Raw genomic sequence first — 63,176 nt, 5'->3', positions numbered from 1 at the left:
TCAACAAAAACAAAAAAATAAGAACGATGAATGAAGAACACAAAAGGAATAGGATAGGATGATAACAGGAAACGAAAAAAATAAAGGGATAGAAAACTGATTTAAAACTTGTGCTCTGATACCAAATGATGCGAATCTCAATCGACACGCTTTGAGACCCAACAAAAATATTGGAATACTTGCCCAAGAAAGCTAAAATTCAGATTTTTGATAGAAACCCTGACCCAACGTTTATAATTGAAACGCGAACCAAAGGTATAAGTTGACCTTGACCCAATGATTATAAAAAAATCACGAACCAAAAGTATAAAGTTTGATCGCCACAAGGAAGAATCATTGATAAGTTCACAGTTCTTGAAGAACCAAAAGAGAGCAAAGCCTCACCTTTTCTGATTTTTATTCAATAATGTTATGAACAACGTTTACAAACTTCAGAGCCTATTTAAGGGCTCCATAAAACTTGACAGACAAGAAAATATATTCTAAAATAACTCCTAATTGATACCTTACCATACCAGGAATCAAGTTTGACCTAAAAAGCATTAAATGCACCTAAAAACAAGGAAAATACCTAAAAAACGTACTAAATAATAAAACCCTAAATAAAAGTTGATTTGGTCTGAAATTAGCAGATCCAAAATAGGAAAAAATCTGTCTTAACTGATATAGAGCTGGAAAGTCAATCAGCCATTAATTCACGCCATAAATTACTCCCAATTAAACCAGATCAGCCCTAAATAGCTTGAATTAAATTTATTACACTTTCATCTTCTTTTGGGTCAAGCTTGGAATGTCTTGCGTTAGAATCAACCCAAATCTCTTGAATCAGCCCATTAAGTGCTTCTTTGATCTTCTTGAATCTTGCTCTTGTAATACGCCCAACTGGAACATGCAATGGATCCTTGAATGCTTGTTGATTCTCATCAGTTAAGGAAAAAGACATGAAATTACAACATATCATAAAAGGAGGAGTGATTTTTTTTAAGCACCTATACGGCTATCTCACTGCCTATGCGGCTATCTCACTGCCATTGTCATCATATGAATTTTGGTTTTTGACCTTGAATGTGCGCCACCCAGGTGATAAATCTTTTAATTATTTTACTTGATAAATTTGAAGTCTTTTAGTTTTTTTTTTCCTTCTTAGCTCAATATTACCTGGGTTAAGTTCTTGTTGGGTTTCTTTTGTTTAATATTAAATGGGTCAAGCTTTAATCGTGTTCCTTTAGTGGCACTTTGTTGGAGTCTTAGGTTCTGTAAAACATGAAAATGGATTTCAGATTTGATTTATAATTTAACTTTATCGATAATTAAATATGAGGAATAATTTTAGTTTTGCTTCCTATTTATAAAAAAAATTAAAAATTAAAAATTAGTCTTTGTTGGATTTGATCTGATCAGAAATCTTTTGGAAGTGGTTGGGATCAAAAGTGCTAGATTTAGGCAAAGCATCAATCTTCCAAAGTTTTTTTTTTTTTTTTTTTTGTGGCACAGAAAGTGTTTCTTAAAATGCTTCATAGAGTTTTGGTTTGTCTAAACTTGTTCTGGCTTTGTATCCATGTTTATGTGGTACATCTTTTTTTTTAATTTGTGAAATCCAGTGTATTGAATAATTTATTTCTCAAACTGAAATAAGTTTATGAATTTTTTTTTTGTCCTATATCATGTAAAAAAAATTACAATATTTCACTTTTCTTTGTCATTTTAGTTTTGATTGTGTTTTATTCTATAGATCTTCTTAGAGGCTAATTTTTACTCTCTAATGCTATGAGGAACACAATGGATTAATTTGCAAACCCATTTGATGTCATAATACCACCCTGGTTATTTAACTTTGTGAAGTGCAACTTCTCTTTGTTTTGTGATTTTGATAGACTTGATGTTTGAGGCTTCGACATGGTTGCAACCACTGATATTCCCTCTCAATCTATTAAGTGAAGTTGTTGGACTAAGTGACTTGCTTCTGTTATGATTCAAACAAGCTCAATTGGCATTCAACAAGGGACTCTAGGCTAGCTAAGAATGATGAGGATAAACAACATCAATTTTAGTATGAATAGTGTAAATATCTTACAGCAACAACGAAATGGACAGATGACTAGCAAGGTCAATAAGCATGAGTGTTAGTTATCCAAGAGAGTTGTTAGTAGTCTATTGGTATTAGAATTTAGCCAATAAATTCCTTTGTAGGTAGTTTTTTCAAATTGAGTTATTATAGTTTATTCATGTTCTTGTATATATTTTATTATTTGCTCTTGGATATTGTCAAGTTGTCGTTTACAAGATGTATGTCCTCTCACGGCATGTATTTGACATTATGGTAGATTGCTCAAAGAAAATTCATGATTTATGAATTCCTAAACCAAGCAAAAGCCAAGAAAGTATCACAAGCATTGGCTATTTGTTTCATAAGGACTGCTTTTGGATTTTTAAAAAGCCTAGCTAATCAATATCTATATAAACTGCAATTGCAACCACTCAACAATGTCAATGCCATTGCAGTGCAAGTTTGGGTACCTTTAGTGACAGCTCCTACACTGGATTTCACAAAATTGAAAAAAAGCAACACCAAATAGACATTTTTAATTCATTTCCCTTCAAATCTCATACAGTGCACAGCAATGTGCGATTCAACTGATGATAAGCACCCAACTAATAACATAAACTTGCTACAGTGCACAGCAATGTGAATAGCAAAAAATATACTTCACAACGTACTTCTTCCAATTTTACAATTTGGCATCAAGATTTTGCAATTGAGCTTCAATTTCATTGAATCAAAAACAGTAATTGCGCATCAATTTCAAATTGTCATTCCCCTTCATTGAAGCACAAATAAAAATTGAGCATCAATTTCAGAATGCCACTCCCCATCACATAAATTGGCTTGATAACATTTCAAAAGATAAATCACAAACATCATTATAGCTACTGAAATATTGAGAAAAGAATAACTGCATGTTCTTACATTATCTTAGTTTGTACCATACATCCTTGTAATGGTTTTGTATAAATACACAAAGACACTAAGTGTCAAAATTGGACAATACATATATTAAATTTAAAGCTTCAGTAAAACTAAAAATTAGTCCCATTAACTTCAAGATAAATGACTTCAATCCCTCATGAATGCTTCAAAATCTTTTCTGGCAATGTAGCTTGGTTGGGGCTCCATCATCTTGCAATGTTAAAAAACAAATTTCAATCAACACAGTAACATCCTAGAAGACCAATCCTCTATTTACTAGCAAAAAATGATTCATTTGGTTTCAAGTGAAATAGACCAAAAATTCGACTAGAATTTGAATCATAGTTGCTATAAGCACTTTTCTAGTACCCCACACAACCCACACCTTTTGGATAAGAAAACCCTTATTACAAGTTTGGCTAAAAACAGACTGCAAGTACCATGACAAAGGCAAACCAACAGAAGAAAAACTATAGCTACCATAATTCAATAATTTATCTATCATTTACTTGAATTAGAGCAGAAACCAAATTAAAAGCCTAGTTGTATACTTGAATGGATGCACCCCCATTATCTATAATTGCAATTCAAACCAACCAAATGCTTTAAGAATACTATCAAGTTATGCTCAAATTTACAATGGCACTAGAAGCAACTAAGATAATGCCTCTCTCCAGTTATAACATTTGAAGAAGAAATATCAACATGATAAATTGAAGTATTTGAAAGAAAAGTATGGACTTCGCCAACAAGTGGGAATTTCACAAATGTCTTAATATTAGGTACTTGAAGGGGAATAATAGACGAAACAACCTTGTCTATGAGCATATCCTTGGCAAAATCAAGTGCCCATTTGAAAATGTGCAACATTTGCATTGTTGCAAAAGACTACCCAAACCACACCCTATGGCCTACACCCAAAAAAAAAAATCCTCAACACAAAAACTAAAAAATTACTTGAAGATGAAATATAGTAATATAATAGTAGTACACCTAATGATTACCTATTGAAAAGTGAGATATTGATGAAAGAAAAAACATTTATTTTCTTTCAACGATTATTTGGCACAAGTAGAGCTAATTATTCTGTAGACAATGCACTAAGTTCTCAAATGGTGCAAAACTATGACTTTTTAATAAAGAGATAATGCAAAGTTCCTAATCGTAATAGGTGCTTAAAAAAAATCACTCCTCTTTTTATTATATGTTGTAATTTCATGTCTTTTTCTTTAACTCATGCAAGTCATATGGATTTTTCCATATTCCATTATATAATATTTACGGTAATCATTTCATTCAAAATTGAAACATCATTACAAGAGGTCAAAATTAAACATGATTGTATTGTTATAGGCTACAGAGTACAACTCGAGAATAAAAGCCAAGCAGAACAGACCCAAACAATCTGAAAAACCCACAAATGCCACAGCTTCTGAAAGAGACCAGATCAACACAATCCATGAATCCCACAAAACAGATCTTATGTTCCTTCTTTTTTCCCAGCAACCAAACAGAGCTCATTAAAATTAATTAATTAAAAAAATGACAGAGAGAGAAATAGAAAACTTACTGGGCAGTGACATCAGCGACAGCGCAGTTGGGGTTGAGAGAGGAGTAAAAGGAATCGTTGGGAAAAGAGGCCACGACACTAGTTGGTGCGAGAGGTGGGTCATACGACAACGCGGCTTCACGTAAAGGTGATTATGGCAGCAACCCTGGCCGGGTTGAGAGAGAGAGAGAGAGAGAATGAGAAAGTGAGCGTTTTTAAAATAATTGAGAAAAAAAAAGAGGCGGGTTAGAGAATAGAAGTTTTCCCATTTCACGCGGATTAATGACGTTTCTCCACCGTTAGATTAATTGAAGGGCTGAGATTTGAATTCGAACCTAACGGAATAACAACACACTAAATGCCATTAACTCTATTGCTGACTTGGTTTCCTCTTAAATGATATCAGCACTTTCCCTAAAGTGTCTCGTTTTAATTGGTCCAGACTACAAGGTCAACAGGATGACCTTGTAAACCCAAACTGGCTAAGAATTTTCCTAATGGTAAAACTTAGATATAATACCCTTTGTTTTTTAATTAAAGTCAAACACTAAACCAAATTGAGTACATATAGTGTTCTTTTCTGCGTGAATGCCAAAGAAGGTGATTGAGAGAAAATATGTCAGAGAAACACTCACTCTTCTTCACAAAGAGATCAACTAAATTGGCCTGGGAGAATTTATAGTCATCGTAACTGCATCAACACATAAGTTGTGTAACTGTCCAATGGTTGAATGACGTGTGTAAAATAACTTAATCTGTAATCTAAAATGATCAAAGTTATCTTTACCATAAGTTCTTATTACAGCTTGTTGGGACTTTAATAGTGTGCAGTCATGAGCTTTCAAACCTTGATCCGTGAACTAATAAAGGTTTGGGCATTTGGACCCAATTTGCGGAGCAATTGATTATAGGCTTTTCAACCCATTGGTGTAGTGTAGGTTTTCCCAAAAAAGCAGTAACAACACTCGTGGGCTATGGGCCCAATCAGTATGGCGAGGATGTTTGGGCTTTTGGACCCAACCTATAAGCATAAAATAATGGGCCTTGAGGGCCATTTTATGTAGGAATGAGTATAGGCCCAAATCTCTTGTAAATTAGAGGATTGTTTCATAATGGTTTGTTGAATTTATGTTGTATGTATTAGTCGTGTCAAATATTGCCACCCTTGCAATGAATGCAAAATAGATTCTAAATGCAAAGCACAACGAATACAAGAAACTTATTTGAATAAGTTATGATTTGCTACATAACTACCTAACTCTATTGTATTATGGAGGATAACGTGAGAGACAATCAAAAGTTGATTTCTTCAATAAAAATAGAACAGTGTTTTTAGACTTCATTCTTTTTTTCCGGATAGATAGGATAAGGTGTGAAATTTATGGAATTTCCATCATAACAATTTTTTCAATAAGTAATGATATTTTCCGTCAGTAGTGTTGGAGGGGTTTGATGAGATTCAAACCACAAACATCGACTTAATTAATTTTTATCCTTTTATCATCTCAAAAAAATTATTGGTATCCTTTTATTAGTAGATCTAGGTCCATTATTCTACCATATGACATTTTAGCCCTTGAACCATATAAATGAGTTAATTTTGGCAAATCGAGTTCGGGTTAAAAATAAGTTGTTCTAAATAGGTTTCAAGTAAGTTGGGTCAATCAAGTTAGATTGGTCGGTAATTTTATCACGACGATAAAAAATTTAAAATATTTATCTATGACGGTGATGACAACAACAACAACAAGAAGGTATTTTTTCACAAGCATAAAAAATTATATATATATATATATATATATATATATATATATATATATATTTTGCGTGCCCAAAATCACCTCTGCTACAATAAAGGAGTCACAATTTATTTATAAGTGGGGTTAAGCTCAATCCTACCAATTAAGGCCCCAAATAAGTATTGGTTCCCCCCCCCCCCCCCACGCCCAAGTTCCCTCACGTATCCCAGCGTTTTCTCTCTATTTGTTTTCCTCTCCTCTTCTCTATTCTTCTCTCCAAAATGTCCATCCCCTTTCACTCTGGCTTCCACACCTTCTTATAGTCCTTTGTTAGTGGGCTGGCTATCATTACCTTCTCCACTGACCCACACATTCCCATGCCCACCAAAAGCCTAAGGGATCCTCATGAATTCAGAGGATGACCTTAGAACTTGTTTCAAACGCTGGATAGTGTTCAAAAGTGGATCCCTCCCAAAAACATAGTTCTCGATGACCGATCTCATTGGGGCTATGCATAGATTCCCTTGGTGGTCGGCTTCTGCCCTGCCAACCTCTTAAGAACTCCTCGGGTATTGTCACCCCAATCCCTAGTACACAGTCAGGGATCGGGCCCATTGTGATAAGGCTCGAGGTTATCTCCTGCATGCGTATCGGGCTTACATCACCTAATGGACCTTGGGCTTCATGTTGGGCTTTGTCCAGGTGGGCTGACCTGGTTCCTCGAGCCTAGCTCACCCATACACACACATACATATATATGTATACACACACACACACACACACATACATATATATGTATACACACACACACACACACACAACAGCAGCAGCAGCAACAACAACAACAACAACAACAATAATAAGGGTAAACTACATATTTAGTCTTTATCATTTACATCATATTTCAATTTGGTCCCTAAACTTTCAATTGTGTCAATTTGGTCCTAACATTTCAGTGTCATGTCAATTTAGTCTCTACCATTATCTCATAGATGAAAAATTGTTGATATGGCTAATGACCAAAATTAAAAATTAGTTTATTGCCACATCAATGGAAACTAATTTTTTACTTTTGCCGTTATCCATATTAGCAATTTTCATCCAAGAGATAACAACAAGAGCTAAATTGACACAACACTGAAAAGTCAGAAACCAAATTGACACAACTAAAAGTTCAGAGACCAAATTGAAATATGTTGTAAAAGATAAAGATCAAATATGTAATTTACCCTAATAACAACAACAACAATAATAATAAAACTATTACTTGTCTTTGTCTTTCTTTCAATACAAATAAAAGAAAAAAATTACAAATTACTCAAAATAAAATTTTAAATAATACATAAATTCTTAAGTTGACATGATTCATTGTTCACTTATTAGATTTCATCACCATAAAAAATAGTGGAAAAAAAACACTAAACATTGTGGACCATCAATTTTTTATTGTTACCATACGTGATTACCATATATACTAAATGTGCATGTTAAACTGTAAATAATGAATATATTGAACAGTTTTATTTGAATATAATATATAAAATAAAAACCAACTTTTAAAATAGGTTAGGTTCAAGTTGGGTACCAACTTGTTTCTTTTTATAGATCTTGAAAATTTCAATTTCAATTTCAATTTTATACAAAATTATGATCTCTGATGTGATACCCCAATTTGACTGATTGTGTGATGTATGTGGGTGTGTGATGAGTCCCACATCGGGTTTTTTTTTTTACTGGGTAGATCTGAGCTTTATTAACAATTACAATGAGCTTCAATTGTGACTAGTCCTTTTGAGATATAGCGCAGATGTGGCTAGCGCTTTTCCTTAGGTCGTTACTTATGGTATCAAAGCCAGCCAAGTAACCCCCTGTGGGCTCAGAGACACTACTCTATAAAGTAGGCCATAACGAGGACGTTAGGGATTTAAGTGGGGGAGATTGTGATGCCCCAATTTGACTGATTGTGTGACATGTATGTGTAATGAGTCCTACATCGGGTATTTACTGGGTAGATCTGGGCTTTATTAACACCCACACACATCACACAATCAATCAAATTGGGGTATCACAATCTCCCCTACTGAAATCTCTAACGTCCTCGTTAGGGCCCACTTTGTGAGGTAGTGTCTCTAAGCCCAGATGGGGTTACCGGGCCTGCTCTGATACCATATATAACGACCCAAGGAAAAGCGCTAGCCACATCTACGCTATACCTCAAAAGGACTAGTCACAATTGAGACTCCTTGCAGTTGTTACTAAAGTCTCAGATCTACCCAGTAAATACCCGATGTGGAACTCATTACACACCCACACACGTCACACAATTAATCAAATTGGGGCATCACATCTGATATCTACCGCATTTTTAGTTTCAATATTAAAAAAAGAAAAAGAAAAAAAAGAAGAAGTCTTTGGTTTGAAACATGGACAGTCAGTATTTATTCTAAAAACACTTGCATTAGTCAATGTAAAATAGAATAAATATAAAATTTTGACCAATCAACCCAAAAAATCACCCACTTCAGCTTGTTTAAAATTATGCTTATCTTGTCCATAGCTAAAGTAGCCATTAGTTTATCTAAAATTAAGCCTATTTTGTCCACAGTTAAAGTAGCCATGTAAATGACTAAATGCATGTAAATTTACATGTGTATTGTTTATATGTAAAGACATATTTTATTTATTTCTCAATTTACTTTTTTTGATTGGTGTTTGTGTGAGTTTAAAAAAAAAAAAAAAGTGATGTGAAATTGCAAATAAAAAATACATGCTTTATTGAAATAGTTTTTAGAAAAAATAATTTGATGTATTTTTAAAAAGTAATTGTGTATAAAAAATTATACTAAAATAAACAAAAAAATTTTTGCATGCCAATACTCTAATTAAAAATTTAAAAAAAAAAAACAAAACAAAATAAAACAATGTGCCAGAAAAACCATGAGGTGGTGACAGGAATCCAAATAATTTGTGTTTGCTTACATCATTCTTTCCCTAATTGAATGTGGATATTTTTTAATGGTTATATTAACAAGTATTATTAGAATAATTGTTAACAAACTAAAAAATTAAAAAAACTGTCAAAACATTAATTTTTTTTTATAAATTATTTTATAAAATAGTTCACTATCAAATATCTTAGAAAATTTGTTAACATTTCTCTTATTTTATAAAAGTTTGAACATTTTTAGTTATTAGAGAAAGAAAAATGTTAAGGCCTGAACAGAGTTCAAAACTTTTATCGCAAATTGTCTAGTAGGATCATGTGAAACCATAACTTTGACCTCTTACAACGTTCTAAGTCGTAACCAAAAAATATGTAAATAATGGTGGTAGCAGGGAAAAGTACGGATAACGGGATTGGAGCGAAGGAAATTACGTGTGAAACAAGAAAACAAACAAATTAAAAATAATCTACTGTGATTGGTGAGTAATAGCTGCCTCAGCCACACCTGTCCCTCTCCTATACCCGCTTTCTCGTCTAAGCCTACCCTTGGTTTTTTTCCTACACTTTCTGGTCAAAACAAACCCCACAATCATAATCACAATTAAAACCCTCATTACAACTTAAAATTAAAAAAAAAATGAGCCTCTGAATTTTTTTTTTTTTTTTTTTCTGGATTCAAATAAATCAGCGGCGGATTTTGGGTATTCCCTCATTAATTTAGATATTTTTCGATTGATTATTTATTATTATTACTCCACCTACCTCTCTCTTTCTACTGTCTACAATTAATTAACTCTCTAATTCTAATTCTTCACGTAACCATTTTTATTTACATCTCTCTCTCTTTCTCTGTTTTTTCAATTTTATTTATGTTCTTTTATTTGTAGAATCTAAAATTCTGTGTGTGTGTGTGTGTGTTTTTTTATTTAGAAAATAAACGGTGTTCGTTCGTGGCAAATTGTCGTTGAGCAACAGCAAGAGGTAACAGTCACTAAAAACTAAGTAAGTCAGTTATTAGAATGAATGAATTATGGTTTAAATTCATGTTTTCCTGTGTCTGTCCTAAATTTATATTTAGGAATTAGGATGTTGCTTTTTTCCTAAAATTTGATATAGAACAGAACAGAATCAATTGATCGGCGGAGGTTTCTAAGAAGCATTAATTTATATATATATATAACCTAGGAAGCATGTTATGTTTAGGTACAATTTGCTAAATTATAACATGAAACAAACACCGGGTACGGCACCGGCGCCGTCTGTGCTTCCTATATTAATTTGAATTTGATAATGGTATAGAATAGAAGACCCTTTTGCATCTTGAATTGATGCAAGTCAAGTCTAGAGCTAGATGGATTGGATTGGATTGGATACATTGAACAAAGAGTGGTTCCTTCCCATATTGATTAATTTGATATATATATATATAGTATAGTTCTATGATTCTCAGAAAATGCAGTTTTGGCCTGTAACATTTGGTACTTTTCTTTGTTTTAGAAACTGTATTCTTTTATGCAAAATTTATCCTCTCAAAGCAGCTTTGGGATGCTTGCTAGAGATTTGTCTTGCCACTGAGTTGCTGTACTTCCTGGCTTTGTTTTAATATAAATTCTAGTCAACTACATACAAATAAAATTAATAAAGACAATAATAAGTTCCTTAGAATAGTGAATAATAAAGTATGCGTGTCTCATTTTTCTCGCACCTATTGTTTCTAAGTAATCACGCTTCCTTGTTATAAAGAATCTCTTTTAATTTGATGATATCTATCTATTTTAAGATTTAAATTGTTTCACCTTTTGCTTTCTCTTTGACATACAACATGAGATTTTCAAGTTTTTCCTATCTAGAACCCAGGCACCTTGCACTTTAATCTTTACATTTTACTGGTGAAATTAAGACTGGTGAATCTTTAGCTTTTCCTTTCTCTTTGAGTCCAAGTCTTGTATAAAATGGCCCTACGAATCTATTCTGTCAACAGAACATAAAACCTGGGCGAAAATTTTTTAAATATGTTGAGATCATTTTTTGGTATGTATACTGGAAATGTTATTAGTTTCATCCCGTTGTATTTTATTTCTGAAGAACCAGGCATGCATGCTAATTGTCTTGTATTAAATCTATTTAGTGAGGACAAATAATTTGGTGGTGACCCATGATTACTGATGTTGAATTTCTTAATAATTATAGATTTTTTTTTTTCATTTCGTAATAGGTCTATTTAATGAGGAAAATTAGTTTGGTGATGCATTCCATCATCACTGAAGTGATGTTGAATTTTGTAAATTACAAATTTTGTTCACTTCAGTCTATGAACACGATATATATTTTGTTATTAACCTTGCCATTACAAGCCATAAAAAATAAAACAGATGTGCAGTTGATTTGATTCTCTAAAATTCTTTCAGCCTTCTGTGGACTCATTGAAATTTGAAAAGATGTCTTCCAAAAAGTGGCGGGGAAGTTTAACTGAGAAAACATTGTCTCCCGAAGAACAGCATGCCAAGGTATTATTTGACTCTAATTTTCAATTTATTATTGTTTACTCTGCTGTAGTACTCATGAATTGGAAACTTGCTGTTGGAGCAGTGAATAGTGGACATCACTGCAAAAATGCAAATCTCTCCATTAAGCTTTTACATATCACACTTGGGAATCAAAAACAAAATTTGGGGCAGTTTAACCACAGTGTTGCTTCTTGGTGTCTAATGGATATAGCCATAACTATGTCTCAACTGGTTTAATATATTAAACTATTGTCAGTAGATTAAGCCCTCCTTAGTTCAGGATTAGACAATATGGCTGAGTTTCATGTTGTCATGGCCATGCATGTTTATCTTGTTCCATGAGTGTTTCATTTGTGATTAGCTTCTTGGTCTGCAGTTTTCTTCCTAATGTGATTATTTGGTTTGTGAGAGTTGGCCATTCAGTATCCCTCTGCCTCTTCTCCCTTCCCAACTTGAAATTCTCATAAGTGCTCTAATTGGTCTCCATTGCACATCGCCAACCATCTTAAGCAACTCTCCCTTATCGTTTCACCAATAAGAGGCACCCTTATCTTTGAACAAAGAACTTCATTCTTTATGTTATCTTTCCTAGTATTCCCACTCAACCATTTAATCTTCTCATTTCAGCTACATTCATCTTGTGCTTATGTTGCTTTCTAACAACCCAACATTTTGTATCATAGAACATAGTTAGTTTTATAGCAACCCCATAGAATTTTCCTTCTTAGAAGGTATTCCACAATCACTCAATACTTCTAATGCACTTCTCCACTTTACCCACTCTGTTCTTTTCTATAAGCTACATCTTCCATCTCCTTATCCTTATGGATTATTGATATTAAAAGAAAATTATACACACACACACACACACCAAAAGTAGTCATTCTTTGACCTCTCTTGACTATCAATTTTTACTAACCCTCCATTCCTAGTTTTTATTTTATCAAACTTACACTCTCCATAAACTCATTTTTAGTCCTACTTAGTTTAAAACTTCTAAAGTCTAAAAATTCCCTCCAAACTTCCAACTTAGCCTGAACTCCCATTTTAGTATCATCTACTAAAATGATATCATTTGCGAAAGGCATACAACAGTCAACATGGACCTCATCCTGAATTGATCTTGTAATTTCACACATAGATAACCTATCTTAGTTTAGAAATGTTAAACAATTCAGACACAAAAACCATTACCTTGCATATCTGGTAGGCTGTCAATGGCTGCTGGAGGCAAGGCATTCTAGTTTTCCCAAAACTGACTCCTATGCAAGGAATAATGATTGCCTAGACCATCTAGGTTTTTGTGCTAAGATTAAGTTTTGGCCAAACATTATGTTCCATTGTCTGGCCAATGTTTCTTTTTATAAAGAAAATTCGGATAAGAAATATAAGTCATCTTGTCTCACTTGCAAATTTCTAAATCAGATCAATGCTAGGAAAGATTGAAGATTGTTTTCAAGAATTTTTTTATTATGCCTCCTTCCTTATAATTAGCTCATATATGTTTGTTTGTGCTTAAATTGAATTTCAAATGTTGCATCATGGACTTCAATTTCTCTTTCACAACACAGGTGGGTAGAAATAATGTCTTAGCATGATAAATGAATTGGTGAGAAAAAATATTTTGTGAGGGAATAGTTGAAGTCAGAAATAATTGTTTCTCTTTCTCCTTCAGATCAATGAAATCAGAAAATTGATTGGTCCTATTGCTGATAAGTTTCCAACTCTGTGTTCGGATGCATCAATATTGAGGTTTCTTAGAGCTCGAAACTGGAATACAAAGAAGGCAGTGAAGATGTTGAAAGAAACCTTGAAATGGAGGCTCGAGTACAAGCCAGAGAAGATCCGATGGGTATTCATGTGTTCTATAATTTTCTGTTTTGGTTTAAAGGGTACATTTACATATCATCCACTCTATCTTAAAAACTTATGCATCATCTTTAAACACTAAAACAGATTATTATACATCCAAAAAAAATGCTATAAGATCCAACTGAGTTTTATAAATTTGTTATGAGGAGACTCTTCACTCCCTTATAGGAATAAGCATGCGCATATCTTGCCAACTGCTACTTGTCATAACTAAATTAGTAGGAGCAGTTCAGTAGGGTTGCCCCTTCCCTGTCCTTCCCTCCCTCTCATTTTTCATTCTGGTGTATAAGTAAATGGTTTTGGATGGTGTTTGGCATTGCATGTGGAGTGTCAGGGGGAGGTGGCTTGGGGACTAGTACTTAGGGATAGCAGCTTGGGTTTCCTGATGGGGCTTTCACAATTGAGCTCATGATGCTTCTATTGGGTGGATTTGGTGAATGTAGGGTTGTGTGGATTTTGGTTTCAGCAATGCTTGGGCTGGAAATTGGGACCTGGTGGCTGTGGGGTATTGTTTGTGGTTTTTGATGACTGAGTTCACATGGAGGCTGTGCACACTGAATCTATCCTCACTTAATGATTATGACAGTCCTTTTCCCTTTTTCCTGGATTGTTCTATTCTCATTCAAGGTGGAATGTGGTGGTTTGATTGTTGTTGTGGTTGAGGTTTGGGGCTGAAAGGGTGACCAGGGTGGTGAGATCTGGGTAGCTTGGGGTGATTTCAGGTTTTTGGCCATGGGTTTAAATTGGCTTATATCATATCATTGTTGTTGGTGATGTTGTCCTGGTTGGTGGTGTCAGAGAGAGGTGAGTAATGGATCAATGTTTGCTTTGATACCAAATTTGATGCAGGACAATAAACTCTAAAGTGGCTGATGTCATATTTTTTGGTAATGATGTCTTCATTGTTGGTGTCGGAGAGAGGAGGCTAATGGATTGATGTATGCTCAGATACCAAATTTGATGTAGAACAAGAAGATTTGGTATTGGATTTGATGCAGGACAGTAAGTTCTAGAGGAGGCTTACATTTGAAAAAATAAAGGAAGAATAAAACAAAGGGATGGAAGTTAGGAATCAGCACCTAGGGTTTGCTTGAAATAGAAAAATAGAACGTAGAATTCAGTATCTAGGGCTGTTTGGAATTAGCACTAAGCTTGATAGAAACCCAGGAATCAACACCTAAGCTTGCTTGGAATCAGCTGAATGGAAACGCAACTCCCAAATTGGACACCTTTTACTCCATGTCTCCATCCCCTACAGCTTTGCTCCTCTAAATGTTGATGAGTTATGACCTAAGAAGCACTAACACTCCAAAATCTCCATTGTGTTTGTATTAAACATGTGTACACATCTGACATACTAAGGACACTCCTACATGCGTGTCCTCATTGTGTTGGGAGAAAAAAAAATATTTAAAAAAATTTCTTTGATTTTAGATATGTTTTGTAAGATTATGATATTTATTTTTGAAATTTTAAAGTAAACATAAAATATGCATATAAATAAACAAACTATACCCAAAAATATATTTATTAATGGTGGTATCTCCACACAGTGTTGTGTCCTAATTTCTTAAGAATTGCCATATCCATGTCATGTTGTGTCTGTGTCAATATCACGTGTTCAAGCTTCTTCGGTTATGACCACATCAAGGGGCAGATGGTATGATTTGGACAAATTGCTGAAAGAATTGTTTTTATTTCTTTATTTAATTTGGGGGGGGGGGGGGGGAGGGGGGTGAATTTGGCATGTACTTTAAGTAAGAATTTGTAACTCTGTATTTTTTTTTTCTTCATTTTTGTGCTTCATCCATTTTAGAGTTTGATTTTACCTAATATGTTGTGAGTGATAGAGCGATGCCACTTATGTACTAGTGTTACTCTCCCAGATGCACTTGCAAATTAGAATAGTATATAAGCTTTGTTGCCCATTATGTGCTTACTGGAGGTGGTATTTTTAATGCTTTTAGGAGGATGTTGCTCATGAAGCTGAGACAGGAAAAATATACAGAGCTAATTACTTTGACAAGCTTGGGAGGACTGTTCTTGTCATGCGACCTGGTTGTCAGGTAGTTTAAATAGCATGACAAGAATTCTCAGACATCTGCGTTAGTGTTGTTGATGTTTCTCTTTTTCTTTCTCATTTTGGTCTCTACGGTTGAATGTATCTTGTTCAATTTGATTGCACCTTTTTCTTTTACCATGTCAGAATACAAACTCAGCAAGTGGGCAGATCAGGTACCTGGTTTATTGTATGGAAAATGCCATAAAAAGCCTGAACTCAGGTCAGGAGCAGATGGTGTGGCTAATTGATTTTCAAGGGTGGAAAACATCAAGCATATCAGTGAAGGTGACTCGGGAAACAGCTCATATACTGCAGGATTTTTACCCCGAGAGACTGGGACTTGGAATTCTCTATAATCCACCAAAAATATTTGAGTCTTTTTGGACGGTATGTCATGATCTACCTCCTTTTGTTTTATCATTTCACGTAAATATTTATTGCTTCTAAGTTGTCGGTCCTAGCTATATGTTTATATTGAAAGCTGAACATCTGACTCTTTTCATCTATTTACCATGCAAAAAGGGAAAATTCTAGACTCTTATGTATTTATTATATACATGAGTTTGTTTTTTACTTCAACTTTTGTGGTTCTTAATGATTGTCAAGCTTAAGAGAAATTCCTTACCATATCAGAAATAAAGCAATGGGTTAGTTTTCATGTATATGTACATACTCTAATTTTTTTATTTTTTTTATTTAAGAAACAATACTGAACTAAGTACCGGATTGTTAGAGGAAAGTCTTCTGATTTATAAGCTAAAAGATAATATGTGAGTATGGCATTAGCATGAGCATTTGTAGGAAGAGTAGTTTTATTTATTCAGTGGAAAAGTGAAAAGATATTATAGTTTGCAACTGGTTGGAGGACGATCTTATTTCTAGTAATGCGATAATGAAATCAGGAAAATAACTTTCAAGTAGGTATGGCATAATTTATTATGGTTCTCAAATTTTTGGGTGGGATGATTGTCAGGTTTGTTTATAACATTTTGTTTAACATTTGAAGAGGATAAGGATCAACTGGTTGAAATTTACATGGAACGGTTAGGAAAGAAGAGACTTCGAATCCAAGATTTACTTGAGCTCTCAATGATAGAGAGTTGAGAATATGATTTCTTTGCTTAGCTGTATAAGTAGCTTTTTCCCGCATTATTGCTAAGAGAAACTGTAAAGATGCTCCTTGTGTGCAAATTGGTGCATCATGGTAAAGTTTATCAAGGGGACAATGAACCTTGTGCAAAACATTTAAAGCATTGCAGACAGGTTATCAGTTTTTTGCTGGTTTTGTTTATTTGAATATTTTAAAAAATTGTAGAAGTCAAGGATTTGTTGGTAATTTTTTATATGACACAAGCTTTTGTAGTGGTCCACAGGTCTTTTCTCTAGTTGCATTTGATTGCTTATGACTGGTTGTTAGAACTTAGAACCTATAAGGTTGACTTTAGTGAACTGGTGTTGTATGTGTAACTTCAGTGAAGAAACAGCTGATATATTCTATTTCATTGGTTAGATTCTCATGAGTTGCGACTTTTGTCTTCTGTAATTAATTTGTACTTTGGTTGGAAAGGATCGTTTGGGCAATTTAAAGCATAGCTTGGTGTATCACAACTTTCTCTTTCTAATGTGGATCAATAGGGGGGGAGGAATATCTATTTCAATGGTGTTGAGCTTTATACTCTTGAGGTTAAAAAAAATATATATGTTATCTAACTTGTATGACTGGATGTGAGCTTATAGTGGTGTCCATGATTTTTATTATTATCTTTTCCCTTGGAATTCTAGACCATGAATTCCTTTTTACATTTTCAAATGTACTATTTGTATGCTTCTTGTATTTATAATGATTTAATAAATTTTTTACTTCTTCGTTTCCTACGCTTAACTTGATTTCTAAAGAAAGCCATCATTTGGATTTCACTATCATCAACTTACTTTACTGCATGAAATTTAAAAAACTAATGAATTTTCCTTTGAAATAGATGGTAAAACCTTTTATTGAGCCCAAAACCTTCAAGAAAGTGAAGTTTGTCTACTCCAACCCTGAGAGCCTGAAGATAATGGAAGAGTTCTTCGACCTTGACAAATTGGAATCAGCATTTGGTGGGCGAAACTCAGATGAGTTTAACTACCAAGCTTATGCTCAAAGAATGAGGGAAGACGACAAGAAAATTGCTGACTTGATTAACCCTGGTTCATCATCTCCTTCTTTACCATCTATTTTGACCGAATCACTGCAATCAGACTCATTGGTTTCTGATCATGGTTGTGAGGCCTCTGATGAAGTGGGTTCGTCATCTGGTGATGAAGCAGCTTCTTCGAACTTGGAGGATGTTGATGAGAAAATACAAGGCCAGCCATCTAGCTGCAAAGATGTTGCAAATGATGATGCCTTGAAGCAGCCAATTAGTAATTAATATTTGCAATTTTTTTCTATCAAATTCTAACTTATATGATTACTCCTAAATAGAATGGTAGCATGAATCCAAAATTCAGTGATATTTTATTTTCGCAGTCCGAAAGCAAGTACTGCAGTAAGATATTTCACTTTTTTTTTTTCTTTGTACAGTTACAAGCGGCTATGTAAGGCTAAGAATAATGATGTTTTATAATACATATTCAATTTTTGAAGTGTATTCTAGCTTGCTCTATATTAATTTGAAATGCAGGAAGTATTGATTAACATTAAGATAATTGCTAGACTGGTATAGATCATGAGGTCTTGCACAAAAATCATACTTTATTGAAAGTTCCTTCATCCTGCCATGCGAAGATTATTAGGAGGAGGGGGGAAGAAAATTGGTCTCTTTAATGAAATTGTTAGGTCCTAAATATTTATGAATAAATGTTTAGGTTATAATTTTATGTTAGTTGGCAAACCGAGAACAAAAACATGTCTAGTTTAAGCTTTAGACATTGCTCATGCTGATTTAAGTCAAGATTCAAGAATAGTTAAACTGCAGAAAGAAGAATTCAGAATTCGCAAGGCTCAACTGATCGAAAGATAGGCTCGACAGATTGAAGATCATATTCTGCAGAATTTTATTCAAGCCCAAAGCCTGCAAAAACGTTTAAGGTTTGTGTCCAACACTACCTAGTATAAAAGGAAAACCCTAAATACGTTTCAATAGTTCTTGAAAGTCTTGTGAGTTATTCTTGTGAGATTTGTGAGGTTTCCGTAATCTTCTAACTCAACAAGCCTCTATCAGAAAGAAATACAAGAATTGGTGGAGATAAGTTGTTGCATACAAGATCATATATAGCTGATGATTTAAAACTTTGAGTGGAATCTCAAAGTCACAAATGTGGGTGTTTGTATTCAGCAAATTTAGATAGAAGAGTCCATGGATTCGAAGCTTTGTGTGATCATGTGAGTAAATACTACAAGAGGTATCTTTAGATTTAGGGAAAAATCTATTGTAAAACTTCATTCTATCATAGTGAATTTGTTGTCTTGGGGATAGTTTAGGTCAAATCCTCCTCAAATTTTTTACCTTGAAACTATTGGTTTCATTGGTTTTCTTAGATCATCATATTGCTGTCTTCTTTACTTCTCTACACTTAGCTAAATGATTGTATGTGTTTAACCTAGATTTGAATAATAAACCTAAGTAACAACTTGGTTAATTAATTAGGTTAAACAATCTAAGTATACAGGGGTCTAAACAAATTAACAAGTGGTATCAAAGCAGGTTAGCTCTTAATTAGGTAGTTTTACCTTCAGTTGATCCTTGACCCCTATTGTCATGAAACGTGGTCACTCACTAGTGATCCCTCCCCACTTTGATGGGAATAACTATGCCTACTAGAAAGTGAGGATGAAAGCCTTCCTGAAATCTCTGGATGAGAGGGTGTGGATGCCTGTGGAAACTAGTTGGGAAAGACCTGCCACTCCTATGGCTTAATGGACTGATGCTCAAAGGGAATCAGCTAACTTTAATAGTAAGGCTATGAATGCGAAATTCAATGCTATTTCTATAGAAGAATTCAAAAAGATTTCTAATGTGGAGATAGCCCATACTGCTTGGAATATCCTGCAAATTGTGCATGAAGGCACCAAGATGGTAAAAATTAATAAACTGCTACAGTTGACTTCTAGATTTGAGAGCATTAGAATGACAAATGATGAGAGTTTTGATGAGTTTTATGCCGAACTGAATGACATAGTAAACTCTGTTTTTTAATCTAAGTGAAGTATATAAGCAGCCTAAGATAGTCAGGAAAATCTTAAGATCTTTGATTGAAGACTTTAGACCCAAAGTCATTGCCATAATTGAGAGCAAGGATGTGGACATCATCCATGTTGATAAACTTGTAGGATCCCTTCAATCTTATGAGTCTGACCTACCCAAGACTAACAAGTCAAAATTTATGGCCTTGAAATCTGTAGATGATATAGATGATTGTGAGTTTAATGATGAGATCACATCTACAAAGATTGCTTACCTTGCCAAAAATTTCCAAAATTTTTTGAGAAACAATAATAGAAGGGCAAGAAATCAAAATAGTGTTGACCCTAAGAATGTGAAGAAGAATGAATCAACTAAAAACAACTTTTCTAAAAAATTCAATGATAAAGTTGTTCAATCTTCTAACAATTCTTTAGGCCAACAATGTTTTGGTTGTCAAGGGTATGGACATGTAAGGTCTGAATGTCCCACATACTTGAAATTAAAGGGTAAAACTATGGTTGTTACTCTTAATGATGATGAAGAATTTGGTCATGAGTCTGAAAGTGATCAAGAAGAAAATTTCATGACTTTCACTACTACTATTGTAGTTGATGGACTTGAATTTGTTGAGGAGAACCCTTCTAATGGGGAACTCTTTGAGAATGCTAACTTGCAAGAGGCTTACAACAAGCTATACAAGATTACAACAAAAGATGTAGTGAATGTTGACCTAGGATTGAAAAAGATAGACACTCTTGAACATGAAAAGAAAAATCTTTTGGCCAAATTGTTTGATGCTAATGAACTTATAACTGCTGTTAAGATTGAGAACACGTCCTTGATTGAAAAAGTTAAAAGTTAAAAGTTTAGAATCTAAATTTCTTGTTGCTAGAGAACAAATTGATAGGACTTCTAGTTTTAAACTTGATAACATGCTTAGTGTTCAAAAATCTGCATCTGATAAGATTGGTTTAGGCTATTTTAAGAGTGGTTTGTCTTCTATGGTGACTCCCACCAAGTCTATTCCTCCTGTATCTATGCCTAAACCTGAAATTAGGATTTATAAGGAAAAAGTCCTAGCTAAGAGGAAAATTAGGGTAGATCTAAGTGACACCAAACCCAAGAAACCTACTCATCCTGTAGGTAAGAAACAGCATAAGCCTCAATGGTTTTGTCACTTCTGTGGTGGAGTTGGGCTTTAAGTTGCAAGCTAGCAACTAAACCAACAGTGTTTGTGCCAGAAGCACAATATTTCATGACAATTATTCATGAATTGGTAAAAGCTCTCAGCCTCTATTCCAATACTGGAGTAGGTCAACAATCTCGTGTGTGTAAAAACTCCAACTTCAGGTCTCCATCTAAGAAAGTGTGGATGCAAAAGACTCAACATAAATAAGTCTATTTGACATGGTCCTCATGCTTGAACTCTCGATCCTTTGGACAAAATGTTTTTATTTAGGATTTTATATTCTGCATTTCATTCTAGGGTTGTTTAGGATGTCTTTAAGTTTTTTTTTTTTAATTAAAAAATAGAAAATAATAAATTTTGTATTGCACACCACTAAGTGTGTAATTAAGGTTGATCAATGAAATTTATATTTCATGTTTGTGTACCTTACTTAGCTTTGATGAGCTACTTTTTGCACTTTGCTAGTTTGTACTATGTAGTGCTTAATTGTGTGAGTTGTTTATAGACTTTGAACAAACAGTGTTGATTTTGATGTCACATATTTTTCATCGTAAGGACTAAAAAATCCTAGGAGAAAGGCATATATAATCATCTCACCATTGTTACTCGTCAATCATGAACACCTATATGCAAATCATAAAAGTCATGATCGGTAAGGTGCAGCACTTGCATAGCAAGATAAAACAAGGTGTTATTAAAAAAATGTGTAACAAGGGTATTTCTTTTCTATCTTCTATATGCCTACGCATGAGTTCTTTAATTGTGCTCAAAAGAAAAAAGAATTAAAAGAAAAGGAAAAGGCAAAATGAGTCAAAATGTTTTTATATGATTGCAAGCATGTTTTCTAGGAGATGTGAGAGTTATATGATGTAACTCTTTAGGTCATAGTCACTTTCAAACCAATGTGATTGATGATGTAGAAACTTTGTTTAATTACTATCTACATATCTCCTTTTTTTGTACTTTGTACACGTCCTAGTTACACACTATATGCAAATCAATGCTAAATTCTATACATATGACTGTGCGTTGACTAATCTGGCCATCTCTAGTTACTCATAATGTGATGTTTAATACTTTTTCTTTGGTTAGAGTTGAATTTGAAGAAAAGAGTTTTTAAAGTTTTTAAATCAATTGAGATTTGCCTCTTTTGGGAAAATTTGAGAAAAAAATGCTTATGGAGACTTCTGGAAGTGTTCATGTGCATTACATATCATAAAAATTGGTTTTCAGTTGTTTCCTGCAAAAATTTTACGTTTTTCAAATCTCAAAATTTTTTCACTAGTTCGATTGATTGAAGTTAATTCTAGACCAATCGAAAATGTTCAGTTTTTAAGCCAAAAGTCTCTGTCTCTCTCGATTCCTATTCAATTGCTCTTCAATCAATTGAAAATTTTTAAAACACCCTTTCGATTGCTATTTGATTCCTCTTGACCGATTGAAAATCGGAAATTTCAAATTTTTAAGGGTTTGACAAATAAGTTTTTGTCCTATTCTTTTCTTTTCTTCCATTTCTCTCAATCCCTTCTTAGAACAATTCTTTCTTCTTCTTCTTTTGTCTTTTTCAAGTCAAAACTTCATGGGTTTTCTTCTACACATTAGGTATGACTCTTTTATCCTTTCTTTTTGATCAAATTACATACATTTCATGCATAGATTATTCAAATTTATGAAATTTTCAAACTTGAGAAATTTTGGGGGGGTTTTTTTAAAAATTTTTGAGTGTTTTGCTTTAAAATGATCATTGGGTTTTTGTCTATATATGATGTATACATGATTCCTCTGCTTTAATTTGAATTTTTTCATGGATTGTGAAAAAAATTTGAAATTAGGGTTCATGTGTTCTTGAGAAATTTAGGGATTTAGTTCAATTGAGTAAAATTGGGTAAAATTGACCATTGCTATTGATTAATTGTTTAATTACAACATGTTTTAAACTCGTTGTGATAATTAATTTGACAATTTGTGTGTTTTTTAAAAATTAGGGTTTATGTTCTTCATAAATTGGGGATTTTTCATTAAACTTGATTTTCTGAGTTAATTTTTCAAAATTGTGAAAATTTGAACACCTCAATGCATTAGTTCATGCATCATTTGACTCTATGCTTCATGCATCATGCAGATTTTAAAGATTGCATATATATCTTGTTCATCTCTCTTTCTAATGCAGTTTGCCCTTGATTTTGTGTTTTTGTTTTGTTTTCCTCTCTCTTTAGATCTTAGAAATTGCCCTTTAGAAATCTAGAAACATCAAAACAAAAGCCAAAAGAGTTGTAGGGTCAACTTCTAAAGCTGACGAGGATTTTGATCAAATTAGGTTTTGTACTCTCCAAAATGCTCAAAAGTTTGAGACATTAGTTAAGTAGAAGTCTATCTGAAGTGAAAGGAAGATTAACCTAGATGAGTCTAGGTCAAACACAATCTAGAGTCTAGGAGCTAGTTACCTTTGTGTGTTCCGATCTTATGCCCGCTCTAAATGCCTTGATTAGAAAATTCTACTCGAATCTATCTACGCATTCTACTTCATCTGATGGTCACTACTTGGCTTCGAGGTGCAGAATTTCAGATTAATAAATAGATAGTATTTGAAGCTCTTTCAGTGCCTCTTGTTCAGAGACCTACTTACCCATACACTGAGTCTCATTCCATGGATGATGTCATGTCTCTTCTCTGTAGAAGAACTGTCCTAGATTCCATTCTTGTGAGTTAACTGAGGTTAACTCTTTGTTGTTTAGGATAGCATGTCATAACATCTTTCCTATTTCTCATGTGCATGCCATTCCTATAGATAAGTGTATCTTTTTGTATGCTCTCATCAGCGATGGTTCCATTTGATTTCCATCTCTCTATATTCAAACCATCATTGAGGTACATAGGAACAAATCTAGGAAACGTCTATTCTTTCTAGTCTTTATCTATAGGATCTTAGACTACTTAGAGTTAGAGTGTTTTCTTTCCCTAGAGTTGGTCCATCTCACTGTACCTATAGGAGCGACCTTCCTCAAATAGCGTTTTGCATAGAAGAAAACTATTGAACCAAGTGCTAGTACAACAAAGAGAATGAGAGTAGAGTCTACAGCTAAGGATGTACCTATTGACCCCACAGCTACTATTCCTAATGATGATGATGAGTTTAATGCTGATGCTAATTTGGATGCTGATGTTGCTGGTCCTTCTAGATCCCCTCCTTCTCTCAGTGAAATGATGAAGACACTTATGATGACTCAGGTAGCTCATGGACAGTTATTAGATGACCTTATATTAGATGTAGCTGCCTTGAGAGCTGAATTTGCTGCATGTACCACCTTCTCCACTCTCGGATTCTTGATGGATGCCTTTGGCAATGCGTAACAAAAAGGGAGAGTAGATGTGTGAACTCTTGTACTTAAGGGGAGAGCAACTTTTGTATTTAGGGGGAGTTGTTTCTGTTTTTCTTTTTTTTCCTTTTTTTTTTTGGTTATGTACTTGTTTCACAAACTATGATTATTCTTATTGATACAATGATTATTCTCTTGGAAATTTTTTGTTTAGTTTGCTTTGTGAAATTAAGTTTAAATTATATTTTATACTGTATTTTCCACACATGCATTTATGGTTTTTTCTAGTATTTTAGGAATTTACAAGTTAATTCTTTCATCATGCTGCTGCCTATTCTTGCAACTTATAGATAGTAGATTTTGATTGAATTTTAGTAGGGAAATAACATGTATTGGGTTAGTTCTTGAATTGAGCAATTCATGTTTATGTATGTTTTTTCACAAATTGCAAAGGGGGAGATTGTTAGGTTCTAAATATTTAGGAATAAATTTTTAAGTTCTAATTTTATGTAAGTTGGCAAACCAAGAACAAAAACCTATCTAGTTTAAGTGTTAGATGTTGTTCATGATGATTCAAGTCAAGATTCAAGAACAATCAAGCTGCAGAAAAAAGAATTCAGAATCTGCAAGGCTCAACTGATTAAAGATCATATTTTGTAGAATTTTATTAAGGTCCAAAGCCCGCGAAATTGTTTAGGGTTTGTGTCCAACACTACCTAGTATAAAAGGCAAACCCTAAATACATTTCGATAATTCTTGGAAGTCTTGTGAGTTACTCCTGTGAGATTTGTGAGGTTGTTATAGCTTTCTAACTCAACAAGCCTCTATGGGAAAGAAGATCCATATACAAGAACTGGTGGAGATAAGTTGCCGCACACAAGATCATACATAGCTGATAATTTAAAGTCTTGAGTGCGATCTCAAAGTTAGAAACGTGGGTGTTTGTATTTAGCAAATTTAGATAGAAGAGTCTGTGGATTCGGAGCTGCATGTGGTCACTTGAGTAAGTACTACAAGAGGTAGCTTTAGATTAGGAAAAAATCTATTGTAAAACTTCCATTCTATCATAGTGAATTTGTTGTCTTGAGGATAATTTAAGTTAAATCCTCCCCTGGTTTTTCACCTTAAAACTGTTGGTTTCATTGATTTTTCTGGGTCATCATATCACTATCTTCTTTACTTTTCCGCATTTAGTGATATTATTGTATGTGTTTAACCTAGATTTGAATAATAAACCTAAGTAACAACTTGGTTAATTAATTAGGTTAAACAATCTAAGTATACATGGGTCTAAACGAATTAACAGAAATAGAACGTAACATAGTGATGCTTAAATCCTCTTTGTTGAGAATGTTGATGGTGGGTATAAGTAGCAATTGTTCAAATTGAATGAGATTTAGATTGTAAAATTCATTAAGGAATCTATTGCACATATATTATACCCAATGTCCATGACCTCAGCTTATAATTGAAGGGCTGTGAGAGCTATTTTGTGCCATAGTGTAACTACGTTTTGAATTGTGATGATTATATATATGCTGCTGGCTATGAGAGCCTAGCTTAAGTCTGCATTTTAAATTTTCATAGTAAGTTCTATTGCCTTCGCCATCGTTAACATTATTCGTATGCTTACCCCCCTTTTTTAAGCAAAACCTACTACCTTATTTTTATGTCTATCTCTAAGAACTTCAAATCTATATGTTGATGAATATATGGCAACAGAAAGGATCATTAAATTAAACTAATTCATCACACGCGCAAAGCACATGCAATGAGTTTTTTTTTTTTTTGAGAAATAATATGTCCACAACATTTTCACAACAAATCCTAAGTGGCAGGTTGTTACTGGTTGTTATTGTTGGGGCAAAAAGATAATCTTAGTGTTAGGTTCAATTTTGAACCAATAACAACTAATCACCTATGATTTGTTTTGAAAATGTTGTAAAAATGTTGTGGACGTAGCACCTCTTTTTTTTTTTAGTGGTCTTATTTTGTAGAAAAAAACTGTGTTTTTTTATTTTATATATATATAATTTTTATTTTGAAAATATAATTTATAAGTGGATAAAGTAATTTGAAAATTAATAGGAAAATGATCCTATTTTTTAGGCAATATTTTAGTGGAAGTGAGAGTTGCATTTTTACCAGATTGTCCTTTAGTTTTATCTCTATTTAAACATAAGGGTATAGGAGCATTTTTGAACTGAAAAAATGAGGAATCCAAACATGGGAAGCCCCTTAAATAATAGTATAAAATATACATTATGATAGAATAACAAAGGGAAAAAAATAGTGATATATTGATTTTAGGGTTTATAAATTGATGTGTCAACAATCACTAAAATATCGAAATAAATCTATTTCTTTAAATGCGTACTCCTCCCTCTCACATGAAGGGAGGGAGTACGCATTTATAGTACTCCGAGAGTACCTAATAATTACCCCTTCACCATGTATAGCAGGCTAATATTGTAACTAAATTAGTTATATTCAAATGGGAAAGGAGGATTCCATGTGGCGGCAAAGATCTAGATTGAATTGGTTTCAAATGGGAGATAGGAATACTTCCTTTTTCCATGCTAAAGCTTCAACCAGACAAAGGAAGAATCTCATAGAAGGACTGTTGGATGTAGAGGACGTATGGCAAACAGATGAAAAAAGGGTTGAGGAAATAGCACTGGAGTATTATGAGGCTTTGTTTACTTCAAGCAACCTGTCTGACTTCACAGAATTGATCCAAGCAGTTCAGCCAAAAGTGAGTGTAGCCATGAACCACGTGTTGGTAGGTGATTTTACTACAGATGAGTGTAGACGTGCTCTAAAGCAAATATATCCCTTAAAGGCCCCGGGTCTTGATGGCATGCCTCCACTTTTCTTCCAACACTTTTGGCTTACATGTGGAGAAGTAGTCACAAAGATGGTATTAGACTTTCTTAACCTGCATATTGTTCCTCCCAATTTCAATGATACTCATATTGTGCTTATTCCTAAAATACAAGAGCCTAAAAAAAATTACTGATTTTAAACCTATTAGCCTATGCAATGTAGTTTACAAAATTGCATCAAAAGCTATAGCAAATAGGTTGAAAAAGATATTACCTTCCATTATTAGTGACAGGCAAAGTGTCTTTGTGCATGGTAGACCCATAACTGACAATGTTTTGTTGGATTTTGAGACTATGCACCATATTAGTATGAAGAAAGGAGGGAAAGTTGGTGAGATGGCTCTGAAACTTGATATGAGTAAAGCGTACGATAGGGTGGAGTGGAGGCGTTTGGATAAAATTATGGACAGATTGGGGTTTGACTCAAAATGGAGAAGCTTAATCATGCTTTGTGTCTCATCTGTCACATATTCCATAAAAATAAATGGAAAGCCCACAGGTCATATTACACCCTCAAGGGGAAACCACCAAGGAGACCCTTTATCACCTTACCTTTTTTTGTTGTGTGCAAAGGAACTTTCTACTCTTATTCAACAGGCGGTGGGAAGGGGTCAACTAGATGGTATTGCAGTTTGTCGTGGAGGGCCAAAGCTTTCCCATTTTTTCTTTGTTGATAATAGCTTGATTTTCTGCAAGGCAGCTATTGCTAAATATGAGTCTTTGCGGAGAATTTTACAAGTTTATGAGCAAGCTTCAAGTCAACAGTTGAATAGAGCAAAAGCATCTTTGTTCTTCAGTTCCAACACATCAAGGGACGTGCAAGAGGAGATTAAGAGTAGGTTTGGGGCACAGGTGATAAAGCAGCATGAGAAGTACCTTGGACTACCATCTCTTGTGGGAAGGGGAAAGAAGAATACTTTTAATGATATAAAGGAGAAAATGGGCAAGAAATTGGCAGGATGGAAAGAGAAAATGCTATCCAAAGCAGGGAAGGAAATATTATTAAAAGTTGTTGCCCAATCCATTCCTACGTACACTATGAGCTGTTTTAAGCTCCCTGACTCTCTTTTGCGAAGAATTAACGAATATGGTTCAGAATTTATGGTAGGGGCAGAAGAAAGAAGAATGAAAGATAGCATGGCTTAATTGGAAGAAGATGTGTGCACCAAAATCTAATGGAGGCTTGGGTTTTAAACAGCTCAAGCAATTCAACTTGGCTCTGTTAGCAAAACAAGGGTGGCGGCTTCAAACTGGACAAAATTCCTTGGTGTTTCGAGTGCTCAAGGCCAAGTACTTTCCCCGGTGTGATTTCAAAAACGCAACGCTTGGAAATAACTTATCTTATACTTGGCGTAGCCTTCTGTCTACTCAAAATATTGTCAAGGAGGGTCTACGGTGGAGGGTGGGAAATGGTGAGCATATACGGGTGTGGGGAGATAAATGGTTACCCACAGCATCCACGCACAGAGTGATGTCTCCTAGACTATTCTTGGATGCTGATATGAGAGTCAGTGAACTCATTAATCCGAACAATGCATGCTAGAAGCCTGAGATCCTCGATGCCCTGTTTTTGCCTTTCGAAGTTGATATTATAAAAAGTATCCCAATAAGTTCCAAATTACCTGTGGACAAGCAAATATAGGCTGAATCGTCAAATGGTATTTTTACTATAAAAAGCGCGTACACAGTAGCATTGCGAATGGCCCGGAAAGCTAATATGGGTGGTTCTTCAGATGGAAGTTTACAACGCCGGTTCTGGAATATGATATGGAGTCTTCCCCTTCCCCATAAAGTGAGACACTTCACTTGGCGAGCATGTAGGGATATGCTGCCAACAAAGTTAAATCTTGCAAAGAGAAGAGTGTTTCAGGATGCTTACTGTGATGAGTGTAGAAAGGAGGTTGAATCTATCCAACATGTCCTTTGGACATGCCCAAAAGCAAGAGGTGTGTGGGAGTGCTCAAAGTTGGTAATTTTAGAACGGTCTACATGCTGCCAAAATTTCCACGACTTGATGTGGTTGATACTGATGGAGGATCAGGTGGAGTTGGACAAGGTATTGCAGTTCGTGACAATAGCTTGGGCACTATGGCACAACAAAAACGAGGTCAAACTGGGCGGTGCAAGGAAATTAGGAAAGACTATTATGAACTAGGCAACCCAGTACATTGAAGAATACAATGCAGCAATGGAGGATATTGAAGTCCAGGTCCTACAGAGTGACGAGAGGCAGGGTTGGCGTCCACCTTCATCGAATAGTTTTAAAGTGAACGTAGATGGTGCGGTTTTTTCAAATCAAAAAGCTACTGGGGTGGGTGTGACTATTCGAGATGACAGGGTAAGATTGGAAGCTGCAATGTCCAAGAAACTCCATGCACCACTTGGTGCGCTCAAGGCTGAAGCAAAGGCGTTTAAGGCAGGAATAATTTTTGCAAGAGACGTGGGAGTTCAAGATATTATAATAGAAGGTGACTCGATGATTATTTTCAGAGCTTTATGTGAACTGTCCCCTCCACCCCAGTCTGTAGCATCCATTATAGAGGGTATTCTAGACATCGTACGGGAGTTTAGAAGTGTCCAGTTTTCTCACACTAGGAGACAAGGAAATATTCCTGCACACATTTTAGCAAAGCATGCCTCTAGCATTGCTAACTTCACGGTTTGGATTGAACAAAATCCTTGCTTCATTGAGCAAGCTTTGATCCATGATGTAATTTCTTTGCCAAGTCATGAATAAAGTTTTTCTGTAGTTTCCCATCAAAAAAAAAATAGTTATATTCACTTCATAAATTTCTCACTTAAATTTCAATGTATTTATTAGCTTGACATAAAGGGCTTACAAGTACACATTTTACCATTTTTATTACAAGAACTCGTGACTTGACAATTTAAACTTAAGAAAAATTTCTTTTCTTTTTCTTTTAGATAATTTGATAATTACAATTTAAGATATTTTTTATTTTTTATTCACCTGTTATTTTCATGTAAATTTTGATTAAGGACTTCACATTATTAAAAGAAAGAGCCTCCTACTGTGAAAACGCAGATGCTCAGTAGCAATGAGGAGGAACCCATCCAGTGCCAAAACTCCAACCTTGAGATCCAAACATTTTGGTACAATGTAGCTTAGATTTGAACTTGTTCAAGCTAGATCTGGACCGATCCACCCCAAAAGGGTTTTTGAGGGTCACCCAATTTACATTGGGTTTTTGAGGGCAGCATGATTGTCACCAACACGGAAGACAGCCCTACAAGGTCAACTTGGGATCTACATAGGGGACAACAAAAAAAACCCATAAGAAAGGTAGAAAAACCTTCACATATGGGGTGGAAAGAGGCTAATGTCTAGCAAATAGATGCTGACATGCATCGAGGGTTTTTTTATTTATATATTTTTCAATTTAATAGTTACAATGGGAGAATGAGGGATTTAATTTTAGATGTTTTGAAAGCATTATTATGTATCAACCAGTTGAGTTACAAAACTCTTAACATGCAGAGAGAGAGAGAGAGAGAGAGAGAGAGAGAGAGAGGGAGAAGAAGAGGGAGGGGTCCAAAAATTATATGATCCCATATGAATATATAATTATTTAGAATGAAATATAGTGTGAGTGGCTTTCTGCTGGATTATATTAGATCAAATTATAAAGCTTCCTACTTGGGATGGCCAGCCATAAAGGTGAGAGACAATAATCTGTAGTTTACAACCGCCAACTTGTGAAGAAAGCAAAGTTAAGAATAAATGTCCTTGCCCGAGGAAGTCATCATCATCCCCACACCACACCAGTCACCACCCCCCATATATATAATTAACTATTTTAAGTTTTAACCAATAACTAAGCCATGCCCTTTGAGACCAATTTGCTCCATCATGCCACATGTGTCATTCTTATCTCATTTCAATCTTTAACCATTCTAACATTGATACACAATGACGTGGCTAATATTAAAGTTAATAACGAACTAATATCATAATGTATGAAATTTAATGGCATTGATTGAGTGAGTAGGAGATTACTACTTACTAAATTATGATTTTTTATTTTTTTTGCTAAATACTAAATTATGATGATAGCAAAACATTGCATGTTAAAATAGAAGAGTCTCTGTCTTCCAACAGGAAAAGTAGTTAAAGTCGGACGATGACATAATATATTCAAAAAATATATAGAAATAGTAAAGTGAAAACATTCCTTTCTCAATCTCTTTCTCATTCCAACTTCTTTTCGTGCCGTCCCTATATTTATCTCTCAAATATCATTACATATATGCACGCATACACCTCTCCATACCAAATTCTTTGTTGTCGTAATTCATCAAAAAAATATATGTGTATTCTTTGTTGTTGTAAAGTCATTGAGAAGAAGAAAAAAAAGTAAAGGAAAAGGAGAAAAGATCAAAGATCAAAAAAAGCAGAGGATTCCCATTATCTTTGCTTTCCTAAATCTCCAAGCTGCTCACTCTTTTCCTCTTTTACTTTTACAGATTCAAACCTCTAACTAACGCGTCACTTTCTCTGAATTTCTGGTTCTCTCAGGTATTGAATCTGATCTTCATCTAACTCCTCTGAATTTTTCATTTACTTTAACAATTTCAGGTGGGATTATGCTTTAAATTCTTTCCCAAGTTTTTTTTTTTTTGGGGGGGCCTGGTTTTCATGATCTAATGAATGCCCATTTGTTTGTTTATGGTATAGTTTGTGCAGAAACAGATTGTAAATGAAAAGAACATCAGAGAGAGAAATGGGATCAAAATTGGAAATTTCAGTTCAAATGAGGAAAATTGTGATCACATCAATCAAAACATGTTATAGATCAGTTTGTAATCATCCATTCCTTGTGGGTTTGCTTTGTTTCTTGTTATTTCTGTATAGATCTTTTCCTTTTATATTTTCCATTTTGGTCTCTGCATCCCCTGTTTTGTTCTGCACTGCTGTTCTCCTTGGAACCCTTTTGAGTTTTGGGCAACCCCACATTCCTGAAATTGAAAAAGATGAATACTCTAGCCATGCCCATGATAATATTTCATCTCTTAAGGCTGGGGTTTCTGGGGATACCAGTGTTGTTGTTGATAATAAAAATGAGAGCTTTGTTGTAGAGAGATACGCAGGAAAGGGGGGGGATATAGTAGAGGAGGAGGCTATTGAGGGTGCTTGTTCTGTGGAAGATAAAGTTGGTAAAGCTGAATTTGATGATGGTTTTGTTGATTATGTGCCATTGCTTGATGAAAATGGTTCGTTGGGAATTCAGTCAGAGAAGCGAGTAATCGAGGAAGTTGATAGAGAGTTTCATGGTTTGGAGTTGGAAAAGAAGAGGGAAATATATGAGAAGTCCGAGGTTGAAGGTTTGTTAAGCGAGGGGGAAGCTCTTGAGAATCAGTATTTTGTGGTTCCAAATGTGGGTGACGAGATTCTTGAATTGGGAGGTGATGAGACTCAGGAAGAGTTAGTTGATGCTCATAAGCGAGGTCATTTGGACTTATCTCGTAATGATGGTGATGGTGATGGTGATGGTGATGGCAATGGTGATGGATCTTCGGATTCAGGGTCTGATCTAGCGGAGAGTTCATCACCAGATGCTTCAATGGCTGATTTCATGCCAATGCTTGATGAGCTCCACCCACTTTTGGATTTGGAAGCTCCACAACCCATTCATACGTCCCATGATGAGTCAGATGTTGCTTCGGAGAGGTCTCATAAGAATAATAATGGCAGTGTTGAGTCAGAGGAAGAATTGGAAAATCATGGAGAAGTAGAAGATGGTGTTGATGAAAACGAAGATGAGGAGGAAGAAGAAGCACAGGGAGGCAAAGAGGATGAGAGTAAATCTGCAATCAAGTGGACAGAGGATGATGAAAAGAATCTCATGGATCTGGGGACTTCAGAGCTCGAGAGGAACCAACGCTTGGAGAATCTCATTTCAAGGAGGAGAGCACGGAAAAATATGAGATTGGTAGCTGAGAAGAATTTAATAGACTTAGATGGTGCTGATCTTCCCTTCAATGTTCCACATATTTCGACAGTAAGAAGCAATCCTTTTGATCTCCCTTATGATTCCTATACCCCACCTGGTTCTGCACCATCAAGATTGGTGCCAAGACGAAATCCTTTTGATCTTCCTTATGACCCAAATGAAGAAAAACCTGATCTCAAGGGAGACAGTTTTCAACATGAGTTTATGACATCTCACCAGAAAGATACTCTGTTCTTCCGTAGACATGAAAGTTTCAGTTTGGGGCCATCAGTCTTAGGGAGTCACAGGCAAGAGAGGCATGATATTAAGTTCAGACCCTATTTTGTACCGGAACATTTTGCTTCAGAGGGAACAAGCTATCCCTTATTCGAGAGACAGTCAAGTGAAATCAGTGAATCAAAGTTGAGTTCCATTCCTGATACTGAATCTGTGATTTCTGCTGCTGATCAAGATGACAAGAAGATTAATGAAAAAGACTTTGGCCAAGAAACAGAACTCATATACAGCATTGACCATGTTTCTGATCATGTTGAACGTGGAAGTCAATCCTCTGAAGATGTTGATTCTCTGGAGATTGAACCAGTTGAGCAGAGAGACCGCAATGAGGTTGAGATTATATTAGGACAAGTGGAAAATCATTCTGAAATGGATCCCAGCTCAGTTGAAACAGGAGGGGCAGCTACTCCTCTGGAACTCAATATTGGTGAAACTCATTTCAAAACAGAACCAGTTGGAGAGGCATACAGCAGCAGATCAAGTCTGTCATCATTGTCAGAAATAGATGAGAAAATACCTGATGTGATAAGAGAAGCATCAACAAATTTTGAGCCTAGAAGCGATGATATTGAAGAATCTGGCAGTTCAATGCAACCTTCTCTGGAGGTGCCAGATTTCCGCTTTATGAGTGGGGAGGTAGATGAAAATCAACATGAGCCCGTTTATGATTCAAGCCCCTCTGCAGGTGAAAAAAATAAAAAGATCCTCTCTTTTTCATCCATTTCTTCTGATTTGCAACTCGAGATATCTGAAATGGGTTCACCTCCAGCATGCATTGAAACAACTGTTCCTATTGCAGATAAGGGACCTGAATTGCACGGTGCAAGCATAGTGAATGATGTTCCTAATCATGAAGAAATGCATGCAGCTTCCTCTCAAGCACATCCATTGGATGAAAAGGAACCAAGGTTGAGTGAATTACAAGAGTTTGCTAAGGATGATGTTTTGCAGGTTGAGTCTTCAGGAGTTAACGTAGGTGATCAAAATGGATCTGTGGTGCCTCAATCTGTGGTTAAGCTTGTTTCTGTTGATTCGAGTTCATCTTCACCTGATATTGGATCAGTAGAGGAGGAGGGTATGGCGTATGAGAAAGAAAGTTTTCCTCATGAACAGGATCAAGTAAGCTCCTTGAGTGTTGATTCCGAGATTCCTGTTGGGTTCCATCAAGATGTGCATGAGAGCTACTTGGCTTCTGAAAATTTAATTTCATCTAGAATAGAAACTGAACCTGCTGAGCGACATGCAATAGGTAAGGAAGAGACTCTGAAGCTTGAGCAGGATCAAATTTACTCATCAAGTTCATTAGATTATGAATCTGTAGGGGAAGGTTCTATGCATAAAGATGTAGTCTTTCAGCCTGAACAGGACCAAGTTCAGTCATCAAGTTTTGATGATGCAGAGATCCACATTGGGGGACAGAGAGATGGGGGTGAGAAGTTGGATTCAGTGATTTCTCCTTCCCAACATATTCCTTTCAATTATTTATCTTCCTCTGTCTCAGAGGAACAGCCTTCTTTGGCAACTGAGCAAGTTACAGTTTCACGGACTCTTTCCAATCATTCTACTTCAGAAACTGAGTGCATGAAGGACCATCCATCTAATGAGGAGGAAATTATTCAATTCGAACAGGACAAAGTCCAGTCCTTAAGTCCTGTTTCAGATATTGATGCTGGTCCCCACCATGATTTAAATGTGAAGGTGATTTCTTTGGGTTACAGTGGTCAGTATGTACCTTCTGGAGAGAATCCTCAATGTGAGTTGGAGAAACATTTACCTTATTCAGATAAATCTATGGTTGAGGCTTTTGTTGATCGTGATGAGCACAGGGTAAGTCATCCAAATAATATGCTTCTTGTTATTTTGCTTCAATTCTTTTTTCCTTATATTTCTTGTGATGCTTCGTTTCGAATGATTGATCTTTTTTATTAAAATTTTAAATCTTCACTTCAGTAATGGGTTGAAAATTTGAAATATTTATTATTATGTTTATTAATTTGCCATTATTAAGTGTGTTTTACTTTGTAACTTGCTGTAGTATGGAATAGTTAGATTTGGTACCTGACTTGTTCAAGTCATTTAGACACACCCAACCTGACAAAAATAAAATGACTTCCTATCTATTAAGGCCTTGGTGCCTTTTTTTTTTTAAGTTGTTTCCTACTTATTTGATGGTTCTGCAGAAGGGTATATTTGTACCAGATAAACTACCATAAGGGACACGGCAAGTGGAAAAGAAAGGTGCTCCTTTTTAAAATCAGAAGCAGGAATGTTTAATTCATTTATTGGACATATGGGTGCACAATGCTTATATCTATGCCAAACTTTTGTGTCTGATTAATGTACCCTTACAGGAGAGATTCTTGTTATACCTGATGCCAACTTGGAACATTTTTTTCCCCTTTTAAAATTTCTCTCGTGCATAATTCTGATGATCTATCTGCATTTCTTGCATTGTAATACTTGCATGTTTGTTTGAACTATACATGTGTGATACATGGCACTTTGATTGTCTCAATTTTATTTGCCCTCTTTGGTTGTGTTTAGCATTGGCTTAAAAAGTCAACTTTTTTTACTATTCAGCTTATTTTTTGTACTATTCATGGGTCCTATGCACTTTTTGGTACTATTCACGGGTCTCATTGTACTATTTCAGTTACTTTTTAGCTTTATTTACAGTATCTTCAGCAAAAAAATTTCAGTTTAAGCTAAATAAGTTGTTCCCGAATGGACTCTTTATCTTATATTCGTCAGAAAACCAAGTTGGTTTGATCAATTGATCTTCAATGGTATGGTCATCGCTAGAGCACAATTATTCAGAGCAGTTGATATATGAAACCAACTGTGGCTGCTTTGACATTTTGCAGGAGTCATCTAGCATCCTGGCAAAATCTACTGAGGTTGTGAGAATCATAGACAATGGAGATGTGACAGAAGTCCATGATACTGAGGATAAATCTCTGCCAGATATGTCTTCCTTGGTTTCTGATTCCACCCAAATGCATATCCCAGCTGAGAGTCCTGATTCTAATTCACACACTGGTGGAGTGGATTTGAAAGCTGATATCCTTGAGGGAATTGTAAATGAGGACCAGATTAAGGTCTCAGAAGACTTCAGCTATTTGACAGAAGCTTATGGTTCTCACGTTTCCAAGCACAATATCAACGAAGAGGCTGATGAAATAAAAGAGATTGATGAAGGATTGTTGTCAGAATTGGACACAGTTGGAGACTTTAGTGTCAAAGAAGTTGTTGGTGAATCCCTCCATTCTAAGCTGATACCAGAGGAAACTAACGTTGGGAGCACGGACTTTGATTTGTTGCCCAAAGATTCAAAATCAACTTTGCCTGAGCTGGACCTCCCTGCTCTTGAAGCAAGATCACTTGTAGATATTGACTTGGCTTTTAAGCAACTTCGTGAAGGAGTAGATGTTGAGGAAGTCATCCTTCCCAGCATGATTGATGATTGGCTAGTTGTGGAAGAATCCAATGATCATGTGGAAACAAATTCGAACTTGAAAGTTGTTGATACAAGATCTCTGGAAGATATTGATATTGCTCTCAAGCAAGTCTCAGATGTTAATCTTCGTGAGCTGCCAGAAGTGTCAAATTCAAAGGATCAATCAGCATCAGTAGAAACATATGAAGTGGATTCTGCCAAGGAGACTAAATTAAGTGATACAGGATTTGGTGTTGAAGAAACTAGTGCAGTTGCTGCTGATGATGATCATGTGGAAACAAATTCAAACTTGAAAGTTGTTGATGCAAAATCCCTGGAAGATATTCATATTGTGCTCAAGCAAGTCTCTGAAATTAATCTTCGTGAGCTGCCCGAATTCTCAGACTCAAAGGATCAATCAGCATCTGTAGAAACATTCGAAGTGGGTTCTGCCAAGGAGATTGAATCAAGCGATGTAGGACCTGGTGTTGAAGAAATTAGTGCAGTTGCTGCTGATAAACTAGAACTTGGATCTGATGAAACATCTGAGAATTCCAGTTCGAACATACACAATACATTGAATACAAAAAAATGAGGCAAAATATCATAGATCAAGATCAAGTTCCGATTCCAGCTCTAGCTCGAGCAATTCTGATTGAAAATGAGGATTTAAGAAGAGAAAGACAAGGAAAGAGTTTTGTGGTTTTCCTCGTGGTTTCCTTTTGTGATAATGGACTTTTGATTGTGTAGCTTGGTACCATCCTGGTTTGGTTAGTCGTAGTTGCGTTCTCTGTTTTTATATTTTGTTGATGCATTGCTTTCTTCAAGAATGAGTTTTGGCTTGAGTTCTTGAAGTGTGAAGTCCTACCTTTTGAGATTGAGTAGTTTGAGGCTTATTGGGAGAGAGATTGTTTTGAGAAATTGTATACTGTAAATTATTTTTTGGATGTAAAATTAATGATGTGATGGTTTTTAGATATATATAGATTCTGCTGTGATTTGTTTTTATTTTTTTTCCCCCCATTTCCCCTTTCCATATTCCCCAGCTTTGATCAGCACTAAGTCCTAATTACCTTAAACCCTGGTGAATGATTTGATTTTATTTGGGGTTTGTGTTTCATTTTTCTTTATTGTTTTGTGTTAAAAGAGAATGATGTGTTTTTGTAGTTGAAAGTGGGCTTTGCTATTTTTTCTTTTGTCAAATTGAGAACAGCAGGTTATGGTTTGTGAATTGTGATTTTGAATCGGAGAAATTACATTTTTTCATCCTGAACTTCCACATCGTATGCAATTTCCCCCAAACTATCAATTTTCATGATGGCCATCCCAATTTGAAATAATTATATTAATGTGCCCCCTGCCATCTAAAGTGGGCATTAAATGAGACCAAATTTGGTATAATTATTTTGTAGGTGATTTGAATCCCAATGTTGATTCGACACAACTTACCTGTGATAGTAATAGCACCAACAAAATTATCCTCAATGGTTGCAATGAATATTCATAATTTTTTGTGTAATATTACTTATAATTTAGACAATAAGCAGTATATTGATACAACGCTCTCAAATTAGGGTGTCAATCGAATAAATTGATAGTTTGGGGTATTGTAAATGTGGTAGAAGACTAAAAGAATAGGGTGAAAAAATATAAATTACCTTGTTGAATTTTAAGTTACATTGAGGAACACTACGGATAAATGGAATGATTGTCAATGCGGAGGAAGGAGTTGGACTAAATTTAAGTGATAAAGGGAATATGAAATGGTAGAATCTAAGGCTTGTCATTAATGGTTACAAACTTACGAGGTTCATTAATATTTCAATGGGTCAACAATGGTTACAATGTTCTTATTTTAGTTTCTTTTTATAATAATTTCAATAGTTGAGGGTGGGTGATTTGAACTTTAAATGGCTCTATTAAAAACATCAGGAAGAACCAACCAATTGAGTTATAAGGTTTTTGACAATGTGAAACATAGATGTTTTGTTGGAAGCATCAGCAAATACCAGTTGAGTTACATGAATCTTTAACTCTATTTGATCATTCTTTCAACAATATTTAGAAGTGTAATTTAAAAAAAAAAAATCATTGGTAAATCCAAATTCAACCAAGCTTGCCAAAAATCTATTCAACTCTACTTACAAAAAAGATACATAGAACATTGTGCAAATGGAATGTCAATGACTACTTATTTTATCCATTTTTTTTAATATTGTTTTCAGTGGAGATTCATATCATGAAATTATTCATTGGACACATCAATACAATTTGGCTAATTATTTTACAATTTAAATAACAATAATTTCAATTTTGGGAAAATTACAAATACCACACATAGTATGCATACTTTTGAATTGAAACTGATGGTACTAAAATTCACTCTTATTGTCGAATTTGTTTTTATGAAAAGGATGGCGTCTTCGCTTGGCTGGGGAGATGGAAAGTGAAAGGATAGAAAATGGTAAAAAAATTAAAAAATAAAATAAAAAAGTTTAGTTTTCCCTCACGTGTGTTTAGTTGGAGAGATGGAAAACTCTTTTGTTTGGTTAAGGAGAAAACTTGGAGAAGAAAAAATAGAATTTGTATAAACTTACTCTCATGCCCTTATTAGATTTAAAAAAAAAAAAAAAAAAACTACACATTATATGTTTATTAAAAATTTGTATATAGATGGACACTTCATTGAAAAAATAATAGATGAGCACAAGAACTCAAAAAAAAAAAAAAAAGTGAAGGAAAAAATGATGAACGCCAAAAATAAAAACTAAACTGAACGATAAGAAGAAACAAAGCCAAAAAAAAAAAATGTATGAGAAATAAGGGGAGAAAAAGACAAAAACCAAAACACTTTGAAATTTGGAGAAGACATTTTTGTGTAAAATGACCAATCCTTTTTCGTTCCCACTTGCTCTCCATTTTGGAGGGATCAATTTTTGGTTGGATAGGAGAGAAAATACTTGCCCCACCAAAAACCTCTTACTTTTCTCTCCTTATCAAACAACCTCAAAACCTATTCTCTCTCATTTCTTTTCTGTCTTTCCTATTTCACCTCCAACCAAACATAGCCTTAGCGTCAAATTCCTTAAATAATGAATCACAATAGTTTTACTAGAGTTTATGATTATTACACTCAATAGTGCACATCTTGAACCATGCTTTTAAATGAAAATGATTAGACTTATTTAAATAATGAATCACAATAGTTTTACTAGAGTTTATGATTATTACACTCAACAGTGCACATCTTAATCCATGCTTTTAAATGAAAATGATTAGACTTGTTGGGATAAAAAAGGGTTATATCTCTATAAACTCTATTGGGGGGCTGTATTAATGTGATGTTTACCCCCATCTTTCTTGGATCCTCAGGAAACTTAAAATGATGGTTGATTACCATTTGTCATTATGTTAAATTATTAATTAAAATGTACATTGTTCGCAAATGGAGGCGAACGTTTCTGGATCCCTCCCCGTCGTTTTGACATAATTAATTGAAATCATGTAAGACAATTTAAGTATCTATAACAGTCTTAATAAATTGTTTCACAAAAAAAAAAAAAAAATTCATAATAAATTCATAAATTGATGCACTAGTTATTCTTAAGGTACAAAACGATAAAATTACCTGATCATTTTATAGTTGTTTTTTTGGTGTAAATTACCATAAAACTTCAGCATTATAAACAAGGATGAGGTTCCATCAACTTTAATGGGATGCTGTCATATCATAGTTACTCGATTTAACAAATAATTCTTGAAAAGAGTAAGAAATAGAAAGCCAGTAAGAAATAGAAAGCATGCATATGGCTTTCCTTTCTTCTTCTTCTTGGGCATTGTTAGCAGCGCTCATGGCTTTAATAAATGCATAAAAACAAACAATGATGATAAAGCCCACATGGTTTCCCACATCCCGAAGTTAATGTAAAAGTATAACTGATATATAAAACTTCTCTTTTTGATAAGTAAAATTTGCAAAAGGTGCCTGAAGTGAGAAATATAAAACTTTTCAGGATGCATAAGAGAAGCCTCATCACTCATCAGTTCATTACAAGGATGACCAAGATCCTCCACATATTAACTTGCCAAAGGAGAAGGAAAAGGGGGAGGGGGGGACCAATAAATTAAATAATTCCATCACCTATACTTTTGCAATGGCCCCCCCCCCCCCAAAATAATAATAATAATAATAATAATAATAATAATAATAATAATAAGAGTGCATGAGCAAGGTGGAGGGGATTCTGGCTGACTTGAATCAGATTTGGTATTTGCAAATCGAAGACATGGATGGCATTATAAATTAGAAATTCATTAGAAAACTATTTAGGTACAGATAGGGTATGGATGGCATTGCCAATTAAGAAAGAAAAAAAAAAGAGATTGGGGGGGGGGGGGGGGGGGGGGGGGGGGAGAGAGAGAGAGAGAGAGAGAGAGAGAGAGGACAAAATGGAATTTACTGCCTTTGCTTCTTATGTGCTGGCATTGATGAAGTCCCAACCTGCCAAAGACATTTGTCCACAAGACAAGCTCAGACTTACTGCTTTTGACTTTAAAATGCGTATGAAACAGAACAATTAAGCAGACCTTGATGCATGTGCCTTAAATAATCCATTTTTCAATAACTAAATCAAAGAATTTCCCTTAGTCTTACTATCAGCTATCTATCATCATAATAGAAGTTTAATCAATGATGTCGCTTCAATACTAAATTAATTTCCACAATAACCTTGAGAAAAATCAGTACAATAGAAATACGAAAAACAAAGTTTGAATTAATCAAGTGTTGCACCCACATAAGATATATGCAAAGCATGCAAGTACTTCACATGCATTGTTTACCGTCAACATCAGACCACTAAAAATATATGTTGCAAGACATCAAGACTTGATTAGAAGGCTCCCAGGCTGGAAACAAAAACCACTTACCAACCTCGAAGCCAATACCAATATTTCCTTAATAAAGTAAAATGTTCTGCTCAGAGTAAAGTCTCACCAAAAAGAGGATTTAAACATCAACAGTTTTACATATTATATATCCAACTGTCACCGCCCCTCAAATTAGCATGGCTGAACTTTAATCCAACTATGTTGTTTTCAGTTGAAACCCCTTGAAAACTCATAATCAAATAATCTAATGAATATCTCAACAGTAAAATCAAGGAGTCGGTTCCAAGAGTCATTAGTATTGAAAAGACATGACCATGTGAATTGGTATTGTGTTATTTACTTATTGGGAACATTTTTCTTTGGAGATAAAAGGAAGAGATAGACAGTTTCTCATATTTCCATAGTTAGATTCTTAGTTCTAGTTAATCGCACCCTTCTAGAAATTTTAATAGCTTTAGGGTTGAGGCAGGGGGACCTATTCCCTCCCCAATTGTTCAATGTGGTTATGGAGATCCGTAGCCAGTTTCTTTCTAGTTTCCAAGTGAAGGGCAGTACTAGAGGCGTATTGACAATGTCTCACCTCTTTCTTACAGATAAGACCATCTTGTTGAGGAGTGGCGGCATTATTGTGCTATAATGTGGGATCTCTACCTATGACCTCTCTCAATTTGCTCTTGGGCTCTCCTTCAAGGCTACTTGAGTATGGATCACAGCTATAGAAAGGATGGAAACAATATAAGTTGGATGGAAGAAACTTCACTTGTATAATAATGGTGACAGGCTTACGCTTCTTTAGAGTACTTAGTTGTCAAACCCACCTGTTTTCCATCTCTATTCATCATTTCCTACTCATGTGACTAATATGATCAAGAAGCTCCACAATAATTTTTATGGGGTGAATCCAATGAAGAATTTAAGTTTTATTTGTTGGATTGGAATACAGTTTGGTCTTCTATGAAATACGAGGGGTTGGGGATGAGGAAATCCTGCTCTTTTTAATCAAGCTATGTTGGGTTTGTTGCATTAGAATATTGAGAGGCACATGATAATTGGAATTATAACTTATAAGGAAGTGCAGAGGCCTCATGGGTGTTGTCTCTGAAGAAGTATCATAGCTAGTTAGGATAGACTAGCTTGTTTTTGTTTCATTTGGGGTAGGAGATGCAAGAAGGATCCAATTTGGCATGATGTCTGGTGTGGGGAACAAACTTAAAGGAAGTGCTCCTAGGTTTTTGTTCAATTGCTGAGAGGTCTGAGAATAAGGAGATGCTTCCTTGTTCTCTTATTAGGAATCCCATGGGGTCAATGGGCTTCATGTGTGGATCCCACCCCTAGTTTATTCATGCTTTTCATGATTGAGAGTTGCACCTTGTTGATACTTTTATAAACGTGTTGTATTCTAAGTACTATGTTGGCTAATGAAGCTGCTTGTATGAAATGGAAGCTTAAACCATAACGAAAAATTCAGTGTTCACTCTTACTACGAAGCATTAAAATTTATTATAAAGTGCAGTTTCCAGGGACGAGTATTTGGTGTAACAAAGTTTCAAAAAAATTGTGTGGAAAGTCAACGTCCGTCTTAGCTGTAGATAATATTAGATGGAATTTCATTATTGTCAAGGCGTTGCTTATGTATATGTAGTGATGAATTTGTTGATCATCTATTGCTACATTGCTTTTAGCAAAAGAGTTATGGTTCCTTGTTTCTTCTATCTTTGGAGTTCAATGGGTGATGCTGAACAAGGTAGCTGACAGTTTATTTTAGCTAGAAAGGTTTTTTCGTTGACATAAGTATAATTTTTTTCTGGAATGTAGCTCTTCTATACCTCATGTGGATCATATGGAAAGAACACACACACACAAACATATTAAAAAAATATATATTAATTTTATATTAATATAAAACTTATCAAAAAAAAAAATTTTTATATTAATATAAAAATAATAATAATAATTTTATATTAAGAAGACTATTTGTTAAGATTAAACCTCACACAATCTGCTTACAATTGGTAAATTGTGATTGGTGAGGCTTCTTGTCCTTCTTTTACTAATTTTCTAGATCATATTTATATTGGATTGAAATTCTTGAGGGGAATGCATATTCATCATGTAATTGAGGTTTTTTTTTTCATTTTTAATAATTAATTGCTTATTTAAAATAAAAAATATAAATAAAATAAAAAACTATTTGAACTCAAATAGTGAGTCAAAAGAATGAGATCTTAGATTTCCTTGACATTATTATTATTATTATTGAGGGGGGTGTTCAACACCTCAAACATACTAGAGATCCCTAAAAAAGAAAAACTTAATTACGCTAATTTCTACGTATTGATAATTAGATTTTATGGGCTAAACTACATTTTTTGTCCAAGAAGTTGTTCTTAATTCCAAAGTGTTTCATATAGTTACAATTTCAGAAATCCAGTCCTTTCGTGTGTCAATGTGATCCAATTATGAATTTAATTCTATGATAAAGAAAATGCTTACCATGCTTGAGAGTTGTTCACTAATGTAGGTCATTGATCTCAACATAGCTTCAAGTGTGTCTCTAGTTAGCTGAAACTTCACCTCCATTTCACCTAAAGGAGACTTGCTGAAGTCTTGCAACTGCAAACAATTTGAAAATAAAATTACAAAAAAAAAAAATGGGCCCTTGAATTTAACAACTTGAAAAATATTGTAATGCTTCTCTCAAATGTGACCCAATCCTTTCTTCAATGAATGGGGTCCAACATGTGGAATACTTAACTTAACGAGAACTATTGAGTAAAAGACAAGCTTTTTTGATAATAATAGTTGAAGGTGGAAGGATTTGAACCTTAGATGCCTCCATTGGAAACACCAAGAGATGCCAACCAGTTAAATTACAAGGCTCTTGACTGAGTGAAAGACAAGTTTCGAACTCAAAACCTTTTATTTTGTATTTTGATGCAATGATAATTTACTAGTTACCCTAAAAGCCTTAACTAATTGGAAAATGTGAATTTAATCACTTTATATATGACTTTGAATAATGTGATCTAAGGAGGCTACGTTTAAAGAACCTTTTAATCTAAGTTTTTAATTTACAAGTTATGGTTAGTTTTGAAGAAACTGAGGAGAAGACTTGCAATTTTTTACAACTCCGACCAATTTGGGATTTTTTTTTTTTTTTTGGATAAATAATTAAATTTTATTGAACCAAAAAAATAGTCACCCAAGTATACAAAATGTATACAATTGAGATCTAAAAACAATCAAACACTCAAATTACAAACATCTATCAAATCACAATTCCAAAATAAAGAGTGACTTCCTACAACTGACATCCAATCTATTAAAGTTCCAAAGAAAAGCAGTTTCAAATCTAATAATGTCCTTTCCAAATCCTTAGAGATTTGGTTATTCCTCTCCCGCCAAACACTCCATATCAAACAATGAGAGATAGCCCTCCAAGTAACACCATTACGATAACATCCAAACTTTCCTTGCCAACAAGCCAATAGGTCAACTGCAATCACAGGCATCACCAAATGGATTCCAAACAAGAACCATTGACCACAACTCAATAGCAATAGGGCAATGAAGTAACAAATGGTCTACTGATTTCCCACTACCTTTACACATATAACACCAGTCCAAAATCCAAACAATCCTTTTTTGTAAATTATCAATCGTCAATATATTCCCCAAATCTACAGTCCAGACAAAGAAAGCGACTCTAGACAGGACCTTTGGCTTTCGAAATTTTAAACGCTCTTCCAAGGGAAGGAGTGATCACTAATACAGGTCAACACCCAGTAATATCTAGTAACCTCAAAATCCCTTCTCTTAGTGGGCTACCAACACATCCTATCCTCCCCACCTACCAATTTAGGATATTTTGGCAATGAGTTGAATATAGAACTTTTTAATAATTTTTAAATGTTTTGGATTTATTTTCCCCAATTCCAAGTTAGTCTTCTGTTGGCATTTTATTAGATCTTATTTATATGTGTGTGTGTGCATGCGCTGAATAAAGCATTTTATTAGAAGAAACAAAAGTTGGACAAGGACCAGTGTGTGTGTGTGTTTGTGTGTGCTGAATAAAGCATTTTATTAGAAGAAACAAAAGTTGGACAAGGACCAGTCCATCTCTGATTACACAGCCATACACCAAACTAGGAATATAACAAATGGGAAGGGGGCCTAACCTATTACAAAGAAAGGCCAAAAATATAGGATGTGAAAGGCTACATTTAACTCTCTTTTGACAAAATACATTCCAAAATGAAAAAAGACTCCTATTGCTTTAGCATGTCCTCCAATATTGGACTGACAGCCAAGGAATAGAAGCTTTTGTATACTTTAGTGCATTAATGACAATCAAGCACCAATCTCTAAAACCCTGATAACCTGACAAAGATAGGTGCAAATAGGCTACCTTTGCCTCCCCACCCACTCCAGGCTGTCTACTTTCCCCACCGACTACTTGCCTACCTCAAACGCACCTCCTTGTGGCAAGTACAGGCCTCTCTACACACACACACCCACACACTACAAATATAGGACATATAGGATCTTCCTTACATGAATAGGATAAATTCATATATTTTTCAAGTAATCCTATAATATATGATGATAGAGAAAAGTTTAGATTTCTTAAATAGTAGCACAAGCTTCAATGAGAGGCATGTTTTTTCATTGCTTTAACAAACTTCCACATTTGAGTGAAAATAAACACTTCAATCAGTTGAAGCGAAATTAGAACTTTGATAGTATAATTTTGCTAATACCAAACGAAAAACTAAGGCATGATGGAATTCAAATTCAAGGGGTTCACCCAGCATAATCTCACTTGGCTTTTAGATCAAAGAAAGAATGCTGCTTTTGATCTGCATACCTTAAGGCTGATGACAGCTATTCTATTAGCTGGTGCTGAGCTGCAATTCTGCATTGTCCAAGTCATTGACTTGAGGCGGGGTAGAGTTCCCTAGAAATCAATAAACAGTTATAAAAAGGAATGAGCCAAACCAACATTAACATTTTAATAGAATTATAATTTTCACTCAACTCCCTATGTATGCTGATTGCTTTGTGAGTACGAATTTTTTCATTGCAGCCCTTAAAAGTACAAGTCAAGTCATGCATGATTACCGCAACAACACTTTTACATTATTTTGGAAATTTGTAATCTACAAGACTACGCCAATATGTCCAAGTTTTACAAGAATAACTTCGATGAAAAAGTTCTTCCCCATCTCTCATTATGATATCAATCTTTTCTAGACTGATTTTGACCACAAGCGCACATATACTCAAGCTCTAATACATATTCTTCTATGACATCAACAAGAAAACCACATACAAGAATTGTATGTCAAACAAAACAACCTGAAAAATTCAATCAAAATACAGACCAGGTTGTCCGGAAGAGTGGCAGAGGCATTCGTGTCAACAACAAGCGGTGCCAAAGCCCCAAGATCATCCCGATTGAGTCGAGCAATGGAATCATCTTGCCGAGGCCATAGTGAAGTAACAGTAGAAGAAATCTCTGAAGATGGCAAACAAGCGAAAGGAGGAGGAGGAACACTTGTTCTCACTTGATAAGAAACACTGTTATTCCTAGGCAACGGATCCTAGGAATTGCAAAACACAAAAGAGAACATAAATTTTAAGTACACTTTTCTCTTGGCTCTTTAAAAAAAGGAAAAGGAAATTGTAAAAGAAAGAACCTGTTGAGTGGATAAATCCTGTTTCCACTGATTCTGAAACTTGTGGAAAGACAAGAGAAGAGTGGATTGGAGATCAATAGGAAGATCAGGTGGGAAGAGCTTCAGAAGTTCGTCGCCAGTGACGTTGTCATGAGCACATTTTCTGATAAGAGAACGAAGACACGCCAAGAGTGGATCGAGTTCGGGGAGAGAAGGAAGATTGAGGAGAGAGTGAAGGTGGGACTTTTCGGGAGGGCGGAGACCGGTTCGTCTGCTCTTCCAAAGAGTGGAGAGTAAGTGATGAAGTGCTTCCTCTGATTTTATCCCACTTAGCTTGTGCAACTGTTGGTATAGTGTTGTGTCTTCCACCATTTCTTCTGCTTCTGCCTTCTGCTTCGGCCTTTTTTCTTCCTTCAAGGGTTTTGTAGCATTATTATTATTATGAAATCAAATTAGGGGTGTCACTGTTAGTGACAGTGTCAGACACTGTTTATTTAATGTTTATGCTTTGCTACTACTAAAGTCGATTTTCTTGGCCCAATCTGAGTTCAGAAAAGGCTCGCCCTTCCCCAAGTGCCCCAATACCATGTTTAGCCCCATTATATATGTTTCTTTTTAATATCTTTCTCTTTTTGAGAGAAATAAAAATAAATGTATCTGTTTGGTTTTTTTTTTAAGGGTCCGGTTAATGTATGCTATAAAGGCACACATTAAGACATTTATTTTTGAAAATATTTTTTCAAAAATTGAAAAAGTTGTCAATACTTTTTCCATTCTTGAGAAATTTTTTCCAAAAATGATTAACTATTAGAACACACATTAGCAAAATCATTTTTTTTAATTATACCTAAAAAAATATGAAGTTAGAAATAAATAAAAAATTAAATTTAAAACAGCATTTTGAAAAATTGGCAGTTTGAAACTATTTTACCAAATGTTTAAAACTTTTTACCGATTATTAAAATATTTTTAAAAAATATTTTTGGCTTACGTAAGAAGATCTTCTCTCTCAAATAGGAATGGCAACGGGTCGGGTTCGGGCCGGGTTTTTGCATACCCGGACCCGACCCGCGGGCCAAGACCCGAAACCCGGACCCGGCCCGAATAATAATCGGGTTTTTTTCTCGGGGCCCAGACCTGCCCCGCCGGGCCCCGCGGGCCCCGTTTAACTTATTGGGCCCAAATTTAGCCCAACCAAAAAAAAAATTTGAAGCCCATTAAATTTTTTTTCCTAAATTCAAGCCCATTCAAGTCATTTAACATGGCCCAAATGCCAAAATTTGCCCTGTTATATGGTAGCCAAATCATTTACCTCCATTTATATCATTATATGGCACCCAAAATCATCTTATATGGCAATAAATTACTTAAAAAGCTACAAAATAAATCTCACAAATCTAAGAAATTACAAAATGTCTTATCCTCCACAAATCAACAAATTAAAAAGACTAAGAAATTGCAAATGGTTTAGAATAATTACAAACCAACAAATTAATCTAACAAGTCTAAGAAATTAAAACGGCTACTAAATTATTACAAAATGTTTAATCGTCCACAACTGTGACACAACTCCCTTCCTCTTCATTAGGCTCCTTATCATCAAGAATTGTTTGAAAATCACAATCACCAGACATAGTTGAAGAACCTACAACAACAAGGAATTAAAAAATGGAATAAACTTCATCAATTTGTAACAAGCAAATATAAAAATACAATTTTGATTTTATAAATAAAAATTAGACAATTACTAACCGTTGATTTCACTCCATAACCAATTCTGAGCACACATCATTGCCTCTATAGTCTTGGGATGTAGCCTACTACGGTGTGGACTTAAAAGCCTCCCACTAGTGCTAAAGGCAGATTCTGAAGCAACAGTTGTGACAGGAATGGCTAAAATGTCTCTTGCAATCCTTTGTAAAGTAGGATACTTGAGACCATTACTTTTCCACCATCCCAAAATATCAAAATCTTCACTTCTCTTCAACACTCCCTCATCAATGAAATAATCAAATTCCATTCTAGCACTCCCATGTTTCTTTGAACTATTGTTCACAAACAAATCAAAACATGACATTGACCCACTCAACCTAAACTTCATTTGAGCCGCAGGGCTTGAAGCACTACTTGCAGGAATATGAGAACTTCCTTCATTATTTGCAGGGGACTCATCTAGATCTCCATACTCATCAAGCAAATCATAACAAAGATTCTTTATTTTTTCAATCTCCAAATTTGAATTATCACCATAAATGTTAGGATAATAAAACTCCAATAATTTCATCTTATATATTGGATCTAAGATAGCAACAACAGCCATAACAACACTAACATTAGCCCAATAAGAATTAAATTTAGCAAGCATGCTTTCTGCCATTGTAGCTATCATCTCATTTGAAGACAAACTCCATTCATTCAATGCAATTTTCAACTCACACACCAAAGTAAAATACATATTAGTTGTGGGGTACTTACGACCTGAAAAAAACTCAGTCACACTATGAAACAACTCCAACTTCCCACAAATATCTTTAGCTAACTCCCAATCATGATCATATGGCAAAGAAGAATAAGATGTTTCACGTTTAGCCAAACGAGGAAAAACATCTTTATAAATCAATGCAGTAGAAAACATTAAGTAAGTTGAATTCCAACGAGTTTTACAATCTAAGACTAACTCTTTGGTGCATTGAACACGCAATTGTCGTGCATTTTCTTCAAATTTGCCTCCTTATTGGTGATCCAGTCCAATAAATCACACTATCACGAATCCTTTCAATACCATCACCAATAAGAGACAATCCATCTTGAACAATTAAATTCAAAATATGTGCAGCACATCTCATATGCAACATAGACCCACCCAACATGAGAGAACTAGTATCAAGCTTATTCAAGAGAAGTCTTATCATAGCATCATTAGTACTACAATTATCAACGGTTATTGTAGACAACTTCCTATCAATATTCCACTCTAAAAAGCAATCAACAAGGACATCAGCAAGGACATCTTTTGTGTGTGGAGAAGGAACATAAACAAACCTAAAAAAATAATAGGAATAATTATAACATAACTCAATAAACATTATAAATGTAAAGTCTTTAACATTCAATTTATAGATAAAAAAATTACCTTAAAACCCGACTTTGCAACGTCCAAGTATGATCAATAAAATGAGCGGTAATGACCATAAACCCTCTCTTTTTGTTACTTGAAGTCCACATATCAGTTGTAATTGCCATCCTACTTCCATTCTTGTCCGTCATCTTCAAAGCTTTCTCCCTCTCATTATCATAGATTTTAAGAATGTCACTCTTCAAAATATTTCTTGTGACAAGTTTAAACAACGGTTGAAGAGAAACCACAAATTCTCTAAATCCAATGTGGTCAACTATTGAAAGGGGGTATTCATGTAGGATGACCATACGAGCAAGATTATTCCTCACTTTGCCTTGATCAAATTGATAAGCATTTAAACTCATAGTTCCATCCACCTTATTTTGTTGTTTAATTAACACTTGTTGTCGCATATCCCTTATATCTTTAAACTTCAACCGTGGACATCTTGCTAAATGATTACGTAAATGGGTTGTACCTTGGCTAGAATCACCCAAGTAAAGTTTGCTACAATGATGACATTGGGCTTTAATTTTTCCATCAACTTTCTTCCTTGTAAAATGATCCCAAACATCTGAGGTAGTCTTTCTTTTTCTAGTTGCATCCAACTCCAAGCCCTCATTTGTAGGCTCTCGCTCTCCCTCTCCCTCTCCCTCTCCTCCTCCCCCTTCTTGTTCCTCTAACTCTAAGTCTTCTCCTAAGTCCACCGTTGGGGATTTTGGACTCCTAATTGGTTCAAAAGTTTAGGAATTAGAATCACAACAAATATACTTAAATTTATTATGTGACATACTCATTGATTAATACGCACAAATTCATAAATACACAGATTCACAAATTCTATCAACCCAAATATAATTAAACATAATTAACTACAAATTCCAAACGCTTACTCGTTGTTTAATGGGCATAAAGGTGATGGTGATCCTGAGGGTGAGCTGCTAGGCGACAATGGTGAGGGTGAACGTGAAAATGGTGAAGAAGGCCGCATAGCTGGCAAAGGAAAACGTTCGGTTCTCAAGGGAGAGCCACTTGGCGAGGAAGAACTAGATTTGTTTCTCAAGGGAGAGCCTCTCGGCGAGGAAGAACTAGATTTGTTTGTGTTTTCCATCTCTGTTTTAGGCTCTGCATTCACAACAAACACAAAATCATGTGACATGAATTACTTGATAGACTAATAATTTTGAAGTGATTTTTTATAGGGTCATATGTGTAGCAGTGTAATTATATGATATAATTATCAATTGGGATCAGTAAGCAAAAAATTATCAATTGGGATTTTTTTTTTCTTAAAGACATTTGAAACAAGGATTAATCATGGTACTGAACAATGACATCCAAGTTTTGGCGATGTGTATACTGAACTCAAGAGACAAGTTAGGAATTCGACAACTTCTTACACACTAATGAGCAGTGAGGTGCGCCTACAAGCACTTTGTCAAAAAATTGGCTAGACATGGAGTTACTAGCTCTCTGGCACTTAACATGCAGAGCTGGCCATCTACATGTGTACCAAAATGACATCCAACTTTTGGTGATGTGTATACTGAACTCAAGAGACAAGTTAGGAATTCAACAGCTTCTTACACACACTAATAAGTGGTGAGGTGCACCTACAAGCACTTTGTCAAGGATTAGCTTGACAAGGAGTTACAAGCTCTCTGGCTCTTAACGTGGTATTCAAAAATTTTGGACAACAGTGAACAGTCTTCCAAATGCCACCAATGGTGTACTTATAGACTCTCTAAGAAATTACCAATCAGTCAGATAAGAAATTGTCAAGGTTTGCCCTTGTTTAAGGAGAATCAGTCAGATAAAAAATTACCAATCACACCGGAAATTACATGAATACTTCCCATTTTAATAGATAAAACTTCATATGTTGAGGATTTTTCAATGGATATCTACAGAAAATCATATCATCTCAGCTAGACTCTAAACAATATAAAGCTCTTCACCCCTAGAGTATACCATTTTCTAGTGCAAACATGTTCCACCATAATTACCAGAGCCTTACAACTGTAGAAAGGAATACACAACAATTGGGATTTTTTTTCTTAAAGACATTTGAAACAAGGATTAATCATGGTACCAAAAATCAGAGCAATTACTGGGAAAAAAACTAGTTGAGTGGCAAAGGAAAAATGTAAGACCATGAAGATGCCCAAACGAACTGGATGTTTTTTCAACCATTGCAGGTTTAACCCATCTACACTGTAACATAATGATGTGTAACCAGAGTTTCTGCAAACAGAATTTGTAACCAAGATATATTTCTAGATGATTATTCAAAATAAATTATTAAAAAACCAAAAAAATTACAGTATTAGCTAAAAGTACTCTTTCTGAGCAATAAATAAGTACAAATTAATTTTTGCTACAAGCTTTTAGATCAGATTAGATATTTAAACTACAAAATTTATTTTTGGTTTTTTTTTTTTCGAAACAGAGTTACAGAGATGATCACTTTCAAAACCATAAAAAAAAAAAAAAAGCATCACAGAGAGAATCAGATTAAAATTCTAATCCAACTGAACTAATTATAAACTAAATAGAAAGCATATATAAAATCGAGTACCTGAAAGGGAATTGAAGTAATAGAATCGTCACCGGTCTCTCCAAAGTTCAACAAATTGTAGTGGCTTTCCTCATCGTTGACCGAATCGAGTAGCCTTGACCTTGGCCTAGCACCAGAAATGTCCGGCACAGAGACCAGAGAAAAGAGAGTGGAAGCGTAGAAGCCAGCGAGGAAGAAGGAGGAGCATAAGAGAATGACAGACGGTAACCCTAGCTTGTTCGCCTTCAGGCTCAGGCTCAGGCTCAGGCTGTGTGCTGGCGAGGCGAGGCGAGGGCTGTGTGCTGGCGAGGCGAGGTGAGAGCTGCGGCTGGCTGTGAGTGTGAGAGAGGCGAGAGGGCAGGGGCTGGTGTGAGTGTGAGAGGCGGCTGGTGTGAGTGTGAGAGAGTAGAGAGTAGAGAATTAGGGTTTCTTACCAAATCAGAAAATATATATATATATATAAGGGGTATTTTAGTAATTTCATATACCGGGTATTTAACCGGGTATTTATCCGGGTCGGGTTCCGGGTCGGGTCTGGATTTTTTTGATAAAACCCGGACCCGACCCGAACCCGCTTCGGGTTTTTTTTTTTAAATCCATACCCGACCCTATTCTTTATCGGACCGGGTAAAACCCGACCCATTAGGGTCGGGCTAGACCGGGTATCCGCGGGTCGGATTTAAATTGCCATCCCTACTCTCAAATTGTACACAGCTATGGATTGCAAACACTGTAGAAAAAGTTAATGCATGTATTCGATTCACGAAATAATTATTGCTACATGAGAGCTTTTGTTGTATGTACTACATGTAAGTACATATACATGTGTAAGTTGCAATATATGTTTGTGATATTACTTTGAAAGTAAAATAATAAAGAGAAAATTTGAGGAGGGGGGGGGGGGAAGGTTTTAGGCTCGCTCGAGTGAGACCATTGGGCAAACAACAATACGATCAATGAACAAGAAGATCATATTGGAACTCAGCCAAGCCTGCTTGAACAAAATATAGGCAAAGCATGAGCATCGTGTAAGCAAGGATAAGTGGGTACAAGTGAGGTCAAGCGATCTCTCACTCGATGCTCACCTTAAATCCATCTAAGCGATTTCGTAAAGTTCGCTCAAACGAGGGAGTTACAAAATGCCCAATAACCATATAAGTCCTTGTTTGGTTCGGTGTTTTGGACAAAATTTCATGATGACATTTTCAAATAGGGTTTTTTTTATTTTTTTTACATATATATATATATATATATATATATATATATATATATATATATAGGGATGGTAATTCGTGTTTATGGGTCAAGTTTGTGTCGTGTCAAGCCATTAGTATTTGGCTATACGGGTTGACCTGAACCGGACCTATTTAATAAACATGTCAAAATTTCTCAACCCTAACACAACCTGTTTATTAAACAGGTCAACCCGACACAACACTTTTAACCCGTTTAATTAACAAGTCATGTAAAGGTGAATACAATAAAATTACCCGTTTAATAACATGTTTGATTAATAGGTCATACCTGACCTAAATAACTACATCAATTCTCACATATTTAAAATTAAAATACAATTACAACCATAAATATAGTAATAAAAATTTAATTACAAGCAATAATAACAAAAGTTAATACCTTTATAAACTAAAGAGGTTTGTATGTTGAACATAAACCTGGCCTATTTATTAAACAAGTTAGCCATGTCGATCTAGACGTGATCCGAATCCATTTAACCCCAGCTCATGACCTGTTTATCAACAAGTTAGTCGTGTCGGGTTCACAGGTCGTGTCAGATTTTGCCACCCTTAGTTTTTTGGCGTTTGGCATGACTTTCAAATTGTACATTTTGGGTTCCTAAATGAGTTTCATTGCATTTTCACATTGGACCTTTGGAGCTGCAATACCAAAATGCGTAAAAACACTATGGTTACCATTGGAAAGTTTCTATCTTCTTCTTCTATTACCTTTACGTCTTTTCGAAAAACCCAATTTTACCCTTACTTTCTAACAATAAAACATAAAATTCTACAATTTTAATATGTCATTGTCGTCCACAAATCTTACAATCAGTGCATTAAAACCCTTCTAAATGATCCCAATTTTTTTTTTTTTTTTAAAAAAATCTCCTAAATCAATACTCCTTTAAAATCAAAATTCCTTAACAAGAAAAAACTAAAAAAATCTTTAATACATATATATAAATTGACTATAGGAATATAACTGTCATTTACTCCCCAAAAAATTTGAATATATATATATATATAAATTGCCCTTACGCCACCAGCCTTAATGCTTCAAACGCACAACTTCGATTTAAGTTCATATCCTACTCCAATGAACGATTAAAACCAGATTCTACTGAACAACCACTCTCTCTCTCTCCATGTAAATGATTGGCAGTGAATTTTTTTGACAACAACTGAAGAGGAATAAAATGAGCACGACGGATCTACGTGGTGGATGTGACGACGCGGGGATGACGGATTGATGGTCAACAGCCAGGGAGCTCGGATCCACAGTGGACAGATAGATATAGCACATTAGTCATTGGTTCTGTTAATTCTAGAATAGGGTTTTCACTTTACGACTAAGTCTGGTATGGCTTTACTTGGTCTCCTCGAAAACATGCAGAAGAAGAATCCTTGTGTCACACGTTTAAACCTTGATCAAGGGACTCATATAAGGAAAAGAATTATGGGAGGTGTGTAAAAGGAAAGAGTTCTAATTCTATAAGGAAAAGACTTCATGAACAAAGCACGGGAATTAAAACCCTACACTACTATAAATACTTTAAAACCCTCATAAATCAAGATACGTATAATTGACTCAACTCTGGCACTTTAGGGTTGTGAAAAACTCTAACTTGACCTTCAAAGGATTTTTGGCGAGCACCACACCAGTACTCTCTGTTAAGTCTTCTCTTTTCGTTTTGTAGGTGTTGTTTTGATTTGGGAGTGCGTGCAACTTACTAGTGATTTTTCGGCATCATCAACAACAATGAGGTGTTACTTAATGGTTGATAAAATTTCTTGTATTGAACAATATTATTTTAATACCTGGTTATGTGTTTTTCTACATAAAGGAGTGGTTGTCGTTTGATTTTTTTTTTATTTTTTTTTTTAGAGAGAGTTTCATCTTATAGCGTTTGCTTCTGATGATAGCTCTTTATCATCAAACCAAGATACCAATCAATTTTTGGTATAGGCGGGGATTGAATCACATATCCCTTATTCAACTATCAAAGATTTTACTAGTTGTAGTTTGATATTAAAGTTTCGTTTGGATTGTGTCTGCATTTTCACACAGATGCATTTTTGGCTTCTTTTTTTTTTCTTTTTTTTATTCAAGCGCCTGGTACACTGTTCATGGGACATGAACAGTGCATCAAGGCAAATGCATAGTATATTCATTAATGAACAGTAACTGAAAAATATTTTTTTTATTGTTTTCAGTTTTTAGCAAAATAAGCGATATCCAAACGCACACTAATTGTGCATTGCATGAGTGGTTTACAACACTTCAATTCTTTTTCCTCTTAAAAAAATTATGATATCTTTTTGAGATATAACATAATATTTTATATTTAAATTTGATAAGAATAATGCTTAAGACACACCAAAATCCACGACATATTTAAGTGTCATTTTATGATTGGTACATCTATTTTTTTCCTAGTAAGTATTAGCGCGTAGGGTGTGCGCGGTTCGGTCGGCTACGTTTTTCCTCAAATTTGTTACCGAATCGATAAGGATCGATTTTCTCATAATTTAAATTGATGCATACCATTTAGGGTCGGTTTTTCAACTTATAGCAGTGCGGTTTCTTGCGGTCGGTTTAATCGGTTTGGTCAGTTTGAAACATTAAAAAAAATTTAATATAAAAAATATATTCAACCTGTTCACACATAAAATCTGTTCAATCTGTTCAACAAACAGCAACAAAATCTGTTCAAATTTCACAGAAACTTGATAAAAGAAATCTGTTCAACTTGTTTACACAAAATATGTTCAATCTGTTCAAAAAATAGCAACAAAATCTGTTCAAATTTCACAGAAACTTCATAAAAAAATCTGTTCAACTTGTTCACACAAAATCTGTTCAAAAAATAGCAGCAAAATCGGTTCAAATTTCACATAAACTTCATAAAAAAAATTTGTTCAACCTGCTCACACAAAATCTGTTCAAAAAATAGCAACAAAATATGTTCAAATTTCATAAAAACTTCATAAAAAATCTGTTCAACCTGTTCACACATAAAATCTATTCAAAAACTTGTTCAATTTATTAAAAAATCTTTTCAAACCATTTAAATCTGTTCACACATAAAATTTATTCAAAAACCTGTTCAATCTATTCAAAAATCTATTCAAATCTGTTCACACATAAACAAATTGTCCAAATTTCATCATTTTATTCACACATAAACAATTTGTCAAAATTTTATCATAAACCTGTCCAACCTATTCACAGTTTCACACACATGACAAACTGTTTTTCACTTCATTCCCTTGCAAAAATGTTTTGAAATTGCCTCAATAAGAGTTTAACTCCCAAAACAGTATTATGTAACATATAATATTATTAGCGTCACTGTGTGTGTTAGTGTCAATAATAATAAGTATTAATGTATCCACTTAATAACGTATCACAGAACAATTTGTTCTTGTCCACAAATGCCAAAATAACGACATACAAATTAAATTAGCATTTAGGCAAAGAATGATAATTGCTTGTGTCCCCAATGATAATCCCACCCATGAGTAATCAAATAACTACCATCAATAAAAAGTCCACTACCAATAACATGTACAAATATAATTAGTATATAGGCAAAGAAATGCTAATTCTCGTAAGTCTTTTGTCCAATAAGTCTGTGCACTATGCATCATTTTAAACTATTATAAAATACTAAACAAAATAAAATAAACACGTGTTAATAACAATAAAACGTTTATTAACAATAAAATATTTATAATTAGCACAAACAAATGATAATAGCAAGTATAGTTATATAATACTAACTATTAACTAACTCTAAGCAAAGAGCAGAATATTACTTATCATCATCCAACACAATGGTGTTTGGATACTCCTCCATAGGTATTGGGCAAACCAATGCAATTTCTACAATCTCAATCAAAACAAAATGATTCTTAAGCATTGAGCAAATAAATAAACAATTGATGTATACAACAAACAAAATGAACACATATATTTTTACTAATGTCAATCTCAAAACCATCTATATCCTCCACATTATCCATGCACTCTCGAAACTTTATTGGTCTTTTTTTCTTTGTATCCTTCAACCAATTCTAGGTACAAATAAGGGCTTCAACTGTATTAGGAGATAGTGAACTACAAAACGAATCCAAAATACAACCCCCGTACTAAAAGCAGACTCAGATGCAACTGTAGAGACAATAATAGTTAACACATCATGGGCAATTTGAGAAATGACTCGATATCTAAAATAATTCATTTTCCACTACATCAAAATGTCAAAATCTTCTATATCAGGTCCTTAGAAGATTCCAACAAATACCTATCCAACTTAGATTTGCATTCCATATTGTCCTTATCCACCAAGTGTTGCTTAAACCTATTATTATAGTTTTTAATGTGATCAGACAATGAAACATTACCAACACTTGGCCCGAAATTCCTAAATAATGAAGCACTACTACCACTACCACTACCACTAGAACTCGAAACTCCATTTTGACTCACTTTCTCTATATACAACCTCTTCAATGCATCTTGAACCTTAGAGCTCATTGCATCCCCTCCTATCCATTTCCTGAACCAAAACTTGACATACTTCAATCTATATTTTGGGTCAAGAACAACAACAACAACAACAACAACAAAAAATATCAAATTGATATTATTTATACTTCCCCAATACTTATCATATATTTTTTTCATTTCTACCGCCATACTTCTCAAAAGTGGATCCCCATCAACACTACACAATTGTTGCAATTGATTTTCAATGCTAATTAGCTCATGGAAGTATGTATTAGAAGTGACAAACAAGGACCCAAAAAATCTAAGTGTCGTCTCATAAAATATGCCAAAAAATTTCACAAAGGTCTTAACATTTTCCCAATCAAGATAGTAAGGAGGACCAATGGGCCTTTTTCCATTTCCATCTGCTTCGCAAAAATAAAGTTTGTAATGTCCACCCTCCTTTTCCAACCTATCAAATGCTTTCACAAATTTTAAAGCACAATCTAACATGAGATAAGTCGAATTTCACCTTGTTGGCACATCAAGGGATAACAAACATTTGGCTTTAATTTTCTCATTGTTTCAACACATTCTTAAAACTTCTCAAACCTTGCGGGAGAGGTCTCACATATCGCACTACATTTTGAACCTTGACAATTGATTCATGAATGGACTTCAATCCACTTTACACTATCAAATTCAAGATATGCACACAATAACACATATGCATGAACTCACCACATAATATGCTACTATCTCTTTCTTTTGTTTTCTTCTTCACATAATCAGTTGTCATATCGTTAGAACTAGCATTGTCCATAGTAATTATGAACAACTTGTGCATATCTCACTTTAACAAACATGACTCATCCACTCTACCTATGGTGTCCCCTTTGTGATTAACTATAGGGCAAAAGCTTAAGATTTTCTTTTGGTAAATCCAATCCACATCAATGAAGTGTGCAGTGACTACCATGTAGTTCAAGTTTTGTATTGATGTCCAAATATCCGTTGTCACAAAAACTCGTTATCTAACAAAAGCCCTTATCAAAATATCTACCTCACTATAATAAATCTTCATACAAGCCTTTGCAACGGTAGTGCGATGAGGAATAAGAAACCTAGGCTCAACTATTTTCATCAATTCTTGAAAGCTTTGACACTCCGCAAATTTAAAAGGTAACTCATCAATAATGATCATCCCTGCCAACGCCAACCCTATCCTCTCTTCACTATAGTTCGCAACCACTAACATGTTTAAGCCACTTTCCCCTTCCCTCTAAGCTTAGACAGACAAAATTTTTTGTTTATCAATACGAGGAAAAGACCACTTCTTACACACCTTCATGTCTTGCAACATGCTAGAAGTACCATTTTTCTTACTATGGCAATTTAGCAATTATATTGATTTTTATATGGGATCAGGACTAGCCAACTTAATGAAGTCCTGCCATACTATAAATGGATCCTTACCACTTTGTTTAGGTGACAGTAGGGCAAGTGATGCACCAAATCCAAGTGAAGCATCGACATTTATCTAATAAAAAAATTTACAATCAACAAAAAAAAAAAAAAAAAAAAGTTTCCACAACAATGTCAAATTATAATTTTTCTAGCAAATACAATATCAAATAGCTCACTCCCAATCAATGAATGTCACAACCAGTTTCGATAATAATAATAACTAATCAGTTTAGTTACAACAAGGCAACAACAACAGACTAACAATCATTAGTCATTACTCAACAATTCATGTCACTAAAAAGTCATTATGAATTTAGTCAATAAGTTTCTCTCAAGATCAAATTTATTTTTTCACAACCAGCCAACCAATGTATCATTCCAAATTCAATAATTAAATAAAACAATTTTTTAAAAAAATCAAAAGTAGAGTAAAACTGAATATTAAAATCCCTATACAATTTTCTTAATTTTAACAAGGGATTCATTATATTATTCTCAATATAAATATAAAATAAAAGCTAATTTTATATATATAAACTTAAAGTAGTTGTTACTAAGTACTAAAACTTTAAAATCAAAATGTTGAATATAATGAGTGATTAGTGATTACCTCTCAGTGAAGGATTGAAAGCGAGAACTCTCTCAATCTCTGTCTCCCTCAAAAATTGAAATGCTGAAGAAAAAAAAATGGTTAGTACTTAGTACTTAGTAGACTATGACACACCGAGTTACTAATTAGCTAGCTCATGCAATGCAACTATGCAAGTAAGTTACTTAAAGAATTAAGTGGGACTAAATTAATAATGTAACACTCCAAAGTCCAAACAAGTGCTGAAAAAATAATAAAAAACATGATAAGTATTACTCAGTGATCATCAATTTCATACATAGTAATAGTATAAACTATAAGCTTAGTTTGGACTTTTTGCCAAGAGGTGAGAGAGGGGAGGGGCTTAGTGGCTTACAGGTGGTTTGCTGCGGTGATTGGTAAGCGCTTGCTGCAGAGGCCAGTCGAGCCGAGCGATGAAAGCTCAGAGGCGAGGCGTCAGGCAAGAGGCGAGAGAGAGAGAGAGTTAAGGGTCATGAGAGAGAATAAAATGAATTTATACTAGGGTAGAAATTTGAAAACCTAGCATAAAACCTAACACCCAATACGACGACGTTTTATTAAAAAAAAATTAAAATGAATACCTAGTAAGACGACACCGTATCCAAACATCTCAAAGCTATATACAAGTATCAGTTCAGTTTGACTGTCTAAGTTTTAGATTTTTTGCTTCGGTGACTGCATTGCACCGGCATTAGAGCTTTCTTCAAGCTCCGATCGTTGGCATCGGCATCGGCTCCGTCGATCGGTTGCAGTGGCGATGCGGGAAGATTGGCGCCAGTTGGTTGGATCGGTGACGATGACTTTCTGCACACCCCTAATTAGCGGTTGTCCCTTATGGAACTGTTGAAATCCAATCACAAGTTGACACTCAAACATGTTATGAAACTATGTGATAATATACGCTCTGTTTGTTTAGGCAAAAATATTTTCTAGAAAATGAGTCACTTTCTAAAAAGTATTTTCCGTAAAACTATCTCATTTTTCTATGTTTGACAATTACTTTAAATGAGTTGAAAAACAATCATCTAACTTCTATTATTTAGTTTCCTATAAGATAGAGTTGTTTTCCCAAAAAAATTAATGGAAAACAATCACTAAAAATAAGCCATACTTTTTCTATTGACCAAAGATAATTTTCCTTTAACTCATTTTTTTTTAATACTACCAAACACTAGAAAACACGAAAAACTATCTTTACAAAAGGTTTTCCATTTAACAAAAATATTTTATTGAAAATGAGTTATTTTCTAAAATGTGTTTTCCGTAAAACTATCTCATTTTCCTATGTTTGGTAATTACTTTAAATGGGTTGAAAAACAACATTTTAACTTCTTTTATTTAGCTTGCAGTAAGATAGAGTTGTTTTTCAAAAAAAAAAAGTAATGGAAAACAATCATTAAAAATAAGTCATACTTTTTCTGTTGACCAAAGATAGTTTTCCTTTGATTCATTTTTTTTTTATACTACCAAACATTGGAAAATATGAAAAACTATCTTTACAGAAGGTTTTTCATTGAAACAAACAGATTAAGTCATTAAGGTATTGTTATATACATGTTTATTATATAGTCTTTTATGATGATAGTATTTAATAGACTCCAATGGTAGTTCTTCATGATTGCATTGTTGATTCCATTTTGGAGAATGATTATTAGTAGTTATCTTTTTTGTTTTGTTTTGTATTTTGTTTTAAATATTATGTAGTTCAAATCAAACTTAGATTATTGGTATGTATTTTTTATCATCTTTTTTGCATTATTATTTTGTGCTCCATGATCATGAAATAAAAAATTACTATCAATAAGAAGCCATTAATAGTAATGGCAAATAATTATGACACTAATAAAAATAATAAATAATAGAAAAACTTTAACAATAACTAGGCGTGCATGTTAGGTCCTTTACAAGTTGTTTTAATAAATTGCTTTACTCTCATACAAATAGAGAAGGCAATAAGTTTGCCCACAGTTTAGCTAGACATGGTATTCATGTTTCAGATTATGTAGTGTGGATGGAATCTGTTCCTTTGCCGTCTTTTATTGTTTTTCAGGTTGATTTATTCGGTATTTCTTAATGCAAAGCTTCATAGGATGGTTTCTCAAAAAAAAAAAAAAAAAAAAACTATGCGCGCGTGCATGAGGTTTTTTTATTTTTTAGTGTCATATCTTCTATTCATCATAATATAAGGTTTAAGTGTGTATATTCAATTGTGGGTTCTAGTTAGCTCAACTGGTAAAATTT

The 63,176-nt window shown here is 34.6% G+C and overlaps 4 protein-coding genes and 1 pseudogene across 8 annotated transcripts; 3 read left to right on the top strand and 2 right to left on the bottom strand.

The window, feature by feature from the left end:
• Window positions 1–9,794: 9,794 nt before the first annotated feature.
• Window positions 9,795–18,274, top strand: LOC142611018 (uncharacterized). 4 transcript variants are annotated; one of them, XM_075783015.1, is made up of 7 exons: window positions 9,795–9,901; window positions 10,131–10,202; window positions 11,609–11,707; window positions 13,383–13,559; window positions 15,547–15,645; window positions 15,786–16,028; window positions 17,621–18,274. In XM_075783015.1, exons 3-7 carry the CDS (start codon window positions 11,639–11,641, stop codon window positions 18,053–18,055), a joined length of 1,023 nt encoding a protein of 340 aa, XP_075639130.1. In that variant the 5' UTR covers window positions 9,795–9,901; window positions 10,131–10,202; window positions 11,609–11,638; the 3' UTR covers window positions 18,056–18,274. The 4 variants fall into 4 exon arrangements, with proteins under 4 accessions (XP_075639130.1, XP_075639132.1, XP_075639131.1 ...); XM_075783017.1 differs by having other exon boundaries at window positions 9,799–9,901; window positions 10,131–10,181; XM_075783016.1 differs by lacking the exon at window positions 9,795–9,901 and adding an exon at window positions 9,984–10,015.
• An 11,115-nt stretch (window positions 18,275–29,389) lies between these two features.
• On the top strand, window positions 29,390–29,938 carry LOC142609068 (uncharacterized). The gene has a single exon (XM_075780704.1). The coding sequence runs from the start codon at window positions 29,390–29,392 to the stop codon at window positions 29,936–29,938; it is 549 nt and encodes a 182-aa protein (XP_075636819.1).
• Window positions 29,939–31,401: 1,463 nt separating this feature from the next.
• On the top strand, window positions 31,402–37,893 carry LOC142610086 (uncharacterized). 2 transcript variants are annotated; one of them, XM_075781799.1, is made up of 4 exons: window positions 31,402–31,738; window positions 31,898–34,134; window positions 34,249–35,276; window positions 36,314–37,893. In XM_075781799.1, exons 2-4 carry the CDS (start codon window positions 31,920–31,922, stop codon window positions 37,478–37,480), a joined length of 4,410 nt encoding a protein of 1,469 aa, XP_075637914.1. In that variant the 5' UTR covers window positions 31,402–31,738; window positions 31,898–31,919; the 3' UTR covers window positions 37,481–37,893. The 2 variants fall into 2 exon arrangements, with proteins under 2 accessions (XP_075637914.1, XP_075637912.1); XM_075781797.1 differs by having other exon boundaries at window positions 31,898–35,276.
• A 3,262-nt stretch (window positions 37,894–41,155) lies between these two features.
• LOC142609956 (uncharacterized) lies at window positions 41,156–47,923 on the bottom strand. Its single transcript, XM_075781683.1, has 5 exons — window positions 47,475–47,923; window positions 47,160–47,378; window positions 46,643–46,732; window positions 44,269–44,388; window positions 41,156–41,386 (listed from the first exon to the last, which is right to left on the bottom strand). The coding sequence occupies exons 1-5, from the start codon at window positions 47,823–47,825 to the stop codon at window positions 41,342–41,344; spliced, it is 825 nt and encodes a 274-aa protein (XP_075637798.1). The 5' UTR covers window positions 47,826–47,923; the 3' UTR covers window positions 41,156–41,341.
• Window positions 47,924–48,832: 909 nt separating this feature from the next.
• Window positions 48,833–58,906, bottom strand: LOC142609067 (zinc finger BED domain-containing protein RICESLEEPER 2-like; annotated as a pseudogene).
• Window positions 58,907–63,176: the final 4,270 nt, after the last annotated feature.

Source organism: Castanea sativa, chromosome 9 (genome assembly GCF_040712315.1).
Source record: "Castanea sativa cultivar Marrone di Chiusa Pesio chromosome 9, ASM4071231v1".
In the NCBI taxonomy this organism is placed as follows: Eukaryota; Viridiplantae; Streptophyta; class Magnoliopsida; order Fagales; family Fagaceae; genus Castanea; species Castanea sativa.
The sequence above is the reverse complement of the archived record's forward strand: the minus strand, read 5'-3'. Positions and strand labels throughout refer to the sequence as shown.

Coding starts and splice junctions, on each gene's coding strand:
- LOC142611018 (XM_075783015.1), top strand. CDS start 11,639: ATGTCTTCCAAAAAGTGGCGGGGAAGTTTAACTGAGAAAACATTGTCT. Junction 11,708..13,382: donor CCGAAGAACAGCATGCCAAG/GTATTATTTGAC, acceptor TTTCTCCTTCAG/ATCAATGAAATCAGAAAATT. Junction 16,029..17,620: donor TATTTGAGTCTTTTTGGACG/GTATGTCATGAT, acceptor CCTTTGAAATAG/ATGGTAAAACCTTTTATTGA.
- LOC142609068 (XM_075780704.1), top strand. CDS start 29,390: ATGGAGGATATTGAAGTCCAGGTCCTACAGAGTGACGAGAGGCAGGGT.
- LOC142610086 (XM_075781797.1), top strand. CDS start 31,920: ATGAAAAGAACATCAGAGAGAGAAATGGGATCAAAATTGGAAATTTCA. Junction 35,277..36,313: donor TTGATCGTGATGAGCACAGG/GTAAGTCATCCA, acceptor GACATTTTGCAG/GAGTCATCTAGCATCCTGGC.
- LOC142609956 (XM_075781683.1), bottom strand. CDS start 47,825: ATGGTGGAAGACACAACACTATACCAACAGTTGCACAAGCTAAGTGGG. Junction 44,389..46,642: donor TAGCTGTCATCAGCCTTAAG/GTATGCAGATCA, acceptor AATTGTTTGCAG/TTGCAAGACTTCAGCAAGTC. Junction 41,387..44,268: donor GTGAACAACTCTCAAGCATG/GTAAGCATTTTC, acceptor TGTCTTTGGCAG/GTTGGGACTTCATCAATGCC.